This window comes from Pseudorca crassidens, chromosome 9 (assembly GCF_039906515.1).
Source record: "Pseudorca crassidens isolate mPseCra1 chromosome 9, mPseCra1.hap1, whole genome shotgun sequence".
Lineage (NCBI taxonomy): Eukaryota > Metazoa > Chordata > Mammalia > Artiodactyla > Delphinidae > Pseudorca > Pseudorca crassidens.
Window position 1 is genome coordinate 49,235,133 of NC_090304.1, and position 72,089 is coordinate 49,307,221.

The 72,089-nt window shown below is 39.5% G+C and overlaps 1 protein-coding gene and 1 pseudogene across 1 annotated transcript; both read left to right on the plus strand.

Annotated features, from left to right (window-relative positions):
- Positions 1-19,289: 19,289 nt before the first annotated feature.
- LOC137231136 (olfactory receptor 52K1-like) lies at positions 19,290-22,087 on the plus strand. Its single transcript, XM_067751675.1, is given in 3 exon segments — positions 19,290-19,299; positions 21,128-21,276; positions 21,278-22,087. Coding segments are annotated over 3 exon segments (969 nt in total).
- A 4,438-nt stretch (positions 22,088-26,525) lies between these two features.
- Positions 26,526-46,128, plus strand: LOC137231137 (olfactory receptor 52M1-like; annotated as a pseudogene).
- Positions 46,129-72,089: the final 25,961 nt, after the last annotated feature.

The window sequence follows — 72,089 nt, forward strand, 5'->3', positions numbered from 1 at the left end:
GCGCTTCGTGCCCCTCCCTCCCCCCCGGCGTGAGTGTGCCAGAGCCCCCGAATCAGCGGCTCCTTTAACCCCGTCCTGTCTGAGCAAAAAACAGACGCCCTCCAGCGACCTACACGCAGAGGCAGGGCCAAATCCAAAGCTGAGCCCCTGTGAGCTGTGAGAAAAAAGAAGAGAAAGGGAAATCTCTACCAGCAGCCTCAGAAACAGCGGATTAAAGCTCCACAATCAACTTGATGTACCCTGCATCTGTGGAATACATGAATAGATAACGAGTCATCCCAAATTGAGGAGGTGCGCTTCGAGAGCAAGATCTATGATTTTTTCCCCTTTTCCTCTTTTTGTGAATGTGTATGTTTATGCTTCTGTGTGAGATCTTGTCTGTATAGTTTTGCTTCCACCATTTGTCCTAGGTTTCTATCCGTCCATGGTTTTTTTTAAAATTTTTTTCTTAATTAATTTTAATTTTAATAACTTTATTATACTTTACCTTCTTTCTTTCTTTCTTTCTTTCTTTCTTTCTTTCTTTCTTTCCTTCCTTCCTTCCTTCCTTCCTTCCTTCCTTCCTTCCCTCCTTTAGACAACGAATCATCCCAAATTGAGGAGGTGGTCTCTGAGAGCAAGATTTATGATTTTTTCCCCTTTACCTCTTTTTATGAGAGTGTATGTTTATGTTTCTGTGTAAGATTTTGTCTGTATAGCTTTGCTTCCAACATTTGTCCTAAGGTTCTATCCGTCCCTTTTTTTTCTAAATATTTTTTAATTCAATAACTTTATTATACTTTATTTTATTTTACTGTATCTTCTCTCTTTCTGCCTTTTTTCCTTCCTTCCCTCCTTCCTTCCTCCCTCCCTCCCTCCTTTCTTTCCTTCTTGCCTTCTTTCCTTCTTTGCTTCTTTCTTTCTTTCTTCCTTCCTTCCCTCCTTTCTTTCTTTCTTTCTTTCTTTCTTCATACTTCTACTAATTCTCTCTACTTTTTCTCCCTTTTATTCTGAGCCGTGTGGATGAAAGGCTCTTGGTGCTCCAGCCAGGAGTCAGGGCTCTGCCTCTGAGGTGGGAGAGCCAACTTCAGGACACTGGTCCACAAGAGACCTCCCAGCTCCACATAATATCAAACGGCGAAAATCTCCCAGAGACCTCCATCTTAACACCAGCACCCAGCTTCACTCAACGACCAGCAAGCTACAGTGCTGGACAACCTATGCCAAACAACTATCAAAACAGGAACACAACTCCACCCATTAGCAGAGAGGCTGCCTAAAATCATAATAAGGCCACAGACACCCCAAAACACACCACCAGACGTGAACCAGCCCACTAGAGAGACAAGATCCAGCCTCAACCACCACAACACAGGCACTAGTCCCCTCCACCAGGAAGCTTACACAACCCACTGAACCAACCTTAGCCACTGGAGACAGACATCAAAAACAGCAGGAACTACAAACCTGCAGCCTGCAAAAAGGAGACCCCAAACACAGTAAGATAAGCAAAATGAGAAGACAGAAAAACACACAGCAGATAAAGGAGCAAGATAAAAATGCACCAGACCTAACAAATGAAGAGGAAATAGGCAGTCTACCTGAAAAAGAATTCAGAATAATGATAGTAAGGATGATCTGAAATCTTGGAAATAGAATGGACAAAATGCAAGAAACAGTTAACAAGGACCTAGAAGAAATAAAGATAAAACAAGCAACGATGAACAACACAATAAATGAAATTAAAAGTACTCTAGATGGGATCAATAGCAGACTAACTGAGGCAGAAGAACGGATAAGTGACCTGGAAGATAAAATAGTGGAAATAACTACTGCAGAGCAGAATAAAGAAAAAAGAATGAAAAGAACTGAGGACAGTCTCAGAGACCTCTGGGACAACATTAAATGCACCAACATTCGAATTATAGGGGTTCCAGAAGAAGAAGAGAAAAAGAAAGGGACTGAGAAAATATTTGAAGAGATTATAGTTGAAAACTTCCCTAATATGGGAAAGGAAATAGTTAATCAAGTCCAGGAAGCACAGAGAGTCCCATACAGGATAAATCCAAGGAGAAATACGCCAAGACACATATTAATCAAACTGTCAAAAATTAAATACAAAGAAAGCATATTAAAAGCAGCAAGGGAAAAACAGCAAATAACACACAAGGGAATCCCCATAAGGTTAACAGCTGATCTCTCAGCAGAAACCCTGCAAGCCAGAAGGGAGTGGCAGGACATACTGAAAGTGATGAAGGAGAAAAACCTGCAACCAAGACTACTCTACCCCACAAAGATCTCATTCAGATTTGATGGAGAAATTAAAACCTTTACAGACAAGCAAAAGCTGAGAGAGTTCAGCACCACCAAACCAGCTTTACAACGAATGCTAAAGGAACTTCTCTAGACAAGAAACACAAGAGAAGGAAAAGACCTATAATAACGAACCCAAAACAATTTAGACAATGGGAATAGGAACATACATATCGATAATTACCTTAAATGTAAATGGAGTAAATGCTCACACCAAAAGACACAGATTGGCTGAATGGATACAAAAACAAGACCCTTATATATGCTGTCTACAAGAGACCCACTTCAGACCTAGAGACACATACAGACTGAAAGTAAGGGGATGGAAAAAGATATTCCATGCAAATGGAAACCAAAAGAAAGCTGGAGTAGCAATTCTCATATCAGACAAAATGGACTTTAAAATAAGGACTATTAAAAGAGACAAAGAAGGACACTACATAATGATCAAGGGATCGATCCAAGAAGAAGATATAACAATTGTAAATATTTATGGACCCAACATAGGAGCACCTCAATACATAAGGCAAATACTAACAGCCATAAAAGGGGAAATCGACAGTAACACATTCATAGTAGGGGACTTTAACACCCCACTTTCACCCATGGACAGATCATCCAAAATGAAAATAAATAAGGAAACACAAGCTTTAAATGATACATAAAACAAGATGGACTTAATTGATATCTGTAGGACACTCCATCCAAAAACAATAGAATACACATTTTTCTCAAGTGCTCATGGAACATTCTCCAGGATAGATCATATCTTGGGTCACAAATCAAGCCTTGGTAAATTTAAGAAAATTGAAATTGTATCAAGTATCTTTTCCAACCACAACGCCATGAGACTAGATATCAATTACAGGAAAAGATCTGTAAAAAATACAAACACATGGAGGCTAAACAATACACTACTTAATAATGAAGTGATCAGTGAAGAAATCAAAGAGGAAATAAAAAAATACCTAGAAACGAATGAAAATGGAGACACAATGACCCAAAACCTATGGGATACAGCAAAAGCAGTTCTAAGGGGGAAGTTTATAGCAATACAAGCCCACCTTAAGAAGCAGGAAACACCTCGAATAAACAACCTAACCTTGCACCTAAAGCAATTAGAGAAAGAAGAACAAAAAAACTCCAAAGCTAGCAGAAGGAAAAAACTCATAAAAATCAGATCAGAAATAAATGAAAAAGAAATGAAGGAAACAATAGCAAAGATCAATAAAACTAAAAGCTGGTTCTTTGAGAAGATAAACAAAATAGATAAACCACTAGCCAGACTCATCAAGAAAAAAAGGGAGAAGACTCAAATCAATAGAATTAGAAATGAAAAAGGAGAAGTAACAACTGACACTGCAGAAATACAAAAGATCATGAGAGATTACTACAAGCAACTCTATGCCAATAAAATGTACAACCTGGAAGAAATGGACAAATTCTTAGAAATGCACAACCTGCCAAGACTGAATCAGGAAGAAATAGAAAATATGAACAGACCAATCACAAGCACTGAAATTGAAACTGATTAAAAATCTTCCAACAAACAAAAGCCCAGGACCAGAAGTCTTCACAGGCGAATTCTATCAAACATTTAGAGAAGAGCTAACACCTATCCTTCTCAAACTCTTCCAAAATATAGCAGAGGGAGGAACACTCCCAAATTCCTTCTACGAGGCCACCATCACCTTGATACCAAAACCAGACAAGTATGTCACAAAGAAAGAAAACTACAGGCCAATATCAGAGATGAACATAGATGCAAAAATCCTCAATAAAATACTAGCAATCAGAATCCAACAGCACATTAAAAGGATCATACACCATGATCAAGTGGGGTTTATTACGGGAATCAAGGATTCTTCAATATATGCAAATCTATCAATGTGATAAACCATATTAACAAATTGAAGGAGAAAAACCATATGATCATCTCACTAGATGCAGAGAAAGCTTTTGACAAAATTCAACACCCATTTATGATAAAAACCCTGCAGAAAGTAGGCATAGAGGGAACTTTCCTCAACATAATAAAGGCCATATATGACAAGCCCACAGCCAACATCATCCTCAATGGTGAAAAACTGAAAGCATTTCCGCTAAGATCAGGAGCAAGACAAGGTTGCCCCCTCTCACCACTCTTATTCAACATAGTTTTGGAAGTTTTAGCCACAGCAATTAGAGAAGAAAAGGAAATAAAAGGAATCCAAATCGGAAAAGAAGAAGTAAAGCTGTCACTGTTTGCAGATGACATGATACTATACATAGAGAATCCTAAAGATGCTACCAGAAAACTACTAGAGCTAATCAATGAATTTGGTAAAGTAGCAGAACACAAAATTAATACACAGAAATCTCTGGCATTCCTATATACTAATGATGAAATATCTGAAAGTGAAATCAAGAAAACACTCCCATTTACCATTGCAACAAAAAGAATAAAATATCTAGGAATAAACCTACCTAAGGAGGCAAAAGACCTGTATGCAGAAAATTATAAGACACTGATGAAAAAAATTAAAGATGATACAAATAGATGGAGAGATATACCATGTTCTTGGATTGGAAGAATCAACATTGTGAAAATGACTCTACTACCCAAAGCAATCTATAGATTCAATGCAATCCCTATCAAACTACCACTGGCATTTTTCACAGAACTAGAACAAAAAATTTCACAATTTGTATGGAAACACAAAAGACCCCGAATAGCCAAAGCAATCTTGAGAATGAAAAAAGGAGCTGCAGGAGTCAGGCTCCCTGACTTCAGACTATACTAGAAAGCTACAGTAATCAAGACAGTATGGTGCTGGCACAAAAACAGAAAGATAGATCAATGGAACAGGATAGAAAGCCCAGAGATAAACCCACGCACATATGGACACCTTATCTTTGATAAAGGTGGCAGGAATGTACAGTGGAGAAAGGACAGCCTCTTCAATAAGTGGTGCTGGGAAAACTGGACAGATACATTTAAAAGTATAAGATTAGATCACTCCCTAACACCATACACAAAAATAAGCTCAAAATGGATTAAAGACCTAAATGTAAGGCCACAAACTATCAAACACTTAGAGGAAAACATAGGCAGAACACTCTATGACATAAATCACAGCAAGATCCTTTTTGACCCACCTCCTAGAGAAATGGAAATGAAAACAAAAATAAACAAATGGGACCTAATGAAACTTCAAAGCTTTTGCACAGCAAAGGAAACCAGAAACAAGACCAAAAGACAACCCTCAGAATGGGAGAAAATATTTGCAAATGAAGCAACTGACAAAGGATTAATCTCCAAAATTTACGAGTCCATGCAGCTCAATAACAAAAAAACAAACAACCCAATCCAAAAATGGGCAGAAGACCTAAATAGACATTTCTCCAAAGAAGATATACAGATTGCCAACAAACACATGAAAGAATGCTCAACATCATTAATCATTAGAGAAATGCAAATCAAAACTACAATGAGATGTCATCTCACACCAGTCAGAATGGCCATCATCAAAAAATCTAGAAACAATAAATGCTGGAGAGGGTGTGGAGAAAAGGGAACACTCTTGCACTGCTGGTGGCAATGTATATTGATACAGCCATAATGGAGAACAGTATGGAGGTTCCTTAAAAAACTACAAATAGAACTACCATATGACCCAGCAATCCCACCACTGGGCATATACCCTGAGAAAACCAAAATTCAAAAAGAGTCATGTACCAAAATATTCATTGCAGCTCTATTTACAATAGCCCGGAGATGGAAACAACCTAAGTGCCCATCATCGGATGAATGGATAAAGAAGATGTGGCACATATATACAATGGAATATTACTCAGCCATAAAAAGAAACGAAATTCAGCTATTTGTAATGAGGTGGATAGACCTAGAGTCTGTCATACAGAGTGAAGTAAGTCAGAAAGAAAAAGACAAATACCACATCCTAACATATATGGAATTTAAGAAAAAAAAATCTCATGAAGAACCTAGGGGTAAGACAGGAATAAAGACGCAGACCTACTGGGGAAAGGACTTGAGGATATGGGGAGGGGGAAGGGTGAGCTGTGACAGGGCGAGAGAGAGTCATGGAGATACACACACTAACAAACGTAAGGTAGATAGCTAGTGGGAAGCAGCTGCATGGCACAGGGATATCGGCTCGGTGCTTTGTGACGGCCTGGAGGGGTGGGATATGGAGGGTGGGAGGGAGGGAGATGCAAGAGCGAAGCCATATGGGAACATATGTATAACTGATTCACTTTGTTATAAAGCAGAAACTAACACACCATTGTAAAGCAATTATACCCCAATGAAGATGTTAAAAAAAAAAATAAACAGAACATTGTTTGACATAAATTTCAGCAATATCTTTTTTGATCCATCTCCCAGAGTAATGAAAATAAAACCAAACATAAACAAATAGACCTAATTAAACTTAAAAGCTTTTGCACAGTATAGGAAACATAAACAAAGCAAAACCACAACACACAGAAGGGGAGAAAATATGATGAAGTGACTGACAAGGGATTAATCTCCAAAATATATAAACATCTCATGCAGCTCAATATCAAAAAAACAAACAGCCCAGTCAAAAAATGGGCAGAAGACCTAAATAGACATTTCTCTAAAGAAGACATACAGATGGTCAAGCGGCACATGAAAAAAAGCTCAACGTCACTAATTATTAGAGAAATGCAAATCAAAACTACAATGAGGTATCACCTCACACTGGTCAGAATGGTCATCACCAAAAAATCTACAAACCATAAATGCTGGAGAGAGTGTGGAGAAAATGGAACCCTCTTACACTGTTGGTGGGAATGTAAATTGATACAGCCACTATGGAGAACAGTATGGACGTTACTTACAAAACTAAAAATAGAACTACCATATGACCCAGCAATCCCACTCCTGGGCGTATACCCAGAGAAAACCATAATTCCAAAAGATACATGCACCTCAATATTCATTGCAGCACTATTTACAATAGCCAGGACATGGAAGCAACCTAAATGTCCATTAACAGAGGAATGGATAAAGAAGATATGGTATATATATACAATAGGAGCGTTTTTATTATCATTGCTAAGGTCTCTAGTTATAACCTTGTTAGGTCTATAGTCTCGTTTTTTAATTTTTATTGGCGTATAATTGCTTTACAATGTTGTGTTAGTTTCTGCTCTACAATGAAATTAATCAGCTATATGTATACCTATATCCCCTCCTTCTTGGACCTCCCTCCCACCTCCCACATCCCACCCATCTAGGTCATCACAGAGCACCGAGCTGAGCTTCCTGTGCTTTATAGCATGTTCCTGCCAGCTATCTATTTAATGCATGGAGGGTGGGACGAATTGGGAGATTAGGATTGACATATAGTCTCTTTAAAAAAATTTATCTTCTGCAATTTGTGTGTTATTGTTATAACAACTTAAAAATAAATTATGACACTTAAAACAAATAAAGGCAATTCTGGTTAGGGCTCAGAAAAAGAACTGTAGAGAAAATTTCTATCTTCTTAGAAGATAGAACAGATATTATACATCATCATGAACAGAACTTTGGTAGAATATGAATAAAGTGTTTCTGGTACTGTCTCAGACAGAAAGGTGGGATGTGTTATTGGAAACTGGAGGAAAGGTGATCCTAATTACAGTTTGACCATGTTTTTTGCCACTTTGTTTTTAAATTTTGTGCAATACAGAACTTGTAAGTGATGAACTTGGATATTTAGCTGATATTTCTAAACAAAGTCTTGAAGATATGTCCTGATTTTACCTTGCTTCTTACAGTAAAATGAGAGTGGAAAGACAGAAACTGAAGAAAGATTTGTTAAGCAAAAAGGAACCAGAACTTGAATATCTGGAAAACTCTCAGCCTATTTATATGCAAAAAATTAGAATGTATTGAGGAGAAAACATCTAGGGCATGCTTGGGAAACCATTTTCTAAAAAAGATTAGGTTTGTGACTTGTTGATCCAAATAGCCATTTCAGCAGAAACCAGGGATAGAAGTAGATTTATGTGCAAAGACCTGTGGAGGACCCTTTTGTGGAGCCTAATAACATGCTACTAAAAAACCAATACATCAATGAAGAAATCAAGGAGGAAATCAGTAAATACCTTGAGACCAATGAAAATAAAAACACCCTTTTCCCATGGGATGCAGCAAAAGCAGTTCTAAGATGGAATTTTCTAATAATACAGGCCTACCAAAGAAACATCTTAAACAACCTAACCTACTATCTAAAAGATTTATAGAAAGAAGAACAAAGATGAATGCCAGAAGGAAGGAAATAAGATCAGAGAGGAAATAAGTAAAATAGAAACCAAAAATCAATAGAAAATATCAATGAAACCAAGAACTGTTTTTTTGAAAAGATAAGATTGATAAGCCTTTAGCCTGCCTCATTAAGAAAAAAGAGTACCCAAATAAACAAAATAAGAAATGAAAGAGGAGAAATTACAACCAATATCACAGAAATACAATCATAAGAATACTATGAACAGTTATATTCCCCCAAAATGGACAACTTAGAAGAAATGGATGCATTGCTACAAACATACAATCTTTTAAGACTGAATTAGGAAAAAAATATGTAATGTGAACAGACCAATTACTAGTATTGAAATTGGATCAGTAGTCAAAAACCTCCCAAAAAAACAAAAGTCCAGGACCAGACATCTTTACAGGGGAATTCTGCCAAACATATAAAGAAGAGTTTTTAATACCTATCATTCTCAAACTATTCAAAAAAATTGAAGAGGAGGGATCACTCCCAAATCCATTATATCAGGCCACCATTACCCTGATACCAAACCACACAAAGACACTACCAAAAAAGAAGAAGAAGGAGGAGGAGGATAAAGGGGAGGGGGAGGAGGGAGAGGAGAAGGAGGGGGAGGGGGAGGAGGGGAAGGAGGAGAAGGAGGGGGAGGAGGGAGAGGAGGGGAGAAAGAAAATTATAGGGTACTATCTCTGATGAATGTAGATGCAAATATCCTTAAGAAAATATTAGCAAGCCAAATTCAACAATATATAAAAAGGATCATACACCATGATCAAGTGGAATTTATTCCAGGGATGCGAGAATGGTTCAATATCCACAAAAAATCAATGTAATACACATTAACAAAACACATATAAATCACATGATCATCTCAATAGATGCAGGAAAAGCATCTGTCAAAATTCAACACCGATTCATGATAAAAACTCTCAACAAAGTGGGTATAGAGAGACCATATTTCAACATGATAAAGACCATTTGTGCAAACGCACAGCTAACATCATACTCAATGGTGAAAAACTGATAAGTGTTCATCTAAAATCAGGAAGACAAGGATGGCCACTCTCACCATTTCTATTTAACATAGTATTGGAAGTCCTAGCTTCAGCAATCAGACAAGAAGTAAAAGGCATCCAAATTGGAAGAGAAGTAAAACTGTCACTATTTGCAGATAACATGACAGTATATATAAAAAACGCTTAAGTCTCTACCAAAAAACTATTAGAATAAATGAATTCAGTAAAGTTGCAGGATACGAATTAACATACAGAAATCTGTTGCTTTTCTATACACTAGTAATAAACTATCAGAAATAGAAATCAAGAAAACAATCTCATTTACAATTGCATCAAGAAATACAAAATATCTAGGAATAAACTTCAAGGAGGTGAAAGACCTATACTCTAAAAATTATGACATTGATGAAGGAAACTGAAGATGATACATGTAAAGGGAAAGATATCTTATTTTCATGGATTGGAAGAATTAATATTGTTAAAATGTCCATACTACTCAAAGCAATCTACAGATTTAGTAATCCCTCTCAAAATACCCATATTTTTCATAGAACTTAAATAATCCTAAAATTTTTATGAAACAAGAGACCCCAAATTGCCAAAGCAAACTTGAGAAAAATGAACAAAGTGCAAGTATTACCCTCCCTGTCTTCAGACTATACTACAAAGCTACAATAATCAGAACACTACGGCACTGGTACAAAAATGACACATAGATCAATGCAACAGAATAGAGAGCCACAAATAAACCCACGCACATATGGTCAATTAATTTATGACAAGGGTGGCAAAAATATACAATAGAGACAGTCTCTTTAATAAACAATTATGAGAAAACTAGAGAGCTACATGTAGATGAATGAAATTAGAACATTCTTCACACCATATACAAAAATAAACTCAAAAGGAATTAAAGACTTAAATGTAAGACTGTAAATCCCAAAACTCCTAGAAGAAAACATAGGCAGTACACTTTTTGACATAAGACTTAGCAATATATTCTTTTCAATCTGTATCCTTAGGTAAGTAAAACCAAAGTAAAAATAAACAAATAGGATCTAATTAAATGTAAAGGCTTTTTGCACAGTGAAGGAAACCATCAATGAAAGGACAACCTACTGAATGGGAGAAGATATTTGCAAGTGATATGACAAATAAGGCGTTAATGTCCAAAATATATAAAGAGCTCATACAACTCAGTATCAAAAAAAGCAACAATCCAATTTAAAAATGGGCAGAAGACTTTTTGTTCAAAGAAGGCATACAGATGGCCAAGAAGCACATGAAAATATGATCAACATCACTAATTATCAGGGAAATGCAAATCAAAACCACAATGAGATATCACCTCACAACTGTTAGAATGACTGTCATCAAAAAGACAACAAATAAGTGTTGGTGAGGATGTGAGAAAAGGGAAGCCTAGTCACTATTGGTGGGAATGTAAATTGGGAAAGCCATTATAGAAAACAGTATAGAGATTACTCAAAAAATTAAAAGTAGAAATACAATATGATCCAGCAATTCCAATTCTGAGTATATATCTGAAGAAAATGTAAACACTAATTCAAAAAAACATGTACTCTAATGTTCATAGCAGCATTATTTACAGCAGCCAAGATATGGAAACAAGCTAGGTATCCAACTACAGGTTAATAGATAAAGAAGATGTGATGGTATTTAATAGTATACATATTATATATATAATATACATATTATATATATAAATCAGCCCGAATAAGAATGCCATAAATAAGAATGAAATTTTGCCATTTGCAACAACACAGATGGACTTGGACGATATTATACTTAGTGAAGGAAATCAGATAGACATAAATACTATATGTTTTCATTCATATTTGGGATGTGAAATAATCTATAAAAATATTCATTCACTATGTTGTACACCTGAAACTAATATAATGTTGTAAATCAACTATACTTCCAAAAAAAACCCAGAAAATTGCTGATGAGGATGTGGGGAAATTGGAACCCCTTATACACTGCTGATGGGAATATAAAAAGGTATAACAGTATGGCAGTTTCTCAAAAACCATATGATCCAGCAATTCCAAATCTGTATATATACCCAAAAGAACTGAAAGCAGGATTTCAAAGGGATGTTTGTACACCCATTCCTTTAGTAATGTTATTCATAATATGTATAAGGTGGAAGCAACCCAAGTGTCTAAGTATGGATAAAAGGATAAACAAAATGTGATGTATACAAATAATAGAATATTATTTAACCTTAAAAGGAATGGATATTCTGACACATGCTGCCACATGGATGGACCTCGAGGACATTATGCTAAAAGAAATAAGCTGGTCACAAAAGACATATACTATGTGACTCCACTTATATGAGGTACCTAAATCGTCAAATTCATACAGATAGAAAATAGAATGGTGGTATCCCAGGACAGAGGGGAAGGAGGAATAAGCTTTTACTTTTAGTGTGTACAGAGTTTCAATTTTTCAAGATGAAAAGAGTTCTGGAGATGGATGGTGATGATTGCACAACAGTATGAATGTATGTAATACTACTTAACTATACACTTCAAAATGGTTAAGATGCTAAATTTTTGGTGATGTGTCTTTTGCCACAATTTAAAAAAACCATAAAGGAGTTCTAATATATGTCCTTATAAGAAGAGGAAATTTGGACATGGACACACACACAGGGAAGACCCTGTGAAGGTACAGGGAGACAAATGCCAGGTGCAAGCTAAGGAGAAAAGCCTTAGAAGAAACCAACCCTGCCAGCACCTTAACTTGGACTTCTGGCCTCCAAGATTGTGAAAAAATAAATTTCTCTTATTTAAGCCACCCAGTATATGGTGCTTTATTACGAGAGCTCAGCAAACTTGTACACCATCATACAACATCTTTCACAGATGTATTTTTTTACTTTTATCCAATGATCCCTTTGTTTCTTCAGAGACTACTGTTTATGAATTATGTACATCTATCGCTACATATTCCTATCTTTATTTTTTATCTTTGACAGAGAATCTCCAAGCCTGTGTCAAATGGGATATGAAAGGTTGGAAGTTGTCAAAGAGGGAAGGGTACAGAAAGAACCCAGAGACCTACTTATGCTGTTTCTATCTTTACTCTCAATTCCCTCTGACACACACACACACACACACATATACACGTAAATCCCCAAGAAAATAAGATTCTACCTTTAGTTCCTATGTGGTCAAAACTTCTTTCTTGTTTTTTGTTTGTTTGTTTTTTTAGCATAGTGGGGACAGTTGGAAAGCTTAAAAATGACAGTAAATTCTAACAACACATAGAGAGTAACATGCCTTAAAAGAAACAATTTTCAAAACAGAGGTCTGCTTATCCCCTCGAGGACTTATGCAAGGAATATCACCAGCCTGTAGGTCATATCCATTCCCAATGAAGAAGGAATGGCTTTGTTTCCAGTACAAGTTCAATATCACAAGGCTCCCATAGTCAGGTGATACCTCTAACACCAAAGCAACCGTGATTAGTCACAAACAGTAAAAGGAAATTACCTTCTGTATTTGCTCATCTGAGTGTGGCATACAAACAGCATGAACAAGAAATAGGAGCAGCCTATAGGTACATAAAATTTTACTGTCACGCAGGAATATGAGATTATGAAAAAGAAGCCTGAGGAATTAGTTTGGGCCTAGTGACGATATTTCTAATCACCTAATAACTAGACTTCCCAACATCCCAAATGAGGGTGCAGAGCTGCATATCACCTATGAAGTAGCAGGAACAGTGCCTGAGGGTAGGACTTAGTTCTGCTCAGCGATCACACAACTCCTTCCTTCTGTTACTTGAGTCAAAAGTCTTGCTGTTATCTTTAAATCTCTTTTCTCTTAAATCCTATATCTAATCTTTTAAGAAATCCCATTGGCACATTTTAGAAATAATACAAAATCTGATGACTTCTCACCTCATGCATTGTTACCACTTTGGTTATGAAACATCATGTTCTCTGGATTACTCTAGGACCTCTCCCTGCTTCTACCCTCACCTCCTTCCTCTGTTCTTATCACAGAATTCAGAAGCAAGCTTTTAAAAACATATGTCAAGTCATGCCAATTCTCTGCTCAAAACTCTGGCTTTTACCCTGAGAAAAATTAAGAACCTTTGCTAAGTCCTTACCTGGTCTAAGTTTCTGTGTGATCACAAAACTCAGCTAGCCAAAGACAAACAAACAAGCAAAGGAACAAACAAGCTAAAAAAAAAAAAAGTGCCAGAGTGGGTGTGAAAGACACATTAAAAATTAATTAAATTCATGGGACCAAAAATAAAAAAAGAGAAAGCAGAATAAAATTGAGTAATAGCTTTAAATGGGTAAAAGAAGAGAATAGCTTATCCAGAACTCTATTCCCAGTGAAAATATCTTTTGAGATTGAAGATGATTGAAAGAGTTTTATAAACAATTATTGATGGAGATCATCACTACTAGGCCTGCACTAAAAGCAAAACTAAAAGTTCTTCAGGCAGAAGAAAAGTGAATCAGATAGAAACATAGAATTGCAGAGAGAATGAAGAATACCAGAAAAGTTAAATATGTGGATAAATGTAAATTAATATTGATGCACAAAAGTCAGGAAAACACACATGGAATTGAGCAGAGATGTTCCAGTATTCTATCTGTTATCTCCAACACAGTTATCTAGCCTATGGTCACTCCCCACTCCATGTCTTTTTCATCCTTTCCCCATGACATCAGGCTTTAGGCCCCCAGAATGGAGTCAGGGGGCAAAATAAGGTATTTCGTCCCCTCAAGCCCTGCCTGCTTTATCTGGCTCTTGTCTGGACATTCCGACTATAAGCTATAGTCGCTCAATTAAGTCTGTATCACCTCAGCCTTCCTGGCCATGGCCTAGATCCCCATTTCCTATGAGTGTGCTATTTCTAACTTAACAGTGTATCCTCTGTTCCATGATTAGCTTCCTCTCAACGCAAGCCTGTTTTTTCTCCATCTTGCTTGCTTTGGTCCTGATGCCAACTTTTGGACTATCTATGCTTGGTTAATTTAGGCTCCAACTTTAAAGGTATTATGCAGGAATTCCACTTTATCTTAACATCTCAGGGTATCAGGCCTATCTTTGGAGCTGGAGGTTGTGGGCTCTGGGGGATTGAGTTCACTGAATCAACTACCCCTGGAGGCTAACAATAAGGGAAGATAAAGTTAGGTCCAGGTATCTCTGTAGGAAGGGAGTGGGTGTGATTGAGGTACATAGATCTGAAATTATTTTTCTTAAAGTATCATGGGGAATTAGGGCAGGTAAAGTTCATGGGGGACCCTGATAAAAACTGGCTTCTGACTCTGGACTTTGCAAAATAGCAGATATTAAAGTCAGTTGTAGGTAGAAAGATCAACCTTTATTATTTATAGATGGTTGGTAATTATTTATTGATAATTATAATAATAGTAGCTTCTCAAATATATACTTATATCCTCCCTTCATCCTGTGAATTAGGAAAAATTGAGAATATTATCTCCATTTTAGATACAAGAAACAGAGTAAAACCAGAGAAAGTGCCATTCCAAAGTTATAAGCTGGAAATCAGTGCCAATATGTAACATGTATGCAAAACAAATACCTAAGAGATGATCTTGGCCTTAGCATGGTTCAGCTACAACTCCTGCCCTTACAGGTCCTATCAGATAGGACTTGGTTGCAGTTTACATGTTCTAATGGGGCTCTCTTTCTTAGAAGACACTGTATATGTAGGGTAGGAATAAGGAGAGGCACATGAAAGACCAAGGTACAAGCGGGCTGTACCTGAAGTGCTCACAGCCTCTGGAGAGCAAGAAATGACCTTTGGGAGGCATGAATTGGCACCACTAAATATGGACAGGACATGGGCTGCAGAAAACCCCAGGGGTGGAGCCCTGGGATAGGGGAACCCTAGTGTCAACCCTCAGAGAAGAGATTAGAAAAATGTATCTGAGCAATCCAATTTCTTTACCAGGATTACATTTTTCTTTGTGTGAGAAAGGAGTACTTTCTCACACTGACTGTACTCTCACTCTCTGTACTGACTACTACACAGAGTAGTCAGTTATGTTCTGAAAATGTACAGAGTAAGCCAGGGAAATGTAGAGACTCAGAGGTAAAGTTAAATATGTTTGGTTTTGTGGAAATGCATATTTACTGAAGGTAAAGTTGCAACAGGTATATGGGATCATTAACAGTCATTTATAGAGTGCTTGATATGTACCTGGCACTGTTTGGGGCACTGAAGATAAACCAGTGAAAAACAAAAGAAGTTCATGCTGTCATAATTTTGTTTCCTACAAAGCTAAGTCCTTGTTCCAGAGAATATTAGTAAGACATGCAAAAATACTTTCCAATGAGAAGAGGATGTTATGCTGATACATGCAACCAAGGCTAGTGGGGGGTTCCTTAGAACTTCTATCATGGATGAAAAATTAGATGAGAAGCAACTATTCTAGGATTGGATCAGATAGGGAGGTCTTCTAACAAAGTGAGGAGACATTTTCCATTAGTCTGGTTGTTCATGCTTCATTTGGTGAAATATTCAACACAGTATGTATGCCAGAGGTTGGGGGTCATAGAAGTGAATTAAGGTACAGTCCCTTTGCTCTATCCTTCACTTCAGAATATGGCAGGTAACTGTGGAAGGATAGAAATTGGAGAACAAAAGCAGAAATGTTTAAAAATTTTTAGGAGTCTTTTTTTTTCTCTATTTTATTTTAACATCTTTATTGGAGTATAATTGCTTTACAATGGTGTGTTAGTTTCTGCTGTATAACAGTGAATCAGCTATACATATACATATATCCCCATATACCCTCCCTCTTGCGTCTCCCTCCCACTCTCCCTATCCCACCCCTCTAGGTGGTCACAAGCACTGAGCTGATCTCCCTGTGCTATGCGGCTGCTTCCCACTAGCTATCTACTTTAAGTAATTGACAGATGATGGTGGTTTGAATAGAGTGGAGGTAATTAAATCAGAGGAGGCAACTTTGTGACTTACTGTGGAGGTGGACCCAATTGGACCTGCTGATGTGGTGCAGGAAGTAAAGGGTGGAACAAAGGTTGACTTGATTTTAGGTGGAGCAGCTGATTGAAGAGGATATTGCATGTTGATGTATGAAATTCACACAGAGGGCAGAAATCAGTATTTCTGCCTTAAGCATTATAGGTTGAGATATCTGCAAGACTGCTACATGGGGTTATTAAATAGACAGTTGGATATGCTAGTCTGTGGCTCAGAGGGAAGGTAAGACATGGAAATTTATTTGTGAAGTTTTAGCGTCTGAGAACAAAATCCATGGTAAACAAGTACAACACCTAGAAAGAGAACAATGTTCAAAGACTTTTCAGAAGCAATATTCTCCTTCCTCTCCTGTGTTTTAAGTTTTCCCTTGCTACTGGATAATTCTCCTCAGCTTAAAAACATGCCATTTTCTCTTCCTTCTTAAAAACAAATGAACACCCCCACACTTCCACACACACATACATCCATGCACGCACACACACACACACAACCTTGCCTTTACTCCACTTTCCTTTGCAGCCAGTGTCCCTTTTACTGATGGTCTTTGCAGCAAACCTCCTCAAAAGAGTGAGCCATGTGAACCAATGTCAATTCCTCCTATTTTTCTTATCTAACTCAGTCAAACCAGGTTTTTCCTCCCTCTATTCAAAATTTTTCTTACCAAGGTATCCAGTTTACCTCATTTCTAAACACAAGGCCAATTCTCTGTACTGGAATTATTTGACTCATCAGTAGCACTTAGTATGGTAATAGTTCCCTCCTCCTTAATACACTACATTCAACAGCCTATCAAGACAGTACATCATCTTTAAAAGTCTCTGATAGGTTGCCCATTCTCAGTCTCTTTTGCTGACTCTTCCTCCATTCGCCTCAATTTCTACTTTACTCCAGTTCTTAATATTGGGATTTAGTTCTTGGTTCTCTGCTCTTTATGAACACTCAGTGCCTTGGTGATCTCAGCTTCATAGCTATTAATATTATCTATTTCCAGTGATCATAAGTTTATATCAGCAGCCAAGATCTGTCTTGAACTCCAGACTTGTATATCTAAATATATCAACATGTTCACTTGGATTTCTGATTGACTTCCTAAATAAAACATATCCAAAATTAAAATGTTGATCTTCCCCTTCATAGCCTCCCCCATCTCAATTGAGAGCAACGTCTTTTTTCAGTTGCTCAAGCCAAATATCTTGGTGTCCTCTTTGACTCCCTTTTCTCTCATGACCTGTATTTAATCTGTCAAAAAATCCCATGGCTCTTTTCTCAAATATATCCCAAATCTGAATCGCTTCTTACCACATATGCTGCCACCTTGGTTCTTAGCCAACATTCTCCTTCCCTGATTACAGCCAGCCTCTAGAGTCTTTTTTTCCTTCTGTTTTTGCCCTTACCATTTCATGCTATTCTCATTACAGAAGATGCAAAAAAACTTTAAAAATATATTTTTCAAGTCTATCACTTTTCTTCTCAAAAAAAAGTGTCAGTGAGAGAAATAAGCAGCATTTGCAAAGTTCTATGAAGACCTATAGGGCCCTGTGTGATCTGGATCTAAATATATGACCTCTAGAAATCTCCCACTCATTCACATCATCTAACTACATGGACCTCTAGCTGATCTTTGAGCCCTCGGTGTATTGTCTTAGAGCATTTGTTCTGACTGTTCCCTTTGCTTAGAGTTCTTCACACAAGGGTAATTCCCTATATTCTCCATCTTTTATGCCTGTCTCATGTCCTCTCATCCACCTTTTTGCTCAAGCCATTGCTGTGGCAACCACTTGAGTGCAGTTAGAACCTGACTGCACCTTACTCAGCTGTTTCCTGCCCCTGTGTTTCTCTGCTCCATGGTGTGGTGTACCTGAAGGAGACTGCTCAGCTGTTCTGGAGCGTATGTGAACCTGGAAGTGTGAAGAAATTAACCCTTGACCTGGTGGTGGGGTGGAAACCAGTGGATAAATATACCCCTCTTTTGTGTCTTGAGTAGATAATTCTGAGGTGCCTTCTACATGGTTCTTCATGGGGGATTGGACACAGTTGATAGCATTATCCAGCTCAGTACTGCACTTTTGGATATGCTTCTCTGCTTTCTCGTTTTACCATGTCATCCTATTCTTGCTTCCTATTATTTTCTCCACATAAACCACCTGCATGGAACCCCAAGTTCTTTTAAAGAAGCCAGAAACCAAGCTAATTTATTTTCTCACCTCAATCTTTGCGTAAGTTCCCTTCTTGATCTCTTTATTTAAAATTGCTACCTTACCACTCCTCCAACTTCAGGATTTACTATCCTCATCACCCTGTTTTTTTTCACTATAATAATACCTTCAATCATACTATGTAATTCAATTATTATGTTCTTTTATTAGAACAAACGTTCTACTAAAGGTATTAGTCTGCTTTGTTCTTGGATTTATCCCTAACCTATTCAGTAAAAATATTTTTCCAGAAATTTACTGAATATATTTACTGAATGTTCTGTGAATATAAAATTGACCACAGCTCAATACTGAGCCCTTCAGGAATTCAATATTTAGAGGTAAGGCAGAAAAAGGAGTGAAATGAGAATCTAAGAAGGTAGGAAATGGTAATATCATCGTACCAAAGAGAAAAGAGGGTTTTAAAAAGGAGAGTTGTAATTCAGATAAAAGTTGCTGAGAGGCTGAGTTGCATGAAAGAAGGTAAGTTACAATGGCACCATCATCATGGAGGTCATTGGTGGTGAATGAGAGCAGTTCCAGGGAAGTAATGGGAATGAAATATTTTATTACCAAATGCTATTTGAATCAGTTGAGACTGAATATAAGCATTTCTAGATGTTTTCTGTGAAAAGCAGCAGAGATTTGAGGTAATAGAAGGAGGAGAACATAAAAACAAGGGAGGGAGAATATTAATCAATATAATTTTTTAAAGAAAAGTGTAGTTCTATGGAGGAGGAGAGATGTAAATGGCAAATAAAGCTCTGCAAACACTAAAGAATTATACAAAAAGATCTTATACATAATCCCACTTACACTCCCTACAGCCTTCACTAAGTGAGGTAGAGCATTGCAATTCCCCATTTACAAAGAAACAGGCTTGGAGATAAGTGATATGTGCAAGGTCATGCAGCTAGTATAAGTGGCAGTCATGATTTGATACAAGACCTTCAGATTCTAAATTTTTTCTCTACCGCATGGAAGGAAATTAGGTTGTTTTCAATTTGGATATGCTGAACTTGTATTGCATATAAAGCATTTTAATGGAAGCAATAAAGCCTTGTTTTTTAGGACACTGGAATTGGAGAAAGCTAGAACCAGCTGCCTAACACTACTATGATATTTTAGAGATTTTAAGTTTCCAAAAATTTTCTAATATTGACAAGAGAGCAAGTTCTTTCAGTACTTACTTTATTCAGTGTTATGGTAAATGTTTTAAATTCATTATCTTGTTAATGCTCATTAAAAAAACACATTACCTGGGCCTAGAAGAGAGAAGAGTAGCTGTGTAAAAACTGGGCCATTCCAATGTTTAAGGATTCGAAAGAAAAGAGAAAAATAAGAGAAGAGGGAAAGATTAAATAGTGTTAGGAATAAAGGGCTTTTTTTTAAAAATGGAAGCCAGATATCAGTCTTACTGAAGATGAGAAGTCTCCTGTGATGAAAATGAAGGAGCTGGAAGATGGGTGGAGGGAGAGCCACATGAATATGGAAGTTAATTTGAATTGAGATGACAAAGAATCAAAAGAGGTGGTTCATTTTTCAGCAAGCTGGAGGCAGAGCTGTATTTACAGAGATTTGTGGTTGTGGAAGGGACTTGGGAGATATATTCTAGAACAGTTCTCTCCAGTAGAACTTTCTGCAGTGATGGAAATATTCTGTATCTGAATGGTCCAATATTGTAGCCACTAGTTACATGTGTTACTGAGCACTTAAAAAGTGTTTTGTGTGACTGAAGTATTGAATTTTAATTTAATTTCAACAAATTTAAATAGCCATGTGTGGCTAGTGGCAACCACATCAGATGTAGTAGTGTTAGAGAAAATATACAGATTGTGTAATTAATATGGGCATTGGAAATTGCATGCCCCTATTAATTGACTTATCGAGGCACCCAAGCCTGAGATTTCTGAACAGATCATTGGCTTTTGTGATTGTGAGTTTAGCTTGATTATCATTTAGAAAGGTACCAATGTATATTCTAAGGAAATTGGTTTAAATGTATTTTTACTTCTTTTTATCAGGGTATTTCTGACATCACCATGAACACAGAAAACACTACCTTTTCTCCGTTCCTTTATAAAATTGTCTTGTGATATCCATTTTAATGATGTTTAATGTTCTATCTACTAAATGAGATTCAAAGTTCCTTAAGGGTAGAAAATATGGGTTATGCTTCTCCATGTCTATGGCTATGTCTTCTCTAGTCTATCAGGACTACTAATTTTGTTTAAGGTCCAGCAATGAGAATAAGGGCTAATCCTCCCAAGAAGTTATACATGGGAGAAGGGACCCTGTAAAAACTGACAAGGAGAATCTTTAGGAGCCTTGCTAGCCTCTAATATTACCTCAATCCATCCAGCTGCCTTCCTGTTGGTAGGAATTCCAGGTTTGGAGCAACTGCATGTCTGGATCTCCATTCCCTTCTACTTCGCCTATACTCTGGCCCTGCTTGGTAACCTGCACCCTCCTCTTCGTCATTTGAGGTGATACAGCCCTCCACGAGCCCATGTGCCTCTTTTTGGCCGTGTTGGCAGCCACTGATCTGGTCTTCTCTTCTACAACACTTCCCAAAATGCTGGCTATTTTTTGGTTCAGAGATCAGGAGATCAACTTCTATGCCAATCTAGTCCAGATGTTCTTTCTCCACTCCTTCTCTATCATGGAGTCAGCAGTGCTGCTGGCCATGGCCTTTGACCACTATGTGGCCATCTGCAAGCCACTGCACTATATCACCATGCTTACTGGGCCACTTATCACCAAGACTGGCTTGGCTGCTGTGACTCAGGCTGTGACACTAATGACTCCACTCCCCTTTCTGCTTAGATGCTTCCATTACTGCTGAGGTCCAGTGATTGCCCACTGTTACTATGGGTACGTGGGTGTGGTAAGGCTGGCCTGTGGGGACATTCGCTTCAACAATATCCATGGCATTGCTGTGGCCATGTTCATAGTGGTGTTGGGCCTGCTCTTTTTTGTCCTGTCTTATATCTTCATCCTTCGGGCAGTTCTACAGCTTGCCTCTCAGGAGGCCCACTACAAGGCCTTTGGGACATGTGTGTCCCACATAGGTGCTATCTTGTCCACCTACACACCTGTGGTCATCTGCTCAGTGATACACCGTGTGGCTCGCCGGGATGCCCCTCATGTCCACATATTCCTTGCTATCTTTTATCTTCTTTTCTCACCCATGGTCAATCCCATCTATGGTGTCGAGACCAAGCAGATTTGTGATCGTGTGCTCAGTCTATTCCAGAGAAAGAATGTATAGATACACACTTTCTTCCTTAACCACTAGTCCAGGACCTATCAGTCCAGTGGATACTGAATTGAGATGGAGAGGGAAAATCTCAGAAAGAAAATTTCAGAGTTTGGCAATTCTCCAGTATGACAAGGTCCCACTCCTCACAGATCTACCAGTCAGATCAAACCGGGTGTGTCGCTATAGTCTGATAGCAGAGGTTTGACCTTCCTATTCTTATAGGTTCATCACATGATAAAGGAAAACATAAAGAACCTCTCAAAGCATTATTGTCACCTAGGTGAAAGACAGTCGAAATACTGCCTGAGATTGGCACAAGAAACTGAGGTCTTGGTGAACTCTTCATCCAGACTGAGGAATTGAACCACAAATTTTATGACTAAAATGCCAACACCACAACTAGTACTGAAATTGCCACAAAATCCTTCTGATAAGTGGCCTCCAGCCTCTGCCACTCTTTTTTAGCCTACTACCACTCAATGTTATTAGCTCTACAGTTGGACAGCTCCACTTCTAATGAGACTTATTCCTTCCATTAAGTCAGTTCCTTTCTGACTTCTGACTCATACTAATGACAAATTCTTTTATTGAACACTTAGCAGAAGAGTCTCCTGACATCCATTTATATTAACTTATATCATCATGTAACTAACTTTTCACATGTATATGCCTTCTGTCTCCAAAAAAACTTAGTAATATTTATTGAATGAATGAATAGAAGAGCTGAACACGATCCTTGAGCTATGGAATGTAGAAACAGTAATTAATACCTTTCCAGTTTAAAGTTGAGACTGCTGAAGCTAAAGAAGAAAATAGTTACAATACATAATTGCGATAGGCTGAATTACTGTTAGGATATTTATCCTCTTGTCCCTCTACCATGGGAGGGGGTTTTCCTCACTCAAGGAATGTTAAATATTGACTTTCTTTGACCAGTGGAATTTGAGTGGTCTTGAAATGTGCCACAATAATCAGAAATGTTAAAATGTGTTGTGTAGCTTGGCTCAGTAGCGCTCAATTTTCTCCTCTGCTTACGACAATGATCATGTCCCCAGAGTTCTTCCTTCAATCTAGACCAGTGATAGAAAAGATACATGGAGCAGATGTGAATCTGACTCACAGCCTGGAATATAGCCACAGATGACCCACAGTGTTCATATAACATGAGCAAGGATGATTTTGTTGGGTTTATTTTTTTGTAGTAAACCACTGAGATTTGGAAGTTGTTTCATCGAATAAGCCAGGGAAAGCTGATCGTTGGAGTTGTGAGCTCTTTCTTGCACTCCAACTCATGACAGTTCAAGACCAAGTATTTAAAGAAAAGAAAATGCACTATTTCTTCTTCTAGTATATCTTAAAAATGATACTGGATTTCACTTATCTTTCTGCTTTTGTCTTCTTATGCAAACTCTAATAATTGAACACTCCTTTAGTCAGTTCTTTGTAAAAGAATCTCTCATACACACTTTTCATGAAGGCCTGCTTATACAACCATGTTCTGTTTTTCATTTTGTGACCCTTTTCTTTCTTCAGTAATAATTAAAAGAAGTTTCTTCGATTCTAAGAAAAGAACACAGAAACCTGACAGTCTCTGAAAAAGCATCTCCTGACCCTCCAGGCCCATGTTGTGTCACGGCTTGCCTCTTAGGCACACATGAAGGTTGGTGGTTTCAGTGGGTCTCTGGCCAGTTCCCAGTGTCTCAGTCATCCAGACGTTGAGGTGGGGTAATTGGACAGCAAGGAAAGAAGCAGTATGAAACAAAGGCCTCTGACTCTGTCCCCTAAGACTTCCCAAACTCTAGTTTGGTTTTTCTCAGTAGAGATGAAGCATTCTATGTGACAAATTGTTCAAGAATCTTCACTCTCCCAGAGTATACTTCCCCACATATTGACCATGAGGATAGCCACCTGCATCACTTTGATCAATGGGGTATAAGCAGATGTGGTACAAGCAGAGGCTTGAAATTTGCTTATACAGTCGGGCTTGTTGTCTTCTGACTCTGCTGCACCATGAGAATGTGCCCTGGTTAGCACACTGGTCCAAGGAGGATGAGGGAAAAGTGGAGCAGAGCTGCCTGATCAACTTGCAGCTTGAAGCAGAGCCTCACAGCCAAGTCCAGCTTGGATCATCAGATCCTCTGCTGACCTTCAGATGCATAAGCAAATCCAGTTGAGATCAGCAGTCATCTCAGCCAATCTCCAGATGTATGAGAGATACATTTTTATGTATGTACAACATACATTTTATGTTGTATGCCACTGAGATTTTTGTGGGTATTTGTTCCACAGTACATTCTGGAAAATAACTGTTTCTGTCATTATTATTTAGTAAATTGAATATAATTGATTAAGTATTCCCAGGATATAAGATCTGATTTGTCCCTATGTTTGGTACAGGAATGACCTTGCCTTTTAAGTGACACGCATACCCTCCCACAGAGAGTGATTTTTGCCCCACAAAGAAGTCTAATAGTATATGAACTCCATTACCATGTAATAAACAACAGTATGCACTGTTAGCTTTATTCACAAATAGTTATTTCCTATCTTATATCAACACTGTGTGCTTAGACGGAGCACAGCCCTCATGAGAACAGTACACGCAAGCTATTTTTAGACTTGAAGGTTTACCATTACACAAATACAAGAGGATACAGAAAATGCATTTGAACGAATTCTAACTTAATTACAACACCTCCAATCATTCATGCACCCTAGCTCTGGATTTCCTGGACCCTGAGTAACTGTCAGTAAGTTGCCCAGACAATGCCTCTACATGAATCATTGAGTGACCCAGACATCCATGTTAGCTATGACAGCCCCAGCCCATTGATAGCTTGGAAATGACCAAATGACAGACTTAGAATACCGACTAACAAAACAAGGAAGTCAAGCTTCAGTCTACATTTTAGCAAACACATTAGAAGTAACCAAAGTACTTGAATATCATTTCATGTGTTTTGCTTGGAATACTTCTGCATCACTATTGTGCTTGTTACCTCCCTCTATTGTATTTTTCATCTCAGATATTGTAATTTTCATAGATAAATGTGTTTTTCTTTCATCTCAGATATTGTGGTTTTCATCTCTCAAAATTTGATTTGGTTATTTTTTACATCTTCTGAGGCCTGTATCTGACATCCTCAATATTTTCTCTAGCATCTTGAATATACAAAATATCTTTATAATTGTTTAATATCTTTATATGCTAACTTTATCATAGGTACCTATTTTATTGGTTTTGACTGATTGATTTTTATTATGTATATTTTCCTGGTAATTTCTTTATTGAATGCCAGATGTGTTGAATTTTGGGGTACTAGATACTCCTGTATTCTTTCTTTTTTTAAAACACCTTTATTGAGGTATAATTGCTTTACATTGTTGTGTTAGTTGCTGCTGTATAACAAAGTGAATCAGCTCTACATATACATATATTCCCATATCCCCTCCCTCCCACCCTCCCTATCCCACCCCTCTAGGTGGTCACAAAGCACTGAGCTGATCTCCTTGTGCTGTGCAGCTGCTTCCCACTAGCTATCTATCTGTTTTACATTTGGCAGTGTATATATGTCCATGCCACTCTCTCACTTCATCTCAGCTTACCCTTCCCCCTCCCTGTGTCCTCAAGTCCATTCTCTATGTCTGCATCTTTATTCCTGTATTCTTATATATATTCTTGAGCTTTGTTCTGGGACATGGTTAAGTTGTTGAAAACAGTTTGATTCCATTCAGGTTTTGCTTTTAGGTTTTATTAGTCAGGACTAGAGAAGCTTTTAGTTCAGGCTTTATTTGTTACCACTACCGAATAAAAACATTTTTGAAAAATCTATGGTGACTTGTAAGTTATGAGGCTTTCCACTCTGGCTTGTGGGAACAGAAACTATTCCCAGCCTTGTATGAGTATTGGAGATATTTTCCTCTGATTTTGAGTGGGCTTTCCCTAGTTTCAGGTAATTTTCCTCCCATGTAAGCACTGAACAGTACTCAGATGAAGACTGAAGATCTCCAATGCCTTCTCTCTCTCTCTGCAGCTCTCTCCTCTCTGGTACTCTGCCCTATGAACCCTAGCTCCCGTGGATGTATATGTTTGATGTATTTTGGGGGGTACCACATGCATAAAATTGGAAGTCAGATTTTTTAAAGTGTATGTGATCACTTAATCAGATAGTATAGAAAGAATCAAAGGCCATGGCCAGATCCTGGCTTTCTATGAATAGAACAAAAATCAAGAATGACATCAAAGCAGGAGTAGTCATCAGAACCTAAGAAAATGTGGAATTGGGTAAAGAGTTGGAGAAATCATGAAGTGATAGACTGTTCATATACTGTAGAAGCAGAAATCTGAATTTAAACTACTAAAGATGTCAAAGTGGTGCATATATTCTCATAGATTCCAAAGTCCCCAATTGTCTAAAAAGGTTGGTCTGCAAAACAGGGGCACAAAATGGTCTACTCAGGTAAAGGAAGAATCTTAAAGTTTCCTTTTGTTCCTATTTTCTTAAGCCTTTTAATATTTACATTATTGTATGTTTTATAATATAAAATACTAATATAATGCCATGGGATAAAGTACATATTGTTTGTTTACATAATACAGTAATCAATGTGTATATATACATATATATGTATACATATATACACATATATATATACACACACCTTCAATAGTTTAAATTCAGATTTCTGCTTCTACAGTTTATGGATAGTCTATCACTTCATGATTTCTTCAATCCTTTACCAACTCCACATTTCCTCATTTTCCAATGACTACTTCTACGTTGATGTCATTCTTGATTTTTGTTGTATTCCGTGAAGGTAGAAATGCCAGAATCTGGCTACGGTCTTTGATACATACACATAAACACGTGAATGATCAAATCTACAGTATACTGACTTGAATTTTTTAAGTCTACTTCAGCTATTCTTACCTCTTCTTGGGAAAGCATGTTCTGATTTCTGCTCTAGTCCAAGGGTTAAGTCCCCCCGCCTTTACCCAGGGATGGCATTTGGTGTATTTTTTAAGTGGTTGTGATACCAAGTAGAGTTGAATCCTAAGTATTTCTATAGTCATTCTTAGAAGAGGAGTTTCGTGCACAATTGTGTTTGAGAAGCTCAGTGAGTAAAACTAGGAGTGGACTGAAGAGTGACCCTTGCTGCTACCCTCAGTAAACCACACGACTAGAGCCTAGGAGTCTGAGAGAAGGTCTCCCTTAGGTGTGATCTCAGGTTGGGAGATGTCTAGTTTCATTTTTGGTAGGTGAGTTCCTATAATGCTGAGACCTCCCTCTGAGAATGGTTGGTTGGTCCTAGCTTTGCTTCCCTCCTTACTTCTGAAACTTTTGTGACATTGAGGCTGTAACGTCACTTCTTTTTTAAGACAAATGCTACAATTTTAAGAAGAAAAAGATGATATAAATTTTCTGACTGTTAAGAGTTTGTTCTTAATTTAAATAGGTAATGGTAGGTATCAATTATTTTTTATAACATTGAATATATTTAAAATTTTAATGTAGCAGTTTTATTTTTAAATGACCGTATTAAGTATAACCCAGGAATTATATATTTGGAATTATTTAATGGGATGATAAAGATTCTAGATGTAAACTTGATTTTGAAAAATTGCATTTGTCCTCATGCATTTAAGGAGTTCACTTGCAAAAAGTTGGAGAATCTATTCTCTAAAGCACATATGCAGACCCTGGTGTTTGATCTGAAACTTCCAGAATGGGCAGGATTTGGATGGACCTATCTTCAATATAGAAATGCAGATCAAACAACTTGGCTTCCACTGTAGGACTTTAGAGTGGTTTTACCTATCTTAATCCCTCATGAGGTTAAGCACTAATCAAGAAACTAATATTATGTGCATGGTGCAGTGTCAACTTATAGATAACATAAGTACCGATTTGATCCTTAATAATGATCGCCAAGTCCACTGTCAGCACTTGGCTTGGGCTATTGGTGGAACCAATAACCACCTATGACTCTAAGTTTTTTCTGAAGCCTCAAGACAGTAACATCTTAATTACATTACTTTGTAAAACCCCTGAGTCATACACAATTTGATCATCTCATCAATCTGAACTTAGAGAAATTTTTTCATTCATCCATCCATATATCCAAACATTTATTGAGCCCTTAATGTTACAGGTGGTATTCTTGTACTCATGAATTACAGGATCAGAGCTATAGGGCAATGTGACAGGAGACCAAGTGTGAGAGACCAGCATCAAAGAGACTTGAATGCTAGAGTTAGAACCTTTCATCCATGGTCTCTCTCAGCACCCATTCCTAAAAGCCTACTCTGCCCTGATTCTCTGCCCTATTCCAGCTTGGTAAGTGCTTGGTTTTCTGATGGCTGCTTCAAAGTTTTGCCTAAGAGTTAGCTGTGAGTCTAACTGCAATCTATTTAATGACTGACATCTTGCTTCTTCCCATCTTCTGACTCTGGCTACAGTCTATACTATTCTATAGTTCCAAGTTTCTGCCATTACCAGCAGTATCACCCACAAGAAAGATATAAGAATGAAAGACAAGAATGGAAGGAAAACTTCTAGATCCTGTATCATGATCAGAAACAGCGGTTTCCATAATCATTCAATGAGGGATAAAAATCCTCAGAAGCTGAGCCTGCTGAAAGATCCTTAATGGAATATTGCTTCTATATCTGGTCCTCATAGGCATGTAAAAGGGTCCACCCCTCTCTTCCCTTGGTGAGACCCACTATTTCTTTTTAATTTAGAACTTAAAAAGGAGCTTGGGGTGATCTGCTAAAATCTCATTTTACAGATGCCATTGAAGTCCCAAAATTAGTAGGTAAATCTCTCATTCAAGGTCATATATAGTTGAGTACAAATGAATTACTGTTTTTTTTTAAATATAGTCATAAAATCTCATAGCTTGATTTTTATAGATAAGTATTTATTTTTACACAAAAAATTTTAATTCAGAAACCTAGACATTCAGGGAGGCTTGGGAAGATTCATCCTGGGGAAGCCTGCCAGTCAAGATCTCTCTCTTATGTAAGACTATATTGTTAGCTCAGAAAGAGCCTTGAAAGATAAGGAGGCACTCAACAGAGGGTGTGTCAAGCTAAGAAAGCTATCTGAACCAGGAATTTCCTGGTTTGGGCCTATAAGCCTTAAAACAAACTAACGCTTATAAATTTTGGTCATTTAATCTTCGCAGAAGTTCTTCCCAGAGATAATACAGAAACAGAAGTATTATTTTTCTCATTGATTCATGGTTCAAAATAGAATTATACAGAGCTGAACTTTCTTGAAACAGATGAGAGTAATTGAGCCTGATCTACTATGAGGTACCTGTCCTAAACTCTAGGAGCCAGCAGGACCTCTGGTTAAACAAAACAAGTCTGTTGAACAATTCTCTCTCTTCATTATTGGTCCACCTCAATGAAGGATGTCCCAACAGAGGGAGTAGTAGCACAGTGATAGCATGACAGTGAAAACATTGTGTCTTTGTAGACACAATGGTAGAACGAGGTTTCAAACCCAGGTCAATATATACACAATGCAATACTACTCAGCCATAAAAAGAGAACAAAATAATGCCATTTGCAGCAACATGGTTGCAACTAGAGATTATCATACTGAGGTAAGTCAGAAAGAGAAAGACAAATAAAAAAAAGATGACAAAAGATGTATAAGCGCATCTGATATGGCAGAATAGGTTTATTTTCCTGGTTTCAGATTAGGTTAGGCACAAAGATCCTCTGTGCCTGGCAGATGGAAGAATATTAGTTGGGACCATGCCTCCCACTCCTTAAACTTAGGCTCCCAAGGCTCCAAGTGGTGTGGAAGTGGATCCTAAGCATTCCTGGGGCATGAGTAAAATAAATAAGTTGGCTGAGAGAGAGTAAGAGTGATCCGTCAGGTCAGTTTGCAGAGGGTTCAGCAGCTGGGACAAAGGGATGAGTAACGGAAAGATAGAGTAGATAGTCTCTGCCAGGGTACTATGGGGCTGTGACTGCAATCTCAGTGGATCAACAGTATTAGAGAGTCTAGTAGAAGGAGGTCATGTACCAGAGGTCACGGTGTGAAGAAATACCATAATTACAGCATAAGATGTATCTGGAGTTGAGGCCAGCCAAGGAAGCAGGAGACAGTCCTCTCCCATATGAGTACCAAGGTGGCAATCATGTGAGAACCCACCCATCCCCTACTGCAGTTTTAAATCTAGCACAAGGAAGACGGTGATATAAAAACTCCTGTGGTGGTGGTTGGGGGGGAGCGGGGGCGGGGGGGAGTTAATCCTGTATCCGACTAAATTATAAATTGGAATTGACTAAGAAATCCAAAGTTGATTGAATTTGCTTGGAAGTGCTATCTTCTACAACTCAGTTTGATTTTATTATTATTCTAACCCCCATTGTGCATAAATAATGCAGAAAGAGAAAGAATGAAGTAAATGACATTTTGCACAACTGAGTCTATGATTATAATTTTTTTACTTGTTATACAAGGAAATATTTAGAGGTATTTAAACTTTTACCATCACAAGACTATAATTAGGTGGGTGTCACTAGTTAAAAAGCCTCAGATTTACAGGGGTGGGTACTGGGCAGCCAAGGAGAACAGAGGAAAGCTGGCTCTGTTGATATGATTTTCTACAGAGAAGCAGAGGACAGAGAGTGTTTTCTAAAGCTGAGGCTGGTACATTTATGAGTGAGGCACAACTGCAGACATTCTTTGGCTTTCCCAAGGAACTTTCTGCAGTTATTCTTTATGCCTGATCCTCCCATAGGCCTTTCAGTGAATGATAAAATATGGTTATTAAAAGGCAAATTGTTTTTTTATGTGCCAGTGAGTATGCAGGAATTTTAGATTCATTATCTCATTATATCCTTATAACTAACCCATGAGGAGTTACTATCATTACTTCCATTTTCAAAAAGAGGATACTGAAGCTTAGATTGTGCAACACATACACAGTCTGAAAGTTACTGGTTCAGATCCATCTCTGCCCTTTACAGTAATCTCCAAACTACTGAGACAATTAAAAGATCAGTGGTTGCAGGGGTTAGCATAGGGAAAGATGAGTAGGTAGCACAAAGTGATGTTAGGGCAGTGAAAATATCCTGTATGATACCAACAGTGGATGCATGTCATTATATATTTGTCCAAACCCATACAACACCAAGAGAACCCTGATGTAAACCATGGACTTTGGGTGTAGTTTGCATCTATGTGGTCCACTTGTAACAAATGTACTGCTCTCTTGGGAGATATTGGTGATGAAGGCAACTATGCATGTGTGGGGATGGGGAATATATAGGAAGTTTGTACCCTCTGCTCATTTTTGCTATGAACCTAAAACTGCTCTAAAATATAAAGTATGTATTACATTCAAGGGCCTTCTACTTCAATAAAACTTCTATGAGTCCACAAAGCCATCTACAGATTTAATCTGATCCTTATCAAATTACCCATGACATTTTTCACAGAACTACAACTAGTAATCTTAAAATATATATATGGAACCATAAAAGACCCAGAATTGCCAAAGCAATCCTGAGGAAAAAGAACAAAGCAGGAGGCATAACCCTCCCAGACTTCAGGCAATATTACAAGCTAGAGTAATCAAAACAGTGTGGCAATGGCACCAAAACAGACATATGGATCAATGGAACAGTATAGAGAGCCCAGAAATAAACCCACACCCCAACGGTCGATTAATCTTCAAAAAAGGAGGCAAGAATATACAATGGGGAAAAGACAGTCTCTTCAATAAGTGGTGCTGGGAAAGCTGCACAGCCACATGTAAATCAATCAAGTTAGAACACTCCATCATGTCACCCAAATATAAACTCAAAATGGCTTAAAGACTTAAATATAAGACACGACACCATAAAACTCCTAGAAGAGAACATACGGAAAACATTCTCTGACACAAATCATAGCAATATTTTCTTAAGTTAGTCTCCCAAGGCAATAAAAATAAAAGAATAAACAAATGGGACCTAATCAAACTTATAAGCTTTTGCAAGCAAAGGAAACCATAAACAAAATGAAAAGATAACCTACAGACTGGGAGAAAATATTTGCAAATAATGCAATCAACGAGGGCTCAATTTCCAAAATATACAAACAGATCATACAACTCAATAACAAAAAAATACCAACCCAGTCAAAAAACAGACATCCTCCAAAGAAGACACAGCCATGGCCAATAAGCACATGAAAATATGCTCATCATCACTAATCACTAGAGAAATGCAAATGAAAACTGCAGTGAGGTACCACCTCACACCAGTCAGAATGGCTGTCATTAAAAAGTCTACAAATAGCAAACACTGGAGAGGGTGTGGAGAGTAGGGAACCCTCCTACACTATTGGTGGGACTATAAATTGATGCAGCCACTATGGAAAATTGTATGGAGGTTCCTCAAAAAACTAAAAGTAGAGTTGCCATATGATCTAGCACTCCCACTCCTGGACACCTATCTGGACAGTACTCTATTCAAAAAGAAACATGTGCACCACAATGTTCATAGCAGCACTATTCACAATAGCCAAGACATGGAAGCAATCTAAACGTTCATTGATATATATATACACACATATATATATATAATGGAATACTACTCAGCCATAAAAAAGACTGAAATAATGTCATTTGCAGCAACATGGATGAACCTAGAGATTATCATACTGAGGTAAGTCGCAAAGAGAAAGATAAATACCATATGATATCACTTATATGTGGTATCTAAAATATGGCACAAATGAACTTATCTACAAAACAGAAACAGACTCACAGATATAGAGAACAGACTTGAGGTTGCCAAGAGGGAGGGTAAATTGAGGAGGGATTGAGTGGGAGTCTGGGATTAGGTGATGCACAATATTATACATAGATGGATAAACAAGGAGGTCCTACTGTATAGCGCAGGGAACTATACGCAATATCCTGTAATAAAACATAATGGAAAAGAACATGGAAAATAATATATATATATATATACACATGTATATATATACACATATATATGTACCTGGATCACTTTGCTGTACAGCAGAAATTAACACAACATTGTAAATCAACTACACTTGAATAAAATGAATTAAAAAAAAAACTTCTATGGGTCCAGTGGTGTGAAGCATGTTGAGATATCCCTTTCTAAGGATAAGTTGGTGCATCTGGCCTCTTATAAAACCAAAAAAAAAAAAACCCACAATGCCTAGTGGCCTTCTTTGGGGGGTTTAAGAGGCAACATATTCCTCATTTGGGTGTGTTACTCCAGCCCACTTACTGAGTGACGCTCAAAGCTTCTAGTTTTGACTGGGGCCTGGCAATAGAGTCTGCAGCAGTCTCAGGCTGCTGAACAAGCTCCCTTGCCACCTGGGCCATAGGATCCAATGATGCTTGAAGTATCAGTGGCAGATAGGCATGCTGATTGGAGCCTTTGGCAGGCACCTATAGATGAATTGCAGTAGAGGGACTTAGGATTTTGGAGTAAAGCCCTGACATCTTTTGTGGATTACTAACTCCACTTAAGAAATAGCTCTTGGCCTACTACTGGGCCTTAGTAGAGGCTGAATGCTTGAGCATGGGCCATCAAGTGACCATGTGATTGGAGCTTCCCTTCCTAACCTGGGTTTTATCTGACTCACCAAGCCATTAAGTGGAGCTTGAACAGCAGGACTCCATCAAAGAGAAGTGGTACACATGTGATCAGACCCAAGCAGGTCCCGAAGGCACAAGTTACATGAAGTGGCCCCAATGCCCACTGTCTGCACTCCTGCTACACTTTCTCCATACTTACAGCTATGACCTCATGAGGAGTCCCCTAGGATCAGTTTACAGAGGAACCTAAGACTTGGACCTAGTTTATAGCAGGTTCTGTACAATATACAGGTACCACCCAAAAATGGATGCTGCATCCTATAATCCCTTTCTGGGCCATCCCTAAAGGAAAGTGCTGAAGAAAAATCCCTCTGTGGGCAGAACTTTGATCAGCACAGCCGGTTGTTTTCTTTTGCTTGGAAGGAGAAATGGCCAGAGGCACAATTATATACTGACTCATGGGCTGTGGCCAATGGTTTGGCTGGATAGTCAGGGACTTGGAAGGAACATAATGAGAAAATTGCTAACAAGAAAATTTAGGGAAAATGAGAGACTTCTCAGGAAGGGCAAAAAAATGAAGATGTGCCCCATGTGAATGCTCATCAAAGGATGACCTCAGCAGAGGAGGATTTAAAAGTCAGGTGGATAGGATGACCTGTCCTATAGATATTAATCAGTCTCTTTTCCTAGCCACCCCTGTCATTGCCCAATGGAGTCATGAACAAAGTGGCCATGGTGCCAGGGATGGAGGTTATGTATGACCTCAGTAATATGGACTCACCAAGGCCAAACTGGCTATGGTCACTGCTGACTGCCCAATCTGGCAGTAGCAGAGATGAACACCAAGTCTCCAATATGGCACCATTCCCCAAGGTGACGAGCCAGCTACCGTGCGACAGGTTGATTACACTAGACTGCTTCCATCATGGAAGGGGCAGTGTTTTGTTCTTATTGGAATAGACATTCTGGATATGGTTTTCCCTTCCCTGCATGCAATGCTTCTTCCAAACTTATCTGTGGACATATAGAATGCCTTATCCACCATCATGGTATTCCATGGTTTCTGACAGGAACTCAGTTCACAGCAAATGAAGTGCAGTAATGGGTCCCTGCTCATGGAATTCACTAGTGTTACCATGTTTCCCACCACCCTGAAGCAGCTGGATTTATAGGACAATGGAATGGCCTTTTGAAGGCTCAGTTACAATACCTGCTAGTTAGCAATACCTTGAAAGCCTGCAGAAGGTTCTCCAGAAGGCTGCGTATTCTCTGAATCAGCATCCAATATATGGTACTATTTCTCCCATAGCCAGGATTCACAGGTCTAGGAATGAAGGAATAAAATGGGAGTGATACCATTATTTCCCCTAGTGAGCTACTAGCAAAATTTTTGCTGTTTCCACAACCTTATGCCTTGTTGACCTAGAAGTCTTAGTTTCAAAGCTTCTACCAGGAGACACAATGATTCCATTGAACTGAAAGTTAAGATTGCCACCCAGTCACTTTGAGCTCATGTCTGAATCAAAAGGTAAAGTAGGGAATTACTCTGTGGGCTGGTAAGATTGATCTTTACTACCGAGGGGAAATTGGTCTACTACTTCACAATGGAAGTAAGGAAGAAGGTATCTGGATATACAGGAGATTCCTTAGGTATTACCATGCCCTGTGATTAAGGTCAATGGAAAACTCCAACAACCCAATTCAGGCAGGACTACTAATCGACCATATTATTCAGGAATAAAGATTTGGGTCACTCTACTAAGTAAAGAACAATGACAAGTTGAGGTGCTTGCTGAAGGTAAAGGTAATACAGAACGAATAGTGGAAGAAGGTAGTTAGAAATACCAGCTATAACCACACCACGATGCTAGTCAATTTAGAAGGACAAAACCAAGGAACTACTGAAACAGAAGATGTAGTGTCAAAGAACTGTTACTTTGTGGATCAGAACCAACTTACTAAAGAATCTTTACTAAAATGCATTGTGAGGGCTTCCCTGGTGGTGCAGTGGTTGGGGGTCCGCCTGCCAATGCAGGGGACACGGGTTCGTGCCCCGGTCCGGGAGGATCCCACATGCCGCAGAGCGGCTGGGCCCGTGAGCCATGGCCGCTGAGCCTGCGCGTCCGGAGCCTGTGCTCCGTAGAGGGAGAGGCTGCAACAGTGAGAGGCCCGCGTACCGCAAAAAATAAATAAATAAATAAAATAAAATGCATTGTGAGAACAACCAGTTAGGGGGCTGTGTCTTTGGATTTGAATGCTACAGAATGCAAGCATGTGTCTGTGCTGGTACAGCACCTGCAATTCACTATTGAACAATGAGACAGCTGTTTGTGATCCAGACACATGGGAGGTTACTTCTGGGGGAACAGCCAGCTTGGTGGACTGGATAAAGCCACTACTATAAAGAGTGTTTATCCTGAGGAGGGGAACTTCCCAACTCCCCCTATAAATGCCAAAATGGAACACCCCAGATGAAGCAGCTGATATGCTTTGCATGCAAACCATGTGGGATTGGCTTTATGATGACCAGGATATTCACCTCCTGGATATGTCCATTAGCCAGGTATGGTAAATGCTGTAATTAAGGGGGCCCCTCTTGCATACGTATCTCATGTAACTTTACTCCTACAAAATTAAACAATGATTTGCTCTCTCAGCTTCCTTGTATGGATCTGACTAATACCAAGAACGTTAGAGTAATTAAGAAAATGGGGAGAGACAAAGGGGAGTGTCAAGGAACTCTAGCAGAGTGAAACTTTAGGTGACTGAGAAACAGAATAAATAAAGTGGACAATGATGGAGTAAAACAAAGGTGTTAATGCAGCACTACCAGAGACTGGATAGACCTAAAGGGCCCCAAGCACATCTCTTCTATTTACCCCAGTTTGGAAGAATTTAAAGAGCTGGAAGGCAAAGATTATAATGAAAACTCTGACCAGGAAATGCAAGGGGCAATGATTTGCCAGATTAATCAAGGCATAGATTTATAGATTTGAAACTGAGCAGGACCCACTGGGACTTCCAGATACAAGTTCTTCAATGCCCCCTGCTTGTTTGAAAAAAAAAAAAAAAAGCCTTCCTAGACCTTCTGAATTCCAAAGAGCAGCCTTGAGCAGTTAGTAATTAGAGAAGTGAGAAAATGCAGAAAAACGAAAAACAGTTAAGCAAGAAAAGTAATAATTTGAACAACCAGTCAACCATAAAGCGGTCACAGGACTTCCACCATAAAACAGTCACAGGACTCCTAGCTTCTCCCCAAGGGATATAGCTAACAATTTGATGCATATGCTTCAGTCATTTTGCAGAAACCAGGACCCCACCAGATGGAAAATGCTGACCACAGCCATGGAGACCCCATCAATTGGGAGCAAGAAGAGTATGCTCAAGACCCATAAATATCTCTTTGTTGCTTAAGACCCAACTAATCAGAAGAACGCATGAGTTGATCATGCACTTAAGACCCTTACCCTTAATTTTGTTCTTTAAAAACCCTTGCCTGAAAGTCATTGGAGAGATTGGGGCCTTTAAGCGTTAGCTGCTTATTCTTGCTTGGTGCTCTGCAAATAAACACTGTAGTTTCCTTTATCACAAGCCAGTGTCAGTAGGTTGGCTTTGCTGTGTGTCAGGTGAGTGAAACTGAGATCCATTTGGTAACAATTTTGGTGACCACAAAGGCACTACCATCCTGAGTGGGCATCTTGCCCATGGCACATTGGCCCCTGGCTAGTGGCAGTTCTCAAGTTCTGTCCAGAAGATGCCCAAGCACCTTTGCCTCATGGACAGCACCAAGTGCTTGCTGCCACCAGACATCATTGGCCCATGATGCTTTTGATTTTGTGGTGAAGGAAACAAAGCACTTGCTGGTTGACATGCCTCTGGTAAGTAGTAGAGCTCACAGGCACTGGCACCAGGGTATTTTTCTCTTAGTCACTTGGCTCTGTCTGTGATGGGGCATTGATTTTGCTGGGATTATTCCCTACTGCACTAAGCAATCTGTAACCCTGAGAGACCTCATTGTATTTGCTTGCTTGCTTGATATTTGACAGCATCAGCCGTGAACAACTAAAAATGAGTACTCAGAGCTCTGTTCCACCTTGTAGCCCACTAGGGTGTATTTTGAAGTATTGGGAATTTTAGTTATGCACCAATGAAAAGAAATAAGATGGTGTTCTCTTGTAACACTACTTGGCCTCAGTGCTCCTTAGGATCTGGAGCCCCTAATGGCTCTCTAAATTGTAACACCATCTTTCAACCAGAACTATTTTGTGAAATGGGAGGAAAATGGAGTGAAGTTTCTTATATATAGGCTTTTATTACATTGCATCAAAGGGGGACTATTCAGAGAAAATGTAACATGCACAGAATTATGATACAAAAAAAATTCCTTCCAATAAGGAGATATTAAAAGTTTTACCCAATTCTCAGGATTGAGAGATGAACAAATTCAACAAACAAATGATCCTACAGCACTGCCACTGTTGCATGGAGAGCAGAATGGGGAAGCAGGGGCTAGGGACCTTGATCCCATAGTGCTGACACACTCCTACCAACTCTGGTGGGAGCTGAAGGAAGAGAAAACAACCTGGAGGAGAGAGGGACGATCTCTCCCTCCTGTACCTGACAGGGCACCCAATTCAGCCAGGGAGCCACTCTTGTTCAGGTAGGGCAATTCCCACTGAGGCAGATTCCCATTGGAGGAATAAATACCCAAGATCAGGCAGCAGGATCTGTGTGGAGACACTCTCCTACCCCCCTTTATTTTCACTCTCCCTTTTCACATCAGACTTGTTTAATTGGAAAAATATGCCAACTTTTTGGAATGACCCTACTAGGATAGGAAATTTATTCTCCATCTCTGCCACCCACAACTCAAGTAGGGCTATGTTCAAAGTGTACTAACTACCCTGTTGACTGAGGAAGAGAGAGATGGTGCTAGAAAAGGCTAATGAAGAGGCAGATACACTGCATGTTACTGCCTGGCAATCCTATCTGAGCACCAGCAGCAAATGCAATTCCCACCATAGATCCAGGGTGGGACATGAATGACCTAGAAGATAAGGCTTGAATTGAGCACTATGGAGAGCGCATCCTGGTAGGGCTCTGAAAGCAAGTGCCGAAGCGGAAGTTTCAATAAGCTGTAAGGGGTGTGCCCATGGCCACCAGAAAATCCTCAGATTTGATGCATATTGCAATATACAGGTGTGGATAAAGATAACCTGAGGAATTTCAAGTTAGTTAATCAGACCCTTTGTGGCTCAGAGAACCCCAGATATCCAGCAAGAGTTGAAGAGAGAAGTTGTTTTTGATCTCTGAATATCTCATTTGGTGGAACTTGTTTTCAAAAAGACAATCCACAGAATGGGAGAAAATATTTGCAAACAATGCAACTGACAAGGGATTAGTCTCCAAAATTTACAAACAGCTCAAGAAAACAAACAACCCAATCAAAAAATGGGCAGAAGACCTAAATAGACATTTCTCCAAAGAAGACATACAGATGGCCAACAGGCACATGAAAAGATGCTCAACATCACGAATTATTAGAGAAATGCAAATCAAAACTACAATGAGATATCACCTCACACCAGTCCAAATGGCCATAATCAAAAAATCTACAAACGATAAATGCCGGAGGGGGTGTGGAGAAAAGGGAACCCTCTTGCACTGTTGGTGGGAACGTAACTTGGTATAGCCACTATGGAGAACAGCAAGGAGGTTCCTTAAGAAACTAGAGTTACCATATGATCCAGCAATCCCACTCCTGGGCATATATCCATAGAAGAACATGGTTCAAAAGGATACATGCACCCCAATGTTCATTGCAACACTGTTTACAATAGCCAAGACATGGAAGCAACCTAAATGTCCATTGACAGAAGAATGCATAAAGAAGGTGTGGTACATATATACAATGGAATATTACTCAGCAAAAAAAAGAATGAAATGATGCCATTTGCAGCAACATGGATGAACCTGGAGATTATCATACTAATAAAGTCAGACAGAGCAAGACAAATATCATAAGATGTCACTTAAGAAAAAAAAGATGTCACTTATATGCGAAATCTAAAAATAATGACACAAATGAACTTATGTACAAAACAGAAACAGACTCATAGACTTAATGAACAAACATATGGTTACCAGGAAGGGTGTGGGGCAGGGATAGATTGGGAGTTTGGGACTGACATGTACACACTGCTATGTTTAAAGTAGATAACCAACAAAGTCCTACTGTATAGCACAGGGAACGCTGCTCAGTATTCTGTAATATCCTAAATGGGAAAAGAATTTGAAAAAAAACAGATACATAAATATGTATAACTGAATCACTTTGCTGTACACCTGAAATTAACACATTATTAATTAACTATGCTCCAATATAAAATAAAAATTTTTTAAAAAGATATTTAGTGACACCAAGGTTGATGTTTTCCTTTGTTTTGTAGAGCCCAGTCTGCTATTGGTTTCTCATCCTTGGGCCAGAATTCCCTCTCCTGGACAGTGTTAGAATGAGCACAGGTAAAGTTTGCTTCTGATTCATCTCTGCTTCCAAGGCTGAATACAAATCTTATTTAATATATATTTAAGATATAGTCTATGGAAAAGTTTATCTCTAATGCTCTTCTGTACCTTTCCATCAGTTGAGAAAGGCTGTACTGAGTTGGTCTTTAAAATCTAATTATTAAAGGCAGAAGCCTTACTTTAAGCTATGATTAAATTCAAATGCACTGACTTATTGAATACTTATTTCTAAATATCATGCAAGAGAGTCAGGTACAAAAGGAACATAGCTCATCCATTAAACTCTAAAGGCAGAGTTCATCAACTGGACAAGGAGATTACTGAACCAAAGTTTCAAAAGCTAGATATGAATCTGTATGGAATGAAATTCCTCCTTTTACTGGGCTGAGGGTATAACCTGTGCACAGGTTTGGAAGAAATAACACTATATTTCAAATCAACTACAAGCAGTTTTACATAGAAAGTAAAGTTTAAGATTGGGGAGCAGAGAGCAAGCTTCTAGAAGTTCCTAGCTTTTCCTGACGTGCCATAGAAATAGAATCCTCTAAAAGGGGAGTAAGAGTAAAAAGTAAATTCTTTCTTCATTGATTCTACTTCATAGCCACTGCCCTGACCATATTGGCTCCTGGTCTGAAAGAGACAGTTAAAAATGTCTCTCCGAGGTTTAACCCCTCCAAGAAACAAAAAAGCTGTGATGGTAACAACAATGCTATTTAAGCACCTGGTATGTTAGTTTCCTTACTAGCCCCTTTGTATATAGTATCTCAATTATAAGAGCTACCCAGAGATAGGTATTATTCCCACTTTATGCTTGAAGAAGTGAAAGTGAAACAACTTGTTCAAGGTTACACAGTAGGTATGTCACTGAGCTGGCTTGCAAACTCAAGCCACTGGAGTTTCAAAGGCCATGTCTTGTCACATGTCCTAAAGTGTGATGCCCCACAACCCAAGAGAAGCCCATTAGGACACACCAGGGGATAAGTCAAACTGAGAAAGCAGGTTTTCCCCTTCCTAAGAAACAGGATTTCAGGTTGGGAAATTTAGGTTCAGAAGGATGTAAAGGACATGCACTGCTCCACACAAGTCCATGGGGTCCTTCCCTCACAATGTAAACCAGAGCAAGGGGAAAAGTCTGCAGTATCTTACTTTTAGGTAATTGCTATTTGTCTGTCTTGAAGTTAATTCAGGATTCTACCACCACTTCCAAGTACTGTAAGGGTATCAAACCTCCTTAAAGTTTGACAGCCAGGCTGAGTTCTAATCCCAAGAAGATTCTTCATCCCTCTTCTAGAAAGGCCTTTCTGATTTCTACTTGGCATCCTTAGACTAGCTGCAGACTCCAGGGAGGCCAGACAACAAACAAGAGCAGGACTTGGACCCAAGGGATCATGACAGGTCCTCCATAGACTTAGACCTTCTGGACCAACCCTAACATGCTGCGGATAGCTGTGTTCAAATTTAGAATCTGTGTCCATCCTTCTGGGACAAAGACTGCTATTTTCCTTCTCCACTAAGATAGTGGGAAGGTTACAAGTGGAATTACCCCTGAGCAGAATGCTTATACGTGCCAGGCCTCACAGGCATTTGCAGAGCCCCAGGCTCTTGCTGACACTACACATCCCAGGTAAGAACATCTTACAAGGAGGATCTAGAAAAGGAGCAAAGGTCATCAGTATGTGTTCCCAGCCTATAAGAAAGAACTTAAAGTTGGGCAACCAACTTTAGATCGTGCTCCTATATAAGTTTCTAAGACCCAGAGGGAAGGAATTCTCTTGGAAGGAGACAGAGAGGGTGGAGTCCACACAGAGCCATACACAAGGAGGCTGAAGAGGCCCTCTAGTTCACTAATGCCAAAACAGGAACCTCCAAAATACCTCCAGGTGCTTTGAAAAGGCACGATGTATTTTATTCTTCAATTGCCAGGCACTGTGCTAGCATAAGTATTACAACAGAGAATGAGATAAACATGCTCCCTACTCTCATGAAACATATTCTGTTCAGGGAAACAGGCAGGTAAACAAGCAATCCAGAGTACTATGTGTGTGCAGTACAAAGATAGGCCTCTTTAGGTTGATACCTAAGCTGTGGCAATGTGCCATGTATAAGGACTAGCCAGAAGAGGAAGATGAGTAGGCTATTCCAACACCAGGAAAGAACATCGGTAATTATCAGGGGCAAAAGATCATGACACATTTGGGAAAAAGAAAAATTCAGCCATGTAGAAAGGTAGTGAGCAGGGTGAAAATGCTAAGAATTGTGGTTTGTATTCGCAAATATATTTGGATATAGCTCAGGTGGGAGCTGTCCTGCTCTGATCGCATATACTCACAGCCCCACTGAACAGGAGCTGCCGTAGCCTCCTTCTACTGTTTAAGCAGTAAGGGCTGCCATTCAGACTAGGGAGGCATAAGTTAAGGAGTGTTACGATATTAGGGAAACGATAAAAGTCAGTAAAGCTAACCCCAAGGCTCATCCATCTCCATCCAGGAGCTGAAGTACATCCCTCCAGTCATAGGTACCCCTTTCAGTTTCATGATACATTCCTGGAGATGGATAGGAAGAGGAAGAGATGAAATGTAGGTGGAACATCCATCAGGAAAACAGCTCTGTGTGTTGTCAGGTATGAGGAAGGAAAGAGGGATAAAAATCAAATCCACCTTCTCCAGGGCCTGAGGCCAGTTCACAGGACTGAGGACATTTGGCTTGGATCTAACAAGGTCTGAGATGTAGTAGAGGTCTGCCTACTTTCGAGAGAAAACATTTCTTATGCTCATAATTCACTGGATATAGATTTAGCCTCTTATGTAATTTGGTCTGTGAGATCATCCTACAATGTGTCTTCTCTGCTCAAACCTAGAAGGGAACCACTGCCCCAGGGTGTGGCTCAGTAGTGATGGGACTCAAATAACTTCAGAAGGGAAGATAGACAGTCAAACAGCTTCCCCACTAACACAGGAGGAAGGTAACCACAGTAAGGGAGACAAGCATCAGAACAGAAGACAAATTCATTTGGCAAGTCTCACTGATTTTTCCATTTAAGGACTCTCTCTTTTCTGGAGGGAAACTAGATTTCTTCACATGATTACACTTTGCTTGGTAAAACATCAAGTTATGAGAGCCAGTAAATTAGGAGGTAGGAGTGAAGTAGACAAGTCCCCTTTTATTGTAAATCTAAAAATCGTGGTAAAGATCATTTAGCATTTGACCACAATGAGATTAGAACTCTTTTGCCTTTGGAACTAGTTCTGTGAAGTTGTCCACTTTCCGATGTGTCCTAGTGAGGAAGCAGGCAGGTTTTCAAGAGATGATACTGGTGAAGACTGTACACTATTGGGATCTGGTCTGATATATCCAAAGAAGAAGTGGCATGGTCAAGGGGGCAACTGCAGAGACCATCTACAGAGGCCTGGGAAGGGTTAAGGAAACTGACAAGGGATGGTGGAGGCCCAGGACTAACCCCAGGGAGCAGCATCACCTAACTCAGGCCTACCAGGTAAGGCAAGATGCAGTTGCCAGAACACAAGTGCGGGGCGGGGGGGTGTCACTTTTCAGGAGCTGTGGTCTTTGGTAGAAAATCACAACACTGTCAAGTGTGCCTGGCAGAAAGGGACTGGGGAATAAGTTCTTGATGGCTAGTCTCACCCTCTCATCTCCTGCATCACATGGGCTGAACCCACCTAGAAACTGGAGGGAAAAAGAAAAGCAGTACTCCATAAATGTCAGCTTCTGGGGACAGAGAACAGAGATCTGGAGGAATAGATGGAGAACAGATGGAGAATAAGCAACACAAAGGGTAAGAAACAAAGACAGGGTCCCCCCAGCCTAAAGCCTTGCCTCACCCCACCTCCTCATCTCAATCACAGGCTGATTCCTGTGCACTCTTTCTTTCCCAGCCCCAGTAACTCAGCCTTTTCACCTTCCCTTTTTCCTGCTTCTGCCAACACTTTCTCTATTCTCATTCATAGTCATCTATGAGAACCTTGAGATGGAGGAAAATCCCAGCTCAAGTGGAGGGATTCTGTGGGATAAAGTCACTACAAACAGCTTACACGAGTTGCCTGGCACCTCGTGGCATCCTCCTGGCACCATGGCTACCTGGAGAGAGACATTCCAACGTTTCTTGAAGTTTACTGAATGTATCTTTGGTTTTACACATTAGTCTCAACTGTCTAAAGAGCTAAAGCTTAGGGTTACTGTTCCTCAGACACTGCCTTCTCATTCAATCCTCATGACTTCTCTAGGACACACTACTTAATTTTGTTGTAGAATGAGGTCAGTTGTATTTAACTAATGGGATAAAGTAATTTGCCTCAAGTTCCTACTGCCAAGATATGAAATCAGATCTGAAAAATTCTAAAGGCCAGATACTGGCTACTTTTCTACATTCAAACCAACTAGGCTCAAGATGTAGAAGACAAAGCTTCTTACATACTTATTTCCCTGACATTCTTCTATTGTATATAGGAACACATTCTGGCATGATCCTTTAGATCCTAAAAAAATATAAAACTATTTCCATGTTGTCTTTCTCAATATACATCTCCCCATTAGCCAATTGCACTGAACTCTGAGCAAATCCGATTCTTTGGCCAAATAGTCATCTAGGCTTCATGCTATTCTACAATGAATATTATATTTTTTCCCTCCTGGGGAGAACCCTCTCTGCTTCTAGAATCTTATCCTCACTCAGCCTCCAAGAAAGCAGTAAGCCCTTGCATGGATCTGCCTTTGGGCAGACACAAACTGAGCTCCAATCATCAGCTCTCACCTGTCAGAAATCATTTTTGTTCCACCCCCCGGAGAGTCTTCTTCACCAGCTTGCATCTGCCTTGTGATCTTGGTCTGCAGATTAAATATTTCAGCTCATCCAATAGCTAATGCTGGCCCCAAGATTAAGCTTTGACTTACTATAGAGTCTAGATAGTCCCAGGGGTCTATCTAGAGTCCCAGACTGTATCTTTCAGTATCAATGCATCTCTAATCAAGGAGCCCTCACACCGAATCCTGCTTATATGATTCTAAGAAATACCTAATAGCCAACCTACAAGAGTTAAATGACTTAATAGTTACTTGTCCACCTTAGGTCACTTTCATTGATGCAAAAACATTACTTTGAGTCATATTGCAAAAAAGATATTCATACATTTCATTCAAATATGTATTCTGGCCTGTGCTTGAAAAATCTGTAGATATCTTCACATAGTAATAACTTGTGACATTATTCTGTAACTTTGAGGAATGTTTATAGAATCTTATCTAGTCAACAACCTATTCCTTATTATAGGACCTACGAATATTCTTGTCTTTTATTTCCAGAAAAAAGTCCTACTGCATTTTGAGACACAAGTGAGAAGGTGCATTTATAACTAGCCACGCTCACTTTTCATAATGTCTGCTCAACACCCAGCTCACTGTCATTCCAGGATTGGAGTCCCTGCACATCTGGCTCTCCATCCCCTTTGGCTCCATATACCTGGTGGCCATGGAAGGGAATGTCACCACTCTGGCTGGTAGTGGTGGAGAACTGCCTGCACCAGCCCATGTACTTCTTCCTGTGCCTAGAGGCTATCATTGACCTGGTTCTGTCCACTTCCACTATTCCCAGACTGCTGGGAATCTTCTGATTTGGTGCTGTTGACATTGGCTTGGATGGCTCCTTGGCTCAAATGTTCCTCATCCACTGCTTTGCCACGGTTGAGTAAGGCATCTTCCTTGCCATGGCTTTTGACCACTACATAGCCATCTGTGACCCACTCCATCATACCACAGTGCTCATTCATACTGTGGTGGGATGTTTGGAGCTAGCTGGCCTCTTCTGGGGTGTATTCCACATTGGACCCCTGCCTCTGATGATCCACCTGCAGCTGCCCCTTTACAAAGCCTGTGTCATCTCCCACTCCTACTGTGAGCACATGGCTGTGGTCCCCTTGCCATAGCAGAGGCCAGATGGAAGCACTTAACAAGCCAGAGGGTTGAAATTACTCTAAAAACTGGTGAAAATCAAAGGGGCTTGGCCCACAGGGAGTGTTAAAGATAGTTAATAGGATATTGTGTCCCAAGGGCCAAAACAGATGGGCATCCAGCAAGGCTCTGCTTACCATTCATAGAACAAGGCAAGAATGGAGGATGAGGAGGCTGAGGATGGTCACTCCAATAAAGTCAGTCTCTTGCTCAGTTCCCAGACCTGTGCCAGTGTTAAGATCTAGGACTGTAACTAAAGAGGTACCTGGATACCTAAGTGGAAGAACTGTGAAAAAAGCATGCCTATTATATACCATGATGATTTCCTGAGACCTTCCTAAAAGATAACTTTGGCCATTTACTCAGGCAATTTTATACTAAAAAGAGGGGAATACCAAGGCATTGAAGGTTAAAGTTTGAGTTGACCCTGACAACTAGAAATCAAAAGCATAATCGTGGTCCCTCTATTAGAGTTGGGGTTCTACTCTGGGTAGCAGAGTCTAGTTAGTAATTGAAGTTTTGGAGGAAGTCAGTTCTCAGTCACTTAATGAATAATTAGAATGACTGTACTTGGTAGGTTGAGTAACTTCCATGTGGTGTTGCTGGCCTGTGAGTAAGAGCCAAAGAGTTGGGAAGGCCAAATAACCTCTAACACTTCTCTCCACCAAGAGTCAAAAATGCTTCAGAGGTACATGGAGAATTTGGCAAATGTATTGTTTTCCATCTTAGTGATAAAATCCCAAAAACAATTTCCATTAACAGGGGGTGGACAATAGTTCTCATATACGGTTTGCCTCAAGGGCATGTTAACTCTTCCTGTGTCATAACATAATTTAAAGATGACTGGGCATCCTAGGGACCTCCACCATCATCCATCGATGGCATGTTGATCTGGCAAAATGAGCTAAAGGTGCTTAGTACAATAGAGGCCTTAGTAAGACACACATGCTCCAAAGGGTAGGAGACAAATCTTAACACTCAAAACCTAGAACTTCAGTGAATTTTAGGGGGCCAATGGTTAAAAATCATTACCAGTAAAAGATCTTCATCTTTCATATTTTACCAGATAGAACGCATAATGCCTGCCACCTTGGATTCTGAAGAGAATGTATCCCTCACTTAGGAATCTTGCTTTAGTCCATATACCCAAAGACATGGAAGTATAGCTTTGAGTGGGTCCAAAGCAAGAAGGCTGTTTTTGGTCCAGACTACGGTACAAGTATCACTGCCACTTAACATTATGAACGAGCAACAGTAGCAGCAAAGGAGACTACGTGTGGACCCAGCCATGTAGGTGCCCCATGATCAAGGTTGACTGCTGCCTCTGAATGCCTGTCAGCAATAGACATCAATGCTGAAACCCAGATATATTAGGGTTATTCCTCAAGGAGGCCACTTGCTGGCAAGTCAACTCCTCTGGGCCTCTTGAATCCTAGGAAGTACGGTGGTTTGCACTACCAGTGACACATACTATTCTGGGCATGTATTTGCCTTTCTTTCCCACAGAGCCTTGACCAGCACTTCTCTTTGAGGGCCTCCTGAATGACTGATTATAGGCAGGACATCCCATCTGACATAGTACTGAAAGAACAGACACTCTTCAGAGAAGGATATGCAGGACAGGGCTCATAACCATGGGATCCACTGGTAGCATTACCAGTTTCACCAACCAGAAGGAGCTGGACCCATAGAATGCCAGAGCAGTCTTCTAAAAACAGCTAAAACACAGTTCAAAAGGCAGCACTTCACAGAATTGGAGTCCTATCCTTTAGGATGCAATCTATCAACTGAAGTAACAGCTGTATCTGAGCAAAATTTCAGAAACTGGGGCTGTAGAGCTCATCCTTCCTTCCTTTCCATTTTGCCCTTAGCAAGACAGGCCCACAGTAACTATGGTGGAGCTGCTCCTAAAATCTGAAGGAGATCTGTGCAAGGCAAGCAGGGATGTGGTGACCGTAAAAAACAAGCTTTTCAGATTGGACTGCAAGGAGCATATTTGACTGATAGTCTCAATCATTGTGCTCTCAAGTTCATGGCATTGCTAAGCCCTAGTGGCTTCCAACCAATAGATGAGCACAGCGCTAATAAGGCAAATCTACTGGAGTGTGAGACCGGATTTCTCATGAGTTCCCTTGGCTCAAGACTTACACGCAGCCTTGCCAAAGTGTTCTTAGAAATACACGAAAGCCTAAGACCTTCCTCTTCTTTCCTCCCTCCCTCTCGGATCAGATCTGCTTGTGATTTCATGGCTCTTCCAGCCTCAGGATCCCTCTTTGTCTTACTTCATGAGCATTTCCTTCATGAGCATTTCCCCTCTGTGTACCTCTGACACATCTAATTTAATGTTGGCACCTGCTCCTCAGAGGGCCCATTCTAATGCAACTATGGTAACTCCCACTGAAAAATCTTCAACTCGTGTGCACAAGTCAGTCCTGTGAGGAAAGCTAATACCTGTAATGATTATAAACCTGATGGAGAAAATGTTCACATATTGAGGTATGGGGAAGTCTTTTTGGCTTATACATGGTTCAACTTGACTTTTTGTGAACTAAGACAGACTCATTCATGGCCTATCAAACACACAGCACACGCTCTTTAACCATTAAGCTAAAGAATGTCCATTTTAAAGATAAGGATAAATAACTCCTTGCCTATGGCATCCATGTTAACACTCCATCAAAAATAAGGTTCCCTTCCCAGACACCAGGGTCCTGCTGTCTCACTGTACAGATACTCAGTTTGTCTCTTTTGAAACTTTAAAGGAACATCCCCCTATCATGTTTATGCCTTATCAGAACAAGGAATATAAGACTAGGCAGAAATATGCATCAACTGAGCAGTTTCTCGAATCTGAGAGGCTGTCTCCTGGGCTACAGTCCTGTTTGGCTCAAGAAAGTCTTTCCTGTTATAGGCTGTTTATTGATTATTTCTGTCATCCAGCCCCTGATCTCTCTTCAAAGGCTGCTCTCAGAACTTTGAGAATGAAAGCTGTGCAACTGTCACAACTCTCAAGACATAGCTTAGTGATGCTCTCTTTTCCTTACCCTGGAACAGAATACATGAGCAAAGTTCTAAGTGCAGATAAATCTGAAGGACCTCGTGTCAGTAATGTCCTAAAGCAATTGAGTTTAAGGTGTAGCCTGAAGGCAGAGCAGCTACCTTGACGTTAACAGGCATTCCCACAATTCATGATGCCTCATGGGAAGGGAGACACAGCTATAAGAATAGCCTGATACTGCTCTAGACTAGCAGATTGAGGAACCTGGGCTGCAACACTGTTAGTTTTTAAGTGTTTGGTTACTACCATTGAATTACCACTTTTTTTTTTTTTTAAGTTTTCATTCCAAATTGCTCCTCTCTCCCCCTCCCAACTGTTGTACTCAGAACAGATGGGAAAATAGTATAAGGGGTATATTACCAACTGTTTGGCCCTTGTGAGACAAAAATTTGAACAGCTCTGGGATTTTGAGCGAAGCTGACTAAAATACTCCTGGAGGTACCTCAGCATCTCAGCCACTGGGCTGAAATTTTAGTTGTGTTGACTACCAATCTGAGTTGTTTGGACTTTCTTCCTATGTGGAGGTCCCTTTCTCCATCTGTTCCCTGAGGTTGCCCTATGCTTATCTCTACTCAGCTCGCTCTTGGAAAGTGTCTCTTACTTATTTAATAGATATTACCTAATGGGGCTCTCTCAGCTCCAAACTACAGCTTTGATATTAGAACATTCATAACTCATAGATAATGGTCTTTGCCCATCTTGGTTCACATACAGCTACAGGTAATAGTGTCCCCAGCCTTCTAATACTGAGGACTGACACATTACACAAGGACATTTCTACCCCCAAATCTGATTCTTCCCTATTAGATGTAGGTTTTTTATTTTATTTTGTGGGGAGAGGGAAGATTTACTATCTGTATTTGGTGCCTTGGGCTCTTCATCCAAGGACCTCACACACCCTTTCACTGATGCTGGGGATTTTGCAGTACATGCTCATCGTCCTATAGTAGCCAATGCGTCCAGGGGCGGTGACCTCACAAGGCAGAACAAAGATGTCTGAGAAACTACTCTAAGAAAAAAGACCCCACTGAATTAGAGTCCATTAGAAGGAGAATTACTGGGAAGACCTTCAAGATGGCAGAGGAGTAAGATGTGGAGATCACCTTCCTCCCCACAAATACATCAGAAATACATCTACATGTGGAACAGCTCCTACAGAACACCTGCTGAACACTGGCAGAAGACCTCAGACTTCCCAAAAGGCAAGAAAATCCCCACATACCTGGATAGGGCAAAAGCAAAAATTAAAAAAAGGACAAAAGAATAGGGACAGGACCTGCACCTCTGGGAGGGAGCTGTGAAGGAGGAAAAGTTTCCACACACTAGGAAGCCTCTTCACTGGCCGGGACGGAAGGTGGAGTGGGGGAAACTTTGGAGCCACGGAGGAGAGCACAGCAACAGGGGCGCAGAGGAAAAGGCGGAGAGATTCTCACACAAAGGATTGGTGCTGACTAGCACTCACCAGCCTGAGACATTTGTCTGCTCAACCACCAGGGCGGGTGAGGGCTGGGAGTTGAGGCTCCGGCTTTGGAGATTAGACCCCAGGGAGAAGACTGGGGTTGGCTGTGTGAAGATAGCCGGAAGGGGGCTAGTGCACCACAGCTAGCTGGGAGGGAGTCCGGGAAATAGTCTGGACCTGCCAAAGAGGCAAGAGACCATTGTTTCAGGGTGTATGAGAAGAGGGGATTCCTTCCCTGTGTGCCCATAGAAGGCAGAGCACCACCATCTAAGTGAGCTCCAGAGACGGGCACAAACCACAGCTATCAGCTCAGACCCCAGGGTTGGGCATGAACTGCTAACACTGCTGCCACTGCCACCAAGAAGCCTGTGTGCAAGCACAGGTCACTACGCACACCCCCCTGGGAGCCTGTGCAGCACACCACTGCCAGGGTCGCGTAATCCAGAGACAACTTCCCCAGGAGAACACACGGCATGCCTCAGGCTGTTGCAATGTCACACTGGCCTCTGCTGCTACAGGATCACCCCTCATTCCAATTATGACTACCGTACCCCTCCCTCTCCCAGGCTTGAGTGAGCAAGAGAGCACTAATCAGCTGCTGCTTTACCCCTTTCTGTCTGGGTGGGGAACAGACACCTCAGGGGAGCCTACACATAGAGGTGGGGGCCAAAATCAAAGCTGAACCCAGGAGCTGTGAGAACAAAGAAGAGAAAGGGAAATCCCCCCAGTAGCCTCAGGAGGAATTGATTAAATCCCCACGATCAACTTGATAAACGCTGCATCTGTAGAATACCTGAATAGACAACAAATGTTCCCAAAATTGAGGTGGTGGACTTTGGGAGCAACTGTAGACTTGGGGTTTGCTTTCTGTGTCTAATTTGTTTCTGATTTTATATTTATCTTAGTTTAGTTTCAGTGCTTATTATCAGTGGTGGATTTGTTTATTCGTTTGGTGCTCTCTTTCTAAATTTTTATATTTTTTTTATTTTTATACATTTTTAAACATTTAAAAAAATTGTTTTCCTTTTTCTCTGAGTGTGTATGTGTATGCTTATTTGTGTGATTGTCTTTTTAGGTTTGCTTTTACCATTTGTCCAAGGATTTTGTCTGGTTTTTTTTTCTTCTTCTTCTTCTTTCTTTCTTCCTTTTCTTCTAAGCTGTGTGGCTGGCAAGGTCTTGGTGCTCTGGCCAGGTGTCAGACCTGAGCCCCTGAGGTGGGAGGGCTGAGTCCAGGACACTGGACCACCAGAAACCTCCCAGTCCCATGTAATGTCAATTGGCAAGAGCTCTCCCAGGGATCTTTGTCTCAACACTAAGACCAAGCCCCACGCAACAGCTAGCAAGCTCCAGAGCTAGAAGCCCCATGCCAAACTAGCAAGACAGGAACAAGCCCCACCCATTAGCAGAGAGGCTGCCTAAAGTCATACTAAGTTCAGACACTCCAAAACACACAACCAGATGCAGTCCAGCCCACCAGAAAAACAAGATATAGCCCCATCCACCAGAACACAGGCACCAGTCCCCTCCACAAGCCACTGAACCAACCTCACACACTGGGGGTAGACAACAAAAATAACGGGAATTATGAACCTGCAGCCGGCTAAATGGAGACCCCCAATACAGTAAGTTAAACAAAATGAGAAGACAAAGAAATGTGCAGCAGATGAAGAAGCAAGGTAAAAACCCACCAGACCAAATAAATGAAGAGAAAATAGGCAGTCTACCTGAAAAAGAATCCAGAGTAATAATAGTAAAGATGATCCAAAATCTTGGAAATAGAATGGAGAAAATACAAGAACTGTTTAACAAGCACCTAGAAAAACTAAAAAGCAAACAAACGATGATGAACAACACAATAAATGAAATTAAAAATACTCTAGAAGGAATCAACAGCAGAATAAACAGCAGAATAACTGAAGCAGAAGAATGGATAAATGACCTGGAAGATAAAATAGAAGAAATAACTGCCACACAGCAAAAGAAAAATGAATGAAAAGAATTGAGGACAGCCTCAGAGACCTCTTGGACAACATTAAACACACCAACATGAGAACTATATGGGTCCCAGGAGAAGAAGAGAAAAAGAAAGGGTTTGAGAAAATATTTGAAGAGATTATAGTTGAAAACTTCCTAAACATGGGAAAGTAAATAATCAAGTCCAGAAAGCACAGAGAGTCCCATACAGGATAAACCCAAGGAGAAACACACCAACACATACATTAATCAAACTATCAAAAATTAAATTCAAAGAAAAAATATTAAAAGCAGCAAGGGAAAAGCAACAAATAACATACAAGGGAAACCCCGAAGGTTAGCAGCTGAACTTACAGCAGAAACTCGGCAAGCCAGAAGGGAAGTGGCAGGACATATTTAAAGTGATGAAAGAGAAAAACCTACAACCAAGATTACTCTATCCAGCAAGGATCTCATTCATTTCCGACGGAGAAGTTAAAACCTGTACAGATAAGCAAAAGCTAAGAATTCAGCACCACCAAACCAGCTTAACAACAAATGCTAAAGGAACTTCTCTAGGCAGGAAACACAAGAAGGAAAACACCTACAATAACAAACCCAAAACAATTAAGAAAATGGTAATAGGAATATACATATCAATAATTACCTTAAATGTAAATGGATTAAATGCTCCAACCAAAAGACACAGACTGGCTGAATGGATACAAAAAAAAGATATATATATATATATATATATATATATGCTGTCTACAAGAGACCCACTTCAGATCTAGGCACACATACAGACTGAAAGTGAGGGGATGGAAAAAGATATTCCATGCAAAAGGAAATCAAAAAGCTGGAGTAGCAATACTCACATCAGACAAAATAGACTTTAAAATAAAGACTATTAGAAGAGACAAGAAGGACACTACATATGATCAAGGGATCAACCCAAGAAGAAGATATAACTTTTGTAAGTATTTATACAGTCAACATAGGAGCACCTCTATACATAAGGCAAATGTTAACAGCCATAAAAAGGGAAACCGACAGTAACACAATAGTAGGGGACATTAACACCCCACTTTCACCAATGGACAGAGCATCCAAAATGAAAATAAGAAAAAGCTTTAAAAGACACACATTAGATCAGATGAACTTAAATGATATTTATAGGACATTCCATCCAAAAACAACAGAATACATTTTCTTCTCGAGTGCTCATGGAATATTCTCCAGGATAAATCATATCTTGGGTCACAAATCAAGCTTTCATAAATGTAAGAAAATTGAAATTGTATCAAGTATCTTTTCTGACCACAACGCTTTGAGACTAGATTATCAATTACAGAAAAAAAACTGTAAAAAATACAAACACATGGAGGCTAAACAATACACTACTTAGTAACCAAGAGATCACTGAAGAAATCAAAGAGGAAATCAAAAAACCCCTAGAAACAAATGACAATGAAAACACAATGACTCAAAACCTATGGGTTGCAGCAAAAGCAGATCTAAAAGGGAAGTTTATAGCAATGCAATCCTACCTCAAGAAACAAGAAAAATCTCAAATAAACAACCTAACCTTACACCTAAAGCCATTAAAGAAAGAACAAAAAAAAAACCCCTAAGTTAGAAGGAAAGAAATCATAAATATCAGATCAGAAATAAATGAAAAAGAAATGAAGGAAACAATAGCACAGATCAATAAAATTAAAATCTGTTTCTTTAAGATAAACAAAATTGATAAACCATTAGCCAGACTCATCAAGAAAAAAAAGGGAGAAGACTCAAATGAACAGAATTAGAAATGGAAAAGGAGAAGTAACAACTGACACTGCAGAAATATAAAGGATCATGAGAGACTACTACAAGCAACTATATGCCAATAAAATGGACAACCTGGAAGAAATGGACAAATTCTTTGAAAAGTACAACCTTCCAAGACTGAACCAGCAAGAAATAGAAAATATGAACAGACCAATCACAAGCACTGAAATTGAAACTGTGATTAAAAATCTTCCAACAAACTAAAGCCCAGGACCAGATGGCTTCACAGGCAAATTCTATCAAACACTTAGAGAAGAGCTAAAACCTATCCTCAAACTCTTCCAAAATATAGCAGAGGGATGAACACTCCCAAACTCATTCTATGAAGCCACCATCACCCTGATACCAAAATCGGACAAAGATGTCACAAAAAAAGAAAACTACAGGCCAATATCACTGATGAACATAGATGCAAAACTCCTCAACATACTAGCAAACAGAATCCAACAGCACATTAAAAGGATGGTGCAACATGATCAAGCAGGGTTTATCCCAGGAATACAAGGATTCTTCAGTATATGCAAATCAATCAATGTGATACACCATATTAACAAATGGAAGGAGAAAAACCATATGATAACCTCAATAGATGCAGAAAAAGCTTGACAAAATTCATCCATTTTTAATAAAAACTCTTCAGACAATGGACACAGAGGGAAACTACCTCAACATAATAAAGGCTTTATATGAGAAACCCAGAGCCAATATCGTTCTCAATGGTGAAAAACAAACCATTTCTTCTAAGATCAGGAACAAGCCAAGGTTGCCCACTCTCACCACTCTCATTCAACATAGTTTTGGAATTTTTAGCAACAGTAATCATAGAAAAAAAGAAAAGGAATCCAAATCAGAAAAGCATGAGTAAAATTGTCACTGTTGGCAGATGACATGATACTATACATAGAGATGTATCCTAAAGATGCGACCAGAAAACTACTAGAGCTAATCAATGAATTTGGTAAAGTAGCAGGATACAAAATTAATGCACAGAAATCTCTGGCATTCCTATACACTAATGATGAAAAATCTGAAAGAGAATGTAATGAAACACTCCCATTTACCACTGCAACAAAAAGAATAAAATACCTAGGAATAAACCTACCTAAGGAGACAAAAGACCTGTATGCAGAAAATTATAAGACACTGATGAAAGAAATTAAAGATGATACAAACAGATGGAAAGATATGTCATGTTCTTGGATTCGAAGAATCAATATTGTGAAAATGACTCTACTACCCAAAGCAATATACAGATTCAGTGCAATCCCTATCAAACTACCAATGGCATTTTTCACAGAACTAGAACAAGAAATTTCACAATTTGTATGGAAACACAAAAGATCCCGAATAGCCAAAGCAATCTTGAGAATGAAAAAAGGAGCTGCAGGAGTCAGGCTCCCTGACTTCAGACTATACTAGAAAGCTACAGTAATCAAGACAGTATGGTACTGGCACAAAAACAGAAAGATAGATCAATGGAACAGCAGAGAAAGCCCAGAGCTAAACCCACGCACCTATGGTCAATTAATCTATGACAAAGGAGGCAAGGATATACAATGGAGAAAGGATAGTCTCTTCAATAAGTGGTGCTGGGAAAACTGGACAGGTAAATGTAAAAGAATGAAATTAGAACACTCCATAACACCATACACAAAAATAAACTCAAAATGGATTAAAGACCTAAATGTAAGGCCAGACACTATCAAACTCTTAGAGGAAAACGTAGGCAGAACACTCTATGACATAAATCACAGCAAGATCCTTTTTGACCCACCTCCTAGAGAAATAGAAATAAAAACAAAAATAAACAAATGGGACCTAATGACACTTAAAAGCTTTTGAACAGCAAAGGAAACCATAAACAAGACCAAAAGACAACCCTCAGAATGGGAGAAAATATTTGCACACAAAGCAACTGACAAAGGATTAATCTCCAAAATATACAAGCAGCTCATGCAGCTCAATACCAAAGAAACAAACAATCCAATCCATAATGGGCAGAAGACCTAAATAGAAATTTCTCCAAAGAAGATATACAGACTGCCAACAAACACATGAAGGAATGTTCAACATCATTAATCATTAGAGAAATGCAAATCAAAACCACAGCGAGATATCACCTCACACCAGTCAGAATGGCCACCATCAAACAATCTTCAAACAATAAATGCTGGAGAGGGTGTGGAGAAAAGGGAACCCTCTTGCACTGTTGGTGGCAATGTATATTGATACAGCCATAATGGAGAACAGTATGGAGGTTCCTTAAAAAACTAAAAATAAAACTACCATATGAGCCAGCAATCCCACTAGTGGGCATATACCCTGAGAAAACCATAATTCAAAGAGTCATGTACCAAAATGTTCATTGCAGCTATATTTACAATAGCCAGGAGATGGAAGCTACCTAAGTGTCCATCATTGGATGAATGGATAAAGAAGATGTGGCACATATATACAATGGAATATTACTCAGCCATAAAATGAAACGAAATTGAGTTATTTGTAGTGAGGTGGATGGACCTAGAGTCTGTCATACAGAGTGAAGTAAGTCAGAAAGAAAAAAACAAATACCATATGCTAACACATATATATATGGAATCTAAGGGGAAAAAAGGGTCATGAAGAACCTAGGGGTAAGACGGGAATAAAGACACAGACCTACTAGAGAATGGACTTGAGGATATGGAGAGGGGGAAGGGTAAGCTGTGACAAAGTGAGAGAGTGGCATGGACATATATACACTACCAAACGTAAGGTAGATAGCTAGTAGGAAGCAGCTGCATAGCACAGGGAGATCAGCTCGGTGCTTTTTGACCTCCTGGAGGGGTGGGATAGAGAGGGTGGGAGGGAGGGAGACGCAAGAGGGAAGAGATATGGGAACATATGTATATGTATAACTGATTCACTTTGTTATAAAGCAGAAACTAACACACCATTGTAAAGCAATTATACTCCTATAAAGACGTTTAAAAAAAAAAGTCATGAAGAACCTAGGGGTAAGATGGGAATAAAGACACAGACCTACTAGAGAATGCACTTGAGGATATGGGGAGGGTGAAGAGTAAGCTGTGAGAAAGTGCGAGTGGCATGGACATATATACACACCAAACGTAAAATAGGTAGTGGGAAGCAGCTGCATGGCACAGGGAGATCAGCTCGGTGGTTTGTGACCACCTAGTGCGGTGGGATAGGGAGGGTGGGAGGGAGGGAAATGCAAGAAGGAAGAGATATGGGAACATATGTATAACTGATTCACTTTGTTATAAAGCAGAAACACACCATTGTAAAGCAATTATACTCCAATAAAGATGTTAAAAAAACAAGATGTAGCACATATATACAATGGAATATTACTAAGCCATAAAAAGAAATGAAATTGAGTTATTGTAGTGAGGTGGATGGACCTAGAGTCTCTCATACAGAGTGAAGTCAGAAAGAGCAAAACAAATACCGTATGCTAACACATATGTATGGAATCTAAAAAAAAATGGTTCTGATGAACCTCGGGGAGGACAGGAATAAAGACGCAGATGTATAGACTTGAGGACACAGGGAGGGGGAAGGGTAAGCTGGGTAGAGAGAGAGTAGCACTGACTTATATACACTACCAAATGTAAAATAGATAGCTCGTTGGTAGTAGCAGCATAGCACAGCGAGATCAACTCCGCGCTTTGTGACCTCCTAGAGGGGTGGGACAGCGAGTGTGGAAGGGAGATGCAAGAGGGAGGGGATATGGGGATATATGTATACATATCACTGATTCACTTTGTTATGTAGCAGAAACTAACACAACATTGTAAAGCAGCTATACTCCAATAAAGATGTTAAAGGAGAATTATTAGAACAGATGGAGGACTACTAGCAGTGGTCATGTGTTTGTATTATGTGCATAAGACAAACAGGATTTAACTTGGCACAAACTTGCCTTAGCTTTGTAGAAGTATATGGGTAAGGAAATAGAACAGTCCTTCATCCTCAGCCCCATTGGGAGGTCCTATAACTATGCAGCCTCCTGGACTCTCATCCCTGCAGGGATGTGAATGAAGATGAGAAAGGATCAAAGGATGAGGCTAACATGAGTTACGTTCCACCTTACACAGAGATCCCTGCATTGATATTCCACTGGAGTTTTGCCTTTCCAAGTATGTACATCCAGGACCTGTGCCATAGACCCACAGGTCCATCTTTTTCTCACAGACCAGGAGATCAGTCAACAGGACAATCATCTCTTTGTGCACAGCATTCCACCTTTATCTTAACTCAGTAAGAATTTACTGACAGGAGGGCCTGTTCAATTAGTGTACCTGGAAAAATCACTATCCACATGGAAATTCTTTAGATCCCAACCTTACTCCATAAACAAAAATGAATTCCAGATGTATTAAGAATTTAAATGTGAAAGTAACTTTAATTCTTGGTATAGAAATATAGGTGAATAAGTTAGTTCTTGGGGGAAATGAGAATTTAGACATATGTCTCCTCCAAGAAATGTAGAAAATTGGACTAAATTTTCAAAAGTGCCTTAAATTATAAGACATTATAAATGGAAAGATTCACATACACAAAGGACTTATAAAGATCTAAATAACTATCAAATGTCCTAATGTTAAGAGAAATTGGACAAGAAAATGGTTTCAAACAAAACCTTTAAACACACAAGAAATTATAAATAGCAATCAGTAATATATATCAAGATATTATCATTGAAGGCCATTTAATTTTGAAAAATAAGATCTGATTAGTGTTGGAGAGGGTGTTGGTTAAGTTTTCTTTATGGTGTAAATCAAGGCAACGACTTTGAATGACAGTTTCGCACTGTCTCCTACAACTGAGCATTTGTATACCCCTATAGTTTGAGTTTCACTCTCAGTATACCAAGAAGCTTACATGTACAACAATGGACATGTAAAAGTGTTCACAGATGCACTTAATAGCAAAGTCCTAAAACTCCAAAGACTCAGTAAGAGCATGCATAAACTATGTATTTACACAATGAAATGTCAGACTAGTCAGAATGAACTACGGCAACATAGAGATGACGTCTTCAAATCAGATATATGAAGGGATTACACAGAACACTGTTTAAGTAAAGAATGACTAACTTCTAATATGTACATTTAGATAAACAGAAACATGGATTTTGTGCTCTGCATTTAAGGCAGAGCTCAATTAATTTGAGCTGCTGCAAAAACAGATCAAGTCTTGTAAAGAGTATTAACTTGGGTGTACCACGTCTCTTTCTATAGGCATCTTATCTCTACTGCTCTCCCTGGCTTTCTAAGCTATCTAAAATTGAATTGTACTAGTCTATCTCCAAGTTTCTGTGGCAGGAGGGTAGGAGCCTTATTTCAGCCAATGCTTGGCTCCAAGTTGCCAATCTACCTCACACATGAAAATGTGAGAAATTTTTCCTCTGGATAAAGGCTATTAAACACAGGTGACTACCCAAATTACCAGGTGAATTTAAGATAACTGTGCAACCAATGGTGCTCTTCACTCCTTACTTATCATCTATCTTGATAACAGGCATGTAATGGGATATCTACTTTGCTATATAAATGGACAAAATTTCTGTCTTTGCAATCTCTTTAGCTAGCTGCTCGTCATGAGCACCACATGCTAATGCTTATTCAATACTTCTCTTGTACCTTTGTGGAGTGGTTCTGTTGGCAGGATGTTGTGTTTAAAGTTTTATTTCCTCAAAACTAGTTAGGATGCTGAGTCAAGTTGTCAGCTAGACAATACAAAGCCCCAGTATCCTAGTTGTAGAATGTTAACTAAGTTTCTTGGTATCTCACTCAGATTCTCTCAGTTGCTAACCCTAACTCACCCCAACACTATCAAAATGCAAGGTTTTAGAGGAACCTGGCTAAATCTGAAAACTGTCTTTAAGGGCATGAATAAAGAACCTTTTTGAGTGTTAGGCAGTCATTGGTGGAAAAGGTGACTGCTTATAGGAGGTTCTTTATCAGAGGGATGAATGTTTATGGCTTGTTATTTGACAGTCAAGTTCAATAGTGATTCTTTAAGAACATGCATTAGCTGGTGGTCATTGCAGAAGAGAGATACTGCAAAGTTTGCTGTCCAAGAAACTAGTGTTAAGTAGCAGCAGCCAGAAGGAAAAGGCATGTACTGAGTTTGCATTAACCCCTCACCACACATCCCACTTCTTCTGGCTGTTGATGCCAGAACCTCTATAAAGCACATGGAGTAAGGCAGCCAATCAGAAGTCTGTTTATAGGAAAAAAGGAAGCAAGGTAATAGCTTGCACCCTATTGTGTGCATCCAAACTTATGTGCAGTGAGTCCAGACTTAACTGTTGCAAAAAAGGATTGCTTTCTACCTAGATCTACTCAAAAGAATTCTTGATACCAATATCGGACATGCAAACCCTGGAGAAACCCCACATGGGGGCATGGAATTCTCAGCAACAGAACACAGAAATATGAGGAAACTGAAGATGCAATTACCCTGTCATGTCCTTTTCTTAGGGTTGACAATTATCACTGCTCTGACCTGGACAGCTTCCATAAGACCAGACAGCGAAAGTTTAAGACTGCTTTAAAACATCATCCCAAGTTGAACCCAGCTCGGGAGCCATCTTGTAGGCATAAACAAAAAGCTCCCAATGATCTGAATAGTCTTCAGTTAGAAGAACAGTTATGCAGACTCACAAATCTTGTGAAGAGCACTGAACCATCAACCTCTAGTTCCTATGGGACAAGAGTCCTAAAATAAGCCCAAGGCAATACTGTTAGCAAAACAGAGACTAGGAAGCTTTCCACTGGTATTTAATATTATGTCTAGGTAACAGCTGCTGAAGATAACATGTTAGATTGAACAGCAACTCCTGCTACTATAGCAGTGTTCCATTCCTGAAAGGGAGTCCTGGAGGCTACAAACACCTAGGGTACCCTACTGCAAGGGGCATTTCTCCTGAACTCGCAGGTCTCCTTAATTGTCCCTGCTCTCATCTTCCCCAGTGAAAACTCCTTCCTCATCATTTGATCCAGGATTTGACCACCTCCCCCCACACAATATGGCAGCTGCCACTTTCACCACATAACTAGGATTGTTAGTGGGTTGTTGGTCTGCCTTATGACATCTTTAAGTTAAAAGTTCTGTAATAGTTGATAGGAATCAGGGTCCTAAGATATTCTGCTTCATGTTGTGATGGCTCACAATAAGAATAAGATTATTCCACATGGATGAAGATAAGCTCTCTAAAGGAAGCCAGCCACAAGTGAGGGTATTTAATCCTGCTGGGTTAGTCGTATTAGTAAGTGATGAGCGGCATCTGTGAGCTTCTGACTTAACATGCTATCTCAGCCCTCAGTCAGAAATAACTACTCATGCACTAAGGAAAACTTTGAATTCCCTTTAAGCAACAGACAAATGAGCCCTTTAGGAAGTGCACTTAGATTTCACCTATCAACAGGGTCCCAGTGCATTTCATGGCTTCTCCTGTAACAGGATTCTTTCACTCTCTGAGGACACAAGCAGTATCAGGGAGGAAGGAAAACTTCTGGAATCAGTGTCATAATCCCATTTACTGGCCCAATTCCATCCTCCAACCCATATACCTTACAGGGATCTTGTTTCTCAACTCAATTATGAGGTTAATGAGTCTCAACTGCAGGCTGAGGAACATGAGCAAACCCTACCGGAAAATAGGTTCTGAAGTATAGATTCTTGAATTTAAAGGTCTGTAGTTTGGACATGAGTTATGGAAGGGAACTCTCAAGTCTGGTGTCCCATAAGAAAGCTGCAGACTTTGATTTCAGCAGTACCGTTATGATTAACTCTAATTGAAAATCCTAGGGTTATAAAAGAAAGACTACTTCTGACAAAATTAAATAATTTCAAAGACTTTAACAGTTAGGGGCCGAGGAAGTACACAAGAGGAACCACCTGTTACTATGAAGACAAAAACGCCAAGTCAAGAGCTCGAAAGAAAAAGAGGGACATCTAAACAGCACGAATATGAGGACATTATAGATAGTATAGTCTATCCCCTCAGTACAAGTCATTCCCTAGCCTTGGGTCTTGCCTCCAAAATTCCATGAATACACATGGAATCAGAATCTAAATGAACACGAGTGTCTCCCAGAGGGAGAGATGAATAGGCAGAGCACAAGGGACTTCTGGACAGTGAAACAATTCTTTATTATACTACAATGGTGGATACACGTCATTTTATATTTATCAAAACTCATAAAATGTATAACAACAAGAGTAAACCCTAATGTAAATTATGGATTTTGGGTGATGATGTGTCAGCAAAGATGCATTGATTGTTAACAAGTGTAGGATTCTGGTGAGGAATGTGCAGAACATAGAAGTTATATGTACATGGAACTCTCTATATCTCCTGCTCAATTTTGTTGTGAATCTAAAACTGCTCTAAAAAATGATGTTTATTAATAACAACAAAAAAAATGTCATGAGGAGAGGTCCTATCAACTTTAATGATGCTTCTTATGATGCTTCTTAGGAATTAGTCTAAGGGATAGCAAACTTCAAGGAATTACTTCCTTATAATTTATCAAGAAAAACTGCATTAGGTCAGAATGAAATTATCTTGTAGATTTCCAATTTTCACCAGAAATTTGGTTTACTTCCATAATACACACACACATATGTATACATATACATATGTATATATGTGTATGTTTATAATAATGCTTTAATTTAAAATTTTAAACACTTTAATAAAAGTTATTATTATTAAAAAAAAAAGTGTCTCCCAGATATCAACCTAAGAAAGAGTCTGAGTAAGAGGAATGGAGAGATCAGGAAAGTTAAATTGGACTAACAACCCTTGTGTCCTGCAAAGACTTCCTTAAAAAATGGATCTCATACAGGACAAATGTTCTAGACACAAAATGACTAGACACTGAATCCTTCCTGAAAGTTCTGGATGGCTTTGGAGTAGAAGGTAACTATAAAGTAAGCCTACTGAAGCCACTAGGAAGACAATAGGCTGTATTCATAGTTTCCCTCTGATGTTATGAGTCAGGAGAGAAAGTAGCCCATATCCGCCCTTGTCAGGGAGGGTGAGGCTACTTTTAAGAGATTAAGCTAGAGTTAGAACCAAAGGTTGAGCCAACCAAAGAAGGTCCTTCTTGCAGCGCTCCATCGTAAGGGATGCCATATGGAAAATTAGGAATGCCCTTCCTAATGAAAGCAGGGTTAGTGCTGGTAGCCCGGCCCTTTAGCTAGCATCATCTTTGAGACTTACTTCCAGTTCCAGGTTTTCCAAGAGCCCCACAACAAGCCAAGTAAATGAAGCAGGGGTGGAGGAAAGAATTCCACCTGAAGAGACAGTTTCCAGTATCTGATCAGCCCTAAGCATTTCTTCAACTCAGTACCAAGTTTCTCTTTTTTTTTTTTTTTTTTGCGGTACGCAGGCCTCTCACTGCTGTGGCCTCCCCCGTTAATAAGCACAGGCTCCGGACGCACAAGCTCAGCGGCCATGCCTCACGGGCCCAGCCGCTCCGCGGCATGTGGGATCTTCCCGGACCGGGGCACGAACCCGTGTCCCCTGTATCGGCAGGCAGACTCTCAACCACTGTGCCACCAGGGAAGCCCCAAGTTTCTCTTTTTTCATTAGTGAAAAGAAAGTCCAAGTCTTGACTTCTTGCAAATGGTTTGGGATTGTAAGCGAGATGAAAGGAAAGAGGACTAAAATCTAGGTGCCTTGTTCATTTTGCTTGTTTCCACCCCACCCCCACCCAGCAGCAGGAAATTCACTGTCTTCCAAAGGAGGTAGAAACAGAAAAGCAAAGAAAACCGGACACTAACAGAAAATAGAACCTAAACTTGAAAAACTCCAGGCTCTCACCTCTAGTACTTATGATCAACCCTCGTTTCGCTCCAGTCTGCAGTAGAAAAAGCTGGCAAGCTCCAGAATCTCACTTAAGCAGAAGTGAAGTGAACCTAATTGGTCAGAGTTGGAGGCCGGACATGATTGGTCAGGCTGGAACCAATGAGCTTCCTGAATCTGTTAAACCAGAAGTAAAGTGGCAGCTGAGGACTGGTGCTTTTTTTTTAATTGGGAGGGAGACCTTAAAGTATGTCCACCTGTAAGTACTGTATGGTAATTCACTCCTCAACAAGAAAAAAAAGTTGCAACTGTCAGAAATGGGCTAGAATCTTAAACTTGATAGTAAAGAAAATAAACTTAGTAAATAGTGATATTACACCACTCCACCTGAAAAACAATAAACATTTCCTTAATTATTATAGAAGAAGACACAAGCCTTATCACTTTCTGTGTGAGCAGAAACCACTGCGAACTCCCTCCTTTTTAGGGTCTCTTCTTACAGCCCAACCATCTCCCTCCAGAAACAGGTTTGGGCAAAACAAGACTGTGACTAGTAGCCATTCAGTCACTTCATCATCTCACACTCTCCCTCTAGATAGCTGTACCTGATATCAAAACCCACTTTTCATGTCTTAGTTTTTCTCATCAATACATCCTCATCCTCAGCTTTGAGCTTAGGAAAATTGGTGAAATCTCTAATGAGGACAGCTGGAGTGCAGTTATTATTTTTACTCTGACACATTAGTAGAAGAGTGCTTATGCTGCCAGGAGAATATTCATGTTTATGAATCATCTCTGCAGCAGCTGCACCAGCAGCATCACCTGAGATGTATTGGAAATGCAAATTCTTAATCTTCTGAATCAGAAACTCTTGGGATAGAGGTCAACAATCTGTGGTTTACCAAGCCTTCCAGGTGATTCCAATGCATGCTGAAGTTGGAGAACCACTGCTCTATACCAGTTCAGTCAGAATCTTGTGGGGCTGTGTTGCTTTTCTAAACACCAACTGTAGCTTTTGCAAAGTTCTCTGGGTGATTTGTGCAGCCAAGGTTGTTAACCACTGCCTTCATTATTCATGAATTCAGTTACCATCTTGGTGCAAACTGAAGTTGATTACCAAATCTTTAACTCCGCATCCAGACCTCCCTCATCACCTCCAGAACAATATACCCAGCTGATTTATAGAGAACTAATTACAAGTAGGGCCATGTGCTAAGTGCTTTACAGTTTACCATTTTATTTAGTCACTGTGAGGTAGCTATTTTCAGAGCTCTTTTATATTTGAGGAACTGAGCCTTTTAGATATTAAATAACCTACTCAAAACTAAGCAATTAATAAGTGACCAAGCCCAGATTCAAGAACATAACTTGTTTAAAGACTACTACACTCTGCTATTGTCCGTGCTACTTCTCAGCAGTTCATTACTGAACAGAATCAGCTGACTTGAAGTGTGACATGAGTGACAGAATAGACTTAGAATAGAGACTTCCGAAAATTATGGAGGAGCTAGGATTCACACAGCATATAGAAAATCCTGAAAGGAGGGTTTCATAGAACATAAGCACAATTACAGATTTGGGGGACCAAAGTTGAGGCATTTCTTTGATATGTCAAGAAAAGCCCTTCTCCCCCATAGGTCTCTTCTATTTCCCTAGCTACAGAATAAAAGTTTTACATTATACTCATCCTAAAGTTACCTAGAAGCACTGTTTTGTTTATTTTTTTAAGATTATCTAATTTCCTAGAGATAAAAGGAAAAGGCAAGCAACTCAACAACAGCATTACAGAATTGCCAGTTCAATGAATTAGTAAATCAATAAATAACAAGTGGGCACTCAAGTATCTCCTATGTAGCAAAAACTCTACTAAGTATAGACAAAGGCATATGGGGAAGGAGGTAATTGCTATGGAAAAACCTTGATGGAAATCCAAATGGGGGCTTATTGTACAATATGTTAAATATAGAAAGCTTCACAATATGGAGGTAACATCATCCTGAGGTCAAATTAGAATAACAATAGTAAAGAAACAAAATTATACACTATTCACTTATGACAAAGGATAAAAAAATCTTCCCAAAATTAAAATCAGCAAATCAAAACCAAAGGTGCATCATAATAACACATAAATAACCAAGCGATTCTAACCAAATACTGCAAAGATAGGTTAACGTTAGGTAACTTATTAATGCAATTCATTTTTCAATGCATTCCTGGCAGGTCACAGATTAGAAAAACAGATCTCATATGTGCTTACTACCAGGGTATTTTAAATCCATATTTTTTTCCCTAGGATGCAGAAACTTATCAGAGCTTAGGTGTCTACCCAGAGGAGACGTAGATACATCATACTTCAGAAGGGTTCCTACTTAAAGGGGGTGGTCACAGCTGCCGGGGACAATTAGAATCCCCCTGGATCTGGAAGCTCAAAACTTGTTGCACCTGACCAGCTTTTTCCCCACATCATTTAATTTTATCCAAAAAATTTTGTTCTTTTTTATTATGGTTTATTACAGGGTATTGAATATAGTTCCCTGTGCTATACAATAGGACCTATCCATTCTATATATAATAGTTTGCATCTGCTAGTCCCAAACTCCCAATCAAACCCTCCCCCACCGCCCCCTCATCTGACCTTTTAGATTGGGAAATTATGTCGCTACTCAAGTAAAATCTAAAAAGCAAGAAATGCTAATTTTATGTGTATCCTTTAAGAGAATGTTTACAAGCATCAAGTTCTCTGGCTTCTTGAAGCAAACTCAATGTCAAAAAGGCATTCAGGGATAGAATTAGTGCCCATGGATAGTCAAATAGTATTTCTACCTTCAGCTTCTTTCATTTTTGAAAGACCATTTCTTATTTCTTTCTGATTACATTTAGAGAATTAATGAAACATTAGTACTTGTTGAACATAGTCAACAGCTGTGTTCAACAAATACGCACAACAAATATTTAACTTTCTACTACACACCAGAAATTTCACTGTGGGAAAAGGGAGAAACCAGAAAGACACAAGACCTGCCTGCAAAAAAAGAACATTCTAGAGTAGAAGCTTAAGAAACTTAACTGATTGTTTTTGTTTGGGAGATCAGCTCGGTGCTTTGTGACCACCTAGAGGGGTGGGATAGGGAGGGTAGGAGGGAGACACAAGAGGGAGGAGATATGGGGATATATGTATATGTATAGCTGATTCACTTTGTTATAAAGCAGAAACTAACACACCATTGTAAAGCAATTATACTCCAATAAAGGTGTTAAAAAAATAAATAAAATGCATGTAGATCAATGTAAAAAAAAGCTTATTTACTGGTACTTCATTAACAGTTGTAATTTCAGGGAAGCAGGAGTGGGAAAAGCTGAAGTGATACAGAGAAGAAAGGCAAGGGAATATGATGGTGTTTTACTAAGATGATCACCATTTTGTAACAAGCGTGACTGAATGCTTACCAACAGGCAAGCATCTTGTAAAAGTGCAAATGAACGATATCATATTAGAAAAACCTGTCTGGAGTAAGGATAGGGGAAGGAGAATTTATCTTCCAGCTTCCATATCCTGTTAATAAAGGTTGGCTGCATTACGTATTAACTGGTCCTACTTCTGGATTGCCCATGCATGAGTACCAAGTAGCTTCCACAGGACATTATTACTCAGTGTGAACAAGGAAGCCTAGAGGTGGGAAGTGAGACATAAGCATTTTGGGCATGAGGTGAAGAACTGTGTGGATGTGCCTACATGAACTTGATCAGGCTCCACACAGAGAAGCTGCCATAGCAGTGGATGGAATGAAACAAGTGGACAAAGGTGCAGGGGACAGATGAAGATGAGAACACCCAACGTGGTATATACAAAGGTGGATATATTTCACTCCTTGCACCATGCATGTCTATGCATGCCATCCATTATATACAGCTCTCACACCACAATACGTGGCCTATCTATTTTGTAAAAACAACATGCTTTCACTTCTTCCCAGAAAGGTAAGGTACGAGTTAATAATTTATGTATTTATCTTCAAAGTAGTAGCTAGCTGCAATCTCTGGCATGATTTAAGGCAAGGGGATGAGTAAAACAAGCTATAATCTCTACTGTAATTTCTGACCCTAAGGTTGTATTTGATGTTCATCTCCTCTTCCTCCTCCACTCATTATAGATTTTTCTCACTCTTGTCTAACCATTTGACTAGTGTCAGTTGCTTGCCTAGTGGGTAAACTAGATCTTTACTCCCCAGGAGTCTGAACTATTATGTGTCTTGTCTTTGTCAGGCCAGTTGCTTCATTTGCCCAGACTATTACTACTGAGCATGGAAAAACCAAGAGACATGCTGATTAATCCCCTGCATTCCAGGTATATTCCTCTCCACCTCCATCGTGTAGCAACAATGATGGCTCATTTTGGTAATCAGGGTCAGCTAAGGTTATCAGTAGAGATACACATCTTTACCTGCTAGTCTGTTGACATGAAGAACCCAAAGAGACCAAGTGGTAGTTGAGGATTCAAGCTCAGTAGAAGTTTTACTAGAACTCTGGTAGAAATATTTCCTCTGAACTAAGATCTCAAACTCAAAAGAGCCTATGATTGTGAGAAGAGGAAGTTTAAATACCAAAACTGGAATGCTGGGGTGATGGTAAGAAAAGCTAAACATATTCCTATCCCTTGCTTCCTGGAACATGGATTCTAGGTATTGGGGACACAGTTCTATATGTTGGATGTTGGTTTAGAGAATACTTCACTCTGGAGGACAGCTCCCCAACTAGCAAGGCCTTCCCAAATTGGCATCTAGGCTATTATTCAGATTTTATGGAGATAGCAAAAGCTTTTCAGACAAGCAAAAGCTAAAAGAATTTAGCACCACCAAGTCAGCTTTACAACAAATGTTAAAGGAATTTCTCTAGGTGAAAAAATGAAAGGCCACAACTAGAAAAAAGAAAATTACAAAATGAAAAAGCTCACCAGTAATGGCAAACATACAGTAAAGGTAGGAAATCATCCACACACAAAGCTAGTAGGGAGGTTAAAAGAGAAAAGTATTGGGTGGGCCAAAAAGTGCCTTCAGTTTTTTAAGCAAAAATAAAAGACACATTTTTCATTTTCACCAAGAACTTTATTGAACAATGTATTCACCCTTTTGTTCCACTACCTTTTACCATTTTTCAGGCAGCTTCATAATTCCATCTTCCCAAAACTTTTTATCTTTTTGAGCAAAGAACTGTTCCAGGTGCCTTTCACAGTCTTCCAGGAAATTGAAATTTTTTCCACTAAGAGAATTTTGTAAAGACTGAAATAAATGTAAATCCAAAGATGCGATGTCTGGTGAGTACGGCAGATGAATCAGAACTTCCCAGCCAAGCTGTAACAGTTTTTGCCTGGCCAAAGCTGGGACAAAGTGAGAGAGCAGTAGTGTATATATGGACATATGTACACTACCAAATGTAAAATAGATAGCTAGTGGGAAGCAGTCGCATAGCACAGGGAGATCAGCTCGGTGCTTTGTGACCAGTTAGAAGGGTGGGATAGGAAGGGTGGGAGACGAAAGAAGGAAGAGATATGGGGATATATGTATATATATGACTGATTCACTTTGTTATAAAGCAGAAACTAACACACCATTGTAAAACAATTATACTCCAATAAAGATGTTAAGAAAAAAAAAAAGAAACATGCAGTCTTGTGTTATCCTGATGGAAGATTATGCTTTATCTGTTGACTAATTTTGGACGCTTTTTGTCGAGGGCCACTTTCATTTGGTCTAATTGGGAGCAGTACTTGTTGGAATTAATCATTTGGTTTTCCAGAAGGAGCTCATAATAGAGGACTCCCTTCCAATCCCACCACTTATACAACATAACCTTCTTAGGATGAAGACCGAACTTTGGTGTGGTTGGTGGTGGTTCATTTCACTTGTCCCATGACCTCTTCCGTTCCACATTGTTGTACAGTATCCACTTTTCATCACCTGTCACAATTTGTTTTAAAAACGGAACATTTTCCTTACGTTTCATTAGAGAATCACATGTGGAAATATGGTCAAGAAGGTTTTTTCACTTAACTTATGTGGAACCCAACCATCAAAGCAATGAACATAACCAAGCTGGTGCAAATGATTTTCAGCACTTGCTTTGGATATTTTGAGTATGTCGGCTATCTCCCATGTAGTATAACGTTGATTGTTCTCAATTATTGTTTCAATTTGATTGCTATCCACTTCATCTGGGCTACCCGACCACGGAGCATCGTCTAGTGTGAAATCTCCAGCACGAAACTTCACAAACCACTTTTGACATGTTCAATCAGTCACAGCACCTTCTCCATACACTGCACAAATCTTTTCTTGCGTTTCAGTTGCGTTAGTACCTTTCTTGAACTAATAAAGCATAATATGCTGAAAATGTTGCTTTTTCTCTTCCATCATCAATATTAAAATAGCTACACAAAAATTCACCGATTTTGATGTCTTTTTTTTTTTTGGCGGTACGCGGGCCTCTCACTGTTGTGGCCTCTCCCGTTGCCGAGCACAGGCTCTGGACGCACAGGCTCAGTGGCCATGGCCCACGGGTCCAGCCGCTCTGCAGCATGTGGGATCTTCCCGGACCAGGGCACGAACCCACGTCCCCTGCATCAGCAGGCGGACTCTCAAACACTGCACGACCAGGGAAGCCCTGATGTCTTTTTCTTAATATAGATTTATTTAATTAATTTATTTAGTTTTGTCTGCATTGGGTCTTCGTTGCTGTGCGGGCTTTCTCTACTTGCAGCGAGTGGGGGCTACTCTTCGTATCGGTGCGCAGGCTTCTCATTGCGGTGGCTTCTCTTGTTGTGGAGCATGGGCTCTAGGCGTGCGGGCTTCAGCAGTTGTGGCTTCTGGTCTCTAGAGCGCAGGCTCAGTAGTTTTGGCGCACGGATTTAGTTGCTCCGTGGCATGTGGAATCTTCCCGGACCAGGGCTCGAATCTGTGTCCCCTGCACTGGCAGGCAGATGCTTAACCACTGCACCACTAGGGAAGCCTGATAAGTCTTGTTTTAAATGAACACTGATATGACAGCTGTCACGTACAATCTAACAAAATTGTTTCAAATGAAGTTAAAGACAACTAACTCCTACTAGAGCCATCTTACAGGAAAAAACGAATGAACCTTTTGGCCCACCCAATAGTAAACTTTTCTACATGTACAACAAGCAACTAAGGGATACACAAAAAAATTAGATGTAAAATATGATATCAAAAATAATAATTGTGAAGGTAGGAGAGTACAAATGCAGGGTTTTAAAAATGCATTTGAAATTAAGAGATCAGCAACTTCAGACGACCACATTATGTGTGTGTGTGTGTGTGTGTGTGTGTGTGTGTGTGTGTGTACCACAATATAATAACTTGATGGTAACAACAAACCAAAAATCTATAATAGATCTACACACAAAAAATAAAAAGGAATCCAAACATAACACTAAAGATAGTCTTCAAATCACAAGAGAATAAAAGAAGAAAGGGGAAAAAAAGACCTATTACAAACAAATATAAAACAACAAAATGGCAATAAGAACATACATATTGATAATTACCTTAAATGTAAACATAATAAATGCTCAAACCAAAAGACATAGACTGGCTGAATGGATACAAAAACAAGACCTGTATATATGTTGCCTAAAGAGACTCACTTCAGATCTAGGGACACATACACACTAAAGTGAGGGGATGGGAAAAGGTAATGCAGGCAAATGGAAACCAAAAAAAGCAAAGTGGCAATACATATATCAAAACCAAAACTACCAAAGTAGCAATACATATATCAGACAAAATAGACTTTA